The sequence below is a fragment of the Hyaena hyaena genome, unplaced genomic scaffold (genome assembly GCF_003009895.1).
Source record: "Hyaena hyaena isolate Hyena2069 unplaced genomic scaffold, ASM300989v1 scaffold_382, whole genome shotgun sequence".
Classification (NCBI taxonomy): Eukaryota; Metazoa; Chordata; class Mammalia; order Carnivora; family Hyaenidae; genus Hyaena; species Hyaena hyaena.
Genome location: NW_024081015.1, coordinates 1,428,259 through 1,499,407, shown reverse-complemented (window position 1 = coordinate 1,499,407; position 71,149 = coordinate 1,428,259). Strand labels below are relative to the sequence as shown.

General features: G+C 46.1%; 2 protein-coding genes across 4 annotated transcripts in view; one reads left to right on the top strand and one right to left on the bottom strand.

Moving 5' to 3' along the window:
* Positions 1-15,215, top strand: part of MUC20 (mucin 20, cell surface associated) — a 24,726-nt gene extending 9,511 nt beyond the window's left edge. For 2 of the 3 annotated variants that reach the window (XM_039250824.1, XM_039250825.1), the window contains exons 4-6: positions 9,580-10,656; positions 13,082-13,173; positions 14,859-15,215. In XM_039250824.1, the coding sequence (XP_039106755.1) occupies positions 9,580-10,656; positions 13,082-13,173; positions 14,859-14,927 (1,238 nt within the window). In that variant the 3' untranslated portion in view covers positions 14,928-15,215. Of the gene's footprint in view, positions 1-5,865; positions 5,939-9,579; positions 10,657-13,081; positions 13,174-14,858 lie in introns of those variants that run through there. The other variant, XM_039250826.1, reaches the window with a different exon arrangement.
* An 8,905-nt stretch (positions 15,216-24,120) lies between these two features.
* On the bottom strand, positions 24,121-48,821 carry MUC4 (mucin 4, cell surface associated). The gene is made up of 23 exons (XM_039250897.1): positions 48,779-48,821; positions 47,760-47,923; positions 46,688-46,852; positions 46,279-46,434; positions 44,947-45,077; positions 43,222-43,310; positions 41,295-41,474; positions 40,998-41,123; positions 40,140-40,259; positions 39,577-39,785; positions 39,054-39,144; positions 38,462-38,629; positions 37,852-37,953; positions 37,217-37,447; positions 34,945-35,082; positions 33,218-33,399; positions 30,863-31,022; positions 29,926-30,105; positions 29,425-29,498; positions 27,995-28,059; positions 27,673-27,911; positions 25,611-25,773; positions 24,121-24,316 (listed from the first exon to the last, which is right to left on the bottom strand). The coding sequence occupies exons 1-23, from the start codon at positions 48,819-48,821 to the stop codon at positions 24,121-24,123; spliced, it is 3,372 nt and encodes a 1,123-aa protein (XP_039106828.1).
* Positions 48,822-71,149: the final 22,328 nt, after the last annotated feature.

The window sequence follows — 71,149 nt, the reverse complement described above, 5'->3', positions numbered from 1 at the left end:
CCATGCTTCCCTCCAGGCTTTGACTCATCTGAACACTGGTTTCTTAGTAATAAATGATTATAGCAAAGGAGGTCCTGTCAGAGTCCACTTATTGGCCAATGGTTCTATTTTAGCTTAGTTTCTCTGAATAACTTATTTGGGAACAAAATTCCAAGGAGCAGAGGTGAGGGAAAAGTGAAGTGATACAGAGAAGAAGGGAGAGTGAATACAAAGATGCATTATCCAGTTGTCCCCACTATGGCTCATTTGTTGCTTGATCCTGTGGGACCTTTTAAAAAGCCTTACGAAATGTTTCAGAGAACCATCTGTCCTGGGGATGGAATAGGAAGCATCTATCCATTGCCTCTCATTCTCGGGGTTTATAGGTTGTTCCACTTAGGCACTAACATTCTCAGTTCTTTGTTGCTCATATGTGAAAGCAGGGCAGCTCTTGGAAGCATCCCAAGCCTTGGCATCAGGGAAACCCTGGGAGAGAGCAAATGGAACGTGGCAAGGCATTGCTTCATCACTCCTGGAAAACTAGTCATCGCAGCAGTGGCTGGAGTAGGAAGCAAGGCCAAAAGGACTTGAATGGTGCACAAAAGATGTTCCACCTACTGGCTTTCGGGAACACATGCTTTATCCCTCCAGCTCTTCCAGCCACAGATTTCTTCTCCTGCCTAGGAATGGAGGAGCCCAGGCGAAGAGACAGTCCTGGGCCCTGTTTGGAAGAACTCTCCTCATACATCCAGAACCTAGGATTTCTCTCCCTTCCTTGCTAAGGAGTGCTTTTCCAGTGAGGCTCTGTGGGATGTGGCCTCTCCAGTTGGGATCATCCTGTGGGCCTCATAGAAAGCCCCAAGATGCTGATTTATGGGCTCTTTTCCCTCTCTTCTCTCAGTGATTATTTTCTTCCAAATGTCCAGAAACCCCATCTCTTGTTATTGCTCCTATATCATCCTTTTTTTCCCCAGCTAGATTACCTAGATTTAGGTTTACCCAAACTGAAGAGACAGTTTCTGAGATGTTCCAATACCGGTACAGCTTCCTCTAGTTGAGTGTGAACGTGTGTGCATATGTGCATGCATATTTCATTTTTATCTGGCCTTCCATCTTCCCTCCCTGTCTTCCAAATACCTTCCCGATGAAAGTCATTTCCCTGGCAGCAGCATACTATTGGGGAAAAGCCCTGGGGAAACAGAAGCTCTACATTACAAGCTCTGCCTTGTAATTCAAGTTGAAATTACAGAAATAAATTCATATTCATAAGAATATCTAAAATTACAAGGCCTGATGATAGCAAGTGTTGATGAGAATGTGGAGCAACTGGAACTCTCATATGTTGCTGGTGTAGCCCTAGTTGTCACAATCAATTTGGAAAACTGTTGGATACTATATACTAAAGCGAAACACATGTAGGTCCAATGGCCCAGCAATTCCACTCCTAGATATATATATATATTTGTATATATATATATATATTTGTATATATATATATATTTGTGTATATATATATATATATATATATATATACAAATGCAAATGCAAGACTGTTCATAGAAGCTTTATTCGGAATAGTGAAAAACTGGAAGCAATCCAAATGTCCATCAATAGGAAAATGGGTAAATTGTGATATATTTTATACAATGGAATACTATCTAGCAACAAAAAAGAATGAAGTACTGTTGCACAAAACATGAGTGAATTTCACAGGCATAATGTTTAGAGAAGGAAGCCATGAATGAGTGTATATTCATAATTCCATTTGCATGAAGTTCAAAAATAGGCAAAACTAATCTATGGTGATAGAGGTAAGAATGATTTGCGGTGGGGGGAAGATAGTGACTGGAAAGGAACACAAGGGAGCTCAATGCGATGCTGAAAGTGTCTTCTATCTGAGTGGTGGATACCTCCTGGGTGTATACAAATGTAAAAATTCATCAAGTTGTATGCTACTTAGGATTGATGTACTTTACTGTATGTGGGTTATACCCTAACAAAGAGATGAATGAACAAGTGGTCAAAGGGCTCTCTGGAGTCTCCTATACTATAGCCCAAAAATAGGGGTTAGGGTGGGGAGGGCCCATTCTCAGGTCCTTGCAAATTTAGATGATTCTCACCGCCTCTTCTGTGGTAGAGAAGGACAGGATCTCATCTAAACAATCTGTGCATACTCAACATTTTGAACTTGTAGGGACACACTTGGACCCCCAGAGTTGCTATAGAGATATTATAAAGTAGAAACACTAGAGCTATAGCAGGTGTAGAAAGAAATGATATCTGATCTTCCCTTAAGTGACTAAAGCAGAGCTTTGCAAAAATACAGCTGCTATTAGTCTCCCTCTGAGTGACTTTCCAGCCAATCCTGCTGTCATAGACACAGACTGCCTAATAGAACTTTCCATACCCATGGAAGCTCTAAATCCTCCACCTCCTCCACTCCCACTCCTTCATTATGTTTGGTATAAAAACCTTGATCTATGGTTATTCAGTGAGTTACTCAATACTGAGCAACTTCCTGGTGCCTCTGTTAATAAACTTGGTCTTTTCACCTGTTCATCTGTCTGTTCTCAATTAATTTGCAGACGCTCAACTACAAGACCCAAGTTGTAGGAGAAAAAAGCTTTTTCCTCCCAACAAACCCAGAACAACTTAACTATGGCTTGGAGTTGGGCTATATCTCAGTGGTCTAGCAGATTTATAACCTTGTATTTCAACGACATTTGACCAACCTGACTCTTTTATCAGACTCTTGGCAGTTCAGTCCTTTGGGCTTTACTTGATAACCCTTGTCCTGAGTCAGATTTATCCTTACAATACGCACTAGTTTCGTTGTGGAGGGAGGGGTTCTAAATACTCTGATGAAAGAGCCAGACCCAAAAGGCATTGACGACAACTCCATCCTTCCAGTTGTTTAATCTGAGAAATTTGTATTTGTTCTTGACTTCTGTTTGTTTGCCGTCCCACATCAATGTGGCAGGAAATCATGTGGACTCTATTTTCAAAAAATATCCAGAATCTGATCAACCCCCACTACCTCCTCTGCTACCTCCACTTCAGAGCCACCCTCCTCTCTTGCCTGGACTAGGGGAAAAGGCTCCCATTCTTAGTGCAGCTTCAGGACTGATCCCTCTAAAGTTAGATCCCATCATCCCTCTGTTTAAAACTCCCCAGGGGAGGTTCCCACCTCACTCGGAGTTCCAGCCCCAAGGCTAGCAAGGCCCTTTATCATCTACCCCCTCCTAACCTTCAAATCTGCCCCTAGCATGCCTCTAGTCACATGGGTCCTTTGGTGCTCCTTGAATTTGCTCCTGCCTTAGGCTTCTGGACCTTTCTCTAGCAGTTCCCACTGCCTGGAATGCTCTTCTCCAGATATAACTAACTTTATCACCAATTTCAGGTCATTACTCATCTCTCACCGTACTATTTCACACAGCAAGCTGCACCTCCTCCCTGCCTTCCCTCATTACAAGATTCCTCTTGTCTTTTTTCCTTCTTTTCCCCATGATATTCATCCCTACATAATTCAGTTATTTATTGTGTTTGTTTGCCATATTTCTCCACCAGGAAGTTCCATGAGTTTAGGGATCTGTTCTACTTGGTGACATGTTCCAAATGCTGGCACATAGTAAGTATTCCATATATGTTTGTTAAGTTAATGAAACTAGCCTCTGATGCTCATTCAGGGTGAGAGCCGAGTTGAGCTGGAAAAAAAAAGTCCAGAAACTTTCTGGATAAGTTTATTAGGACTCAGTGTTCAACAGTCATGTGCCCAGGCTTGGAATTCCCCCAGATGTAGAGGAAGATGGACCATACAAATCCAGCCAACCCAGGGAAGTATTCAGCCAGGCTTCCCTCCCAGTGGGCTTCTGGTTAGGTCCCATCGCAGGCAACTGGGCTGGAGCTGAGATATTGGTCACTTAAATGACAAATGCCAAGAAAAAGGAAATGGTGAGGGGAAGTTCTTCGTGGGCATGAGAAAGGCACCTGAAATGCGTCAGTCTGTAGATTAAGCCACTGGCTGCTGGAATGAGGAAGTCCCTCTCCCAACCCTGGTGGGGCAGAGAGGTAGTCTACAAGGGGAGGAAAGAGACAGAAAGGAGCTGCATTCTTGCTTTCTTTTTTTCATTTCTGTGATGTATTTATTTTATAACTGGAAGTTTACACCTCTTACTCCCTTAAATTTACCTATGCCCGCGTCCACCTTTCCTCCGGCAATCACCCATTTGTTCTCTGTACTTAAGAGTTCTGTTTGTTTTTGCTGGAGTTTCTTCCGTCTTCTCTAGGGGGAAGCCCCACACTAGATCTCATGCTACTAGACAGGGTCAAACAGAGTTCAGGTCATTGCTGTGGCCTGGGGCCTCCTCTCTTCTCCTGAAATCCCCCAAGGGGAAATCCATCCTCCCATTTGATGAAGTGAAGGATTTAGGTTGAATGGGAGGGTAGAATGGTTTAGCCCATTGGGAAAATTCTACAGATCAACCATGTTGTTGGAACTGGGATCCCATCCCATGTGCTAGACTGGACCTGCTCACCTTCTTCTCATGGAATCTCCCCCCACGTTCTGGAACGACTCCCTCCTTCTTCCAGGCAGCAGAGTTCTTTATCTCAATGCAGGGTGAAGTTCTAGAAGACAGTGTTTTACACCTTAGACTGCATGGCCAAGAGGACCTTGTTGATAGAAGCCCAGAGGGGGCAAATAACTTGTCCAAGATCATACAGTTCCTGGGCCACACTTAAGAAAGGAGCTGGAAAGAAAACTTAGGTTTCCTGACTGCACTTTGAAGTTCCTTCCAGCAGTGAGATTTTGTGATTTCTTGATGCTGATCCATTCTACTCTAGAGTGGCTTTCATCACAAAACTCTGATCCTCAAATCCCCTAGGTACCTTGTCTGCTTCCACTGGCTGTGGCCACAGCAGCTCACTCCTTGGCCCCTGGAAGGGGTAAAATTATTTTCTGGGGTATTTGGAAATATATTCTTCAGCCTCACTTCCCTAAGCTTCTGTAAGTCAGCACCCTCCCACCTCCCTCCCCTCAGGCCCTGTGACTCCCACCTGCACACTTTCCCTTTCCCTTCTCCCGGCTAGTGCCTTTCCCATCCTGCACCTCTAGTCTGGCCCTGGACACGGTCTTGACTCTGACAGGGACACAGTATCACGGGAATCATTGGAAAGATGTTAGAGACACTGCTCCACACTGTCTCCTGCAGACCTTGAGGGACTGTTCCTTCTCTCTATTGCTTGAGGATCAGGATAGATGTCAGGGCTCTCATTTGTTGAGCACCTAAGATGTACGTGTATTCCATGAGCAACCAGTATGTAGCAGGCACTGTGTAAGAGATTTACTCTCTCATGTCATCCTCACAGAATGGTCCAGCAAGGTAAGGATTATACCCATTTTATAGATCAGGAAATTGAGCTTCAAAAAGGTTCTTTATTTTTCTCTAGTCATAGAGCTAATAGAGGCTAGGATTAGAAAGGAAACCCAGATGGCTTCTAAGTCTCCTGTATAAGGGGTGGAAGAAGAGGGAAGGGATGTAGAAAGTGGGGAAATGTGAAACACCATCTTCCATCCCCTTCCTGGCTGCAGAGCTGAGGGGGTGAATATCACTGTGGATGTGATTCCATATCTTCCAATCAAACTTCAGAGAGGAGAGGTCACTGGGCCAGGGCTGCAGGAGGGTTAGCTTGCTGACAGCCCTTGCCGTGCACCCTGCTAGCTCTCAGTCTGTGCCTTTGTGATCACCTGGCTGCTTCTGGAAACTACCCAGTCACACCAAGGCAGGTGTCCTGCCCCTCCTCTCTGGGTTGAGGAAGCAGGAAAAGGTGGCAGTTAGAGGCAGTGGGCAGACGTGCTGGGCAACGGTGGCTGGATCTCCTGTTAGGATGGGCTTTCTCTGGGGCCTGGCTCTCCCCCTTTTCTTCTGCTGCGAGGCTGGGGTCCCCGGGAGCTCTGCAGGTAAGGAGGTATGGGCTTCTCTCCTTACCGGGCTCTGGATGTTTCTGTACCGGCAGCCCTTTGTGACTGATTAATTAGAATTAACCATAAAGCTACATCTGAAGTATTACTATTGTTGATAAAGAGTGTGCAAATAGCAGTGTGTCAGCTTACACATGTACGACGCTGCAGCCCTAGGATGAGCGATGGCCTTGTGCGGTGGCTGCAGGCTGTCCTCTGAAGGGACTGATTGAGGTGGAGGAGTGGGAGGAGCCAGGGAAGTACAGGCTGGGGATAAATCTGACTAGAGCCAAAGAAAGTGGCTCAACAAGATTCTAACGCCTCCAAGTTTATTTCCTAGCCCAAATTTCCTTTAAAAAGCAGTTTTTGTGTGAAAAGTCTAACAGTTACAGACTGCTTGGGGAGGGCGGATTCTGAGAAGGGCAGGGCTTTTATGAAAGAAGAGACTAACATGGATGTGTCATAGGAACTACGCTATGTTTGTCACATGCATTGTCTTTATTTTTTTTTAATAAACTTCTTATTGTAGAGCAGTTTTGGGTTCACAGCAAAACTGAGCAGAAATACAGAGATTTGACTCACATATAACCTCTGCATCCCCCATACATAATCTCTTCCGTATGATCAACATCCTGCATTATCTTTTCCTTAAAATTTTTTTGATGTTTAATTATTTTTGAGAGAGAGAGAGATAGAGTGCAAGCAGGGACGGGGCAGAGAGATGAGGGAGACACAGAATCCGAAGCAGGCTCCAGGCTCTGCTGTCAGCACAGAGCCTGATGCTTGGCACAAACTCACAGACCATGAGATCATGACGTGAGCCAAAGTTGGGTGCTTAACTGACTGAACCACCCAGGTGCCCCATCTTTTTTTCTAAAGACTATTTTTTAGAGCAGTTTTTGTTTCACAGCAAAATTTACAGGAAGTTACAGGGACTTCCCATATGCCTCCATGCACCATCTTTTTAATCCTCACAGTAACCCCATGAGAGAGACATGGTCTTATTCTTACTCATTTCTACAAGACGGGACTGAGGCTTTCCAGGACTAAGCAACTTATATGCAAAGCCAGGATGTTATTCTGCACGTGGCTAGCCACTGGACCACATGGTCGGCATGCACTCATGACCTGTCAGGATTGTGTTGCATATTTTACATTTAATTGAACCTAATCTTCACAACCCTATGAAATAGGTACCTTTAGCTCCATTTTACAGATGAGGAAAATGCAGGCTGGAGCCAGGAGACTTGGCCGGGGTCACGTGATTGGTAAGCAGTGGAGCAAGCAGCAGAGAAGGGACTCAAACTCAGGGTCTATCATACACATGCCTTCCTCTCTGCCTGTTTGATCTGAGGAGTGGACCAGGAGAGCTGCAGATTCTAGAGCCTTAGAGGACCAGGTAGGCTTTGCTGTGTTTGAGAAACCTCCGGTGGGTAGGAGACTTGGGTGGGGGGTGTGAGAGCTCCAAGGGGTGTGAAGAGGCTATGGGTTGGGAAGCATGAGGAAGTTTCACGGCAGGATGGTATCACAGGATTCCTGGAAAAGGAAGAAAATACTTCAGGGGAGATGGATGGTCGGACCCCAAGAGCACCCCTGTTTGGGCTTTAGGCTGAGTGGGTTGACGTTGAAAGTCTTTTCTTTCACCATATGGGAACTGAGGAAGCTCAAAGAAATACCTTGGGCTTTGAAGTGGGGAGAAGAAAGTATATTCTGTAAAAGCACGATTGCAGAACAACTGGGAGTGCATGCCATGACTGACCTGATATGCATGTGAGGACAGCCTGACATTCTTATTGCATTAAAGTCCATTGTGTGCTCTCAAGTAGCTCTTTGAGAGGACAAGGCATGGGAGGAATGCTTAGTAACACCTTGCAGTCTTTGGAATATAAGACTTTCCTATCCCCCTTCTCCTTGGTCCTCACCACTATGGTAACCCTTTTTCACAGGGAGGAAATGGAGGCTTGGAGAAGTCTGGTGACTGACTTTGTTGGTAGGAGGCAGGGTCAGGATTTGAACCAATTAATCATTGGACTCCAAAGCTAGTAGGCAATAAGCTTGGGGCTGGAACCCAATCTTTTGCTTCCTGGCCCAGTGCTCTTTTATTGTTCAGAGAGAGGACCTGGAACCCTGTCCTGACAACCAGCCAGGGTAGAGGTGACCAAACAGTCCTGTACTTTCACTGGGTCCTTGGGTACTTTTGGGCCTGTAGACCTCAGTAAAGACCATCTCAAACCATCAGAACCCAGAAAAGGGAGGCTTACATTTTGATTCTTTTCCTTCCAAGAGTAAGGTTCCTGGATAAAACACAAGGAATGTGCTTAAATTTGAATGCCAGGTAACAAAGCTTTTTCTAGAAGTATGTCTCAAATACTACACGAGAAATACACATACTGAAAACATTTGTCATTAAAATTATTCCTTGTTTATCTGAAATTCAAATTCGAGTTTAACTGAGCAGCCTGTATTTTTTTTTCTTTTTTTTTTTTTTTTTTTGCTAAATCTGGCAACCCTCCCCAAAAGAGTCCCTGGCCCAGTTACAGAGAGAGCCATTCATCTTTAGTTGATGGGACAGGCACACTTGTCAGCCCATAAAAAGATCCTGCTGTAGCCTCCCCAGGGCCTCATGCAACCTCGCAGGATCCATCAAGTGAACAGGGATGCTCTGCCCTGTGGAGCACTACTAGTGGCATCTCTAAGGAGAGTAATTTACCTCACTTGGTTCCCTGTTACTGGAGGAACATGCCTGGTGCATCATTTCTGTAGTTACTAGGAGGAGGCAGACTCAGGTGATGGGACCCCAGGGTCCCTTACTGGAGCCCCCAGGACTCTGCCTGCTGTTTTCCCTGTTGCAGTAGTCACCACCCTCTGTCTCTCCCTCCAGTGCTCCCAGCTACCTCTAAATACAAAACCACAGATGTTTCCTGTATTAGAAGATTTTTCACTTCCATGAGGAAACATTCGCTGGATGAGTAAAGTATCTATGGGAAAGTGACAAGGATTCTTTGAGAAGGCTCTGAGAGTTGTGGTTTCTGCTCTGTAGTTCTTGGCTCTCTTGGAGTTCTGCCTCCTTTTTTCCCCACTTGAAGCTAGATCCTGGCCCCACGCATTCCCCTTGATGGCTTCATAACAATAATCAGCTGGATTCAGAGGCTTGCTTGCCTCAGGTCATCAGAGGACATCAGTCAGGTGATTCCAGTTCCATGGCTGATGCATGGGACTGGTCTTCCCAATACCACCTCCTTTCTTGTATGTATAGATGAAAAATGGAGTAAAAGCAACTTCCTCTCTCCACCTTCCTCCTGGTATTGCTCAGGGCATAAACACAAGAGCTTGTGTGAAGTCAGTCCAGGGGTACTAATGACTTACAAAGGTGGTCTTACCTAATACAGGTCCCAGCACCAGTAGACCAGGTCCTTTGGTGCCAACAAACCATGTAGAAGTGGCTACCATGACTCCGGGGATCAGGACAAGTTCACAGGGAGCCTTCCAGGCCACTGACCTTGTTGAGACCTCTACGCAAAGCCACATCCCTTTGGAAATTCAAACCCTGAGCCCCCAGACCTTTGATAGGACCTCAATCATGACCAGCACCATTTCAGGAGCAGGGATCAGGGAAACCAAGATCATTTTTCCTCCAACAGAGACCAAGGCCTTCACAAAAACGGTATCTTCCAAACTCATGGTTGTGATCACCACTCCTACGGAAGCGTCAGCCACAAGGGGCAGCCCCATGGGAACTGGAATGATCACAGTTGAGACTGTTACAGGCACTGATCTTGTGGAATCTGTCCTTGACACCCTTTGTACAGATGACAACTCAGAGGAGGCAAGGAGGATTGTAAATGACATCTTGACATTGGCTCACACTTTTGCAGAAGCCAAGGCCCTGGCCTTGGAGAGCAGTGCCGTCTCTAACAGCTCAGTTCTGGCCATTGCCACCTCACAGACCCTGGCATCTGACGCTGCTGCTCTGGCTAAAGCCTTGCTCGCCTATACTATCACCGACACCAAGGTTATCAATTGTAGCGTTATAGAAATAGAAACAACTACCACCACTCCTGGGACCTTGGACATAGGTCATGACCCCACAGGAGCAAAGGCCCTGTCTCCCTCTGAGATGTCAGCTTTGCTTGATTCCACGGAATCAGAATCAGACTCCCTGGAGACCATGACATCTGCTGAGACCTTGTCAGGAGCCACAGAACCAGCCATGCCTGATACCACAGTTGAGACCCCACTACCTTCTAATAGCACCATAGAGGGAGGAACAGCAGCAGCAAAGACCACCAGCCCCAGCACAACTTTGGTAACTGTCAGCACGAACCCCTTGGAAGAAACTTCAGCCCTCTCTGTTGAGACAAGCCACACTGAGAGCTCAGTTACAATCTCCACACGGGCTGGGTCAACAGTGGGCAAAGTGACCTCCCCTGCTGGGCTCTCATCTATGGCCTACAGCCACACCCAAGTAGCCACTAGCAGGAACCCCATTCCCTCAGAGACTTCAACCACAGACAGCACAACCAATGGGTCCACCCCCATCAGCAGGAGCCCCTTTCCTCCTGTCCATCTGACTGTGGCTAACAGCAGCCCAGAGGCAAATATCACCTTAGTCAAGACCTTAGCAAGGACCTTGAAGACAGCCAGCATGACTGGAGGGAATCTCCCAACAGCCATGCCCACCACTGCTCAGACAAAGTGGGCCACAGAAGTTACTGCAGGTAAGTAGCTCCTGGAGGTGCGATCTGGGGGGGGTGGGGGGGTGGGGGTTGGAGTTTCCAGGATGTCTACATGCTTAAGGAGTAGGGAGTAAGGAAGGAGGCTTATTCTGAGCCCAGTCTCTGAGGTCACCTCTTCATGATCTAGTGATTCTTGCCAAAATCAGAAACAGGCAGAGTTAGGGTGACATATGGAAAAACTGTGGGGCTGGAAGTCTGTAGAAATAGTCTGAGATCCTGGTTTCACCCTTTACTATCTAGTGACCTAGGACAGGTTCTTCCCCTCTCTGGGCCTCAGTTTCTCCACTAGTAACTGTAGGGGGCTGTGAAGGATGAACAACGATGTTCATTCCACCTCTGCCCTTCTATGACACTAACCTTTGAATAACTAATGCGTGCCAAGTGAGGCCCCAAATTGTATTCAAAGGCCACAGTCCTCGTGCTCTGGAAGCATGAGCAGCCAAAGCCACACAGAGGGGCACCATGTAAACATCTGGCCCAAGTAGCTGCCCCCTGAGCAGCTGGGACCCCATAAGAGTCTGTGGCTGGGGTTGGAGCCAAAGACAGTGACTTTAAATAAATAAATAAACTGGGCAAAGGTTTGGGCATTTAAAGCTACATGTCTGAGACAACATATCCTTCTCAGGGGTGAGGCACCCTCGTCAGAGGCTGCTGGGTCGGCCCAGCTCCTGGTCGGCTGGGAGCCTCCACCTTCACTTCCCGTCACTGTCCTTGTGACTTATGCCTGTGGTGTCCTCAGCTAGCCCTGACTCTGTGGGGAGGTGAAATAAAAATATTGATCACAACCACCGTACTGACCATCTTTTGTATTCCAGGCAGAGGTGATATGAAAATATTTCATAACCAGTGAAGCATTGGCACCGGCTGAATGTTCTCACTGATGTCAGGCAGTGAACTATGAGTTTTGCACATGTTATCTCTTCTAATTAAACCTTCAAAACCACCTTAATGTGTGGGTATTATTGCCCCACCTGACAGATGAGGAAACTGATTTAAAGATGCTAAAAAGAGGGGTGCCTGGGTGGCTCAGTCGGTTAAGCATCCGACTTCAGCTCAGATCATGATCTCACTGTTTGTGGGTTCGAGCCCTGCATCTGGCTCTGTGCTGACAGCCAGCTCAGATCCTGGAGCCTGCTTCAGATTCTGTGTATCCCTCTCTCCATGACCCTCCCCTGCTCGCTCTGTCTCTCTCTCTCAGAAATAAATAAAAAGCATTTTAAAAAATTAAAAAAAAAAAAGATGCTAAAAAGATAGCAGTGGGACTCCAAATGGAAGTCTGTTTGATTCCAACTCATAGTCTCCCATTGTGCTTTTATTTTTTATATTTTTATAATTTTTAACATTTTTTTTTGAGAGACAAAGACAGAGTATAAGTAGGGGAGGGACAGAGAGAGAGGGAGACACAGATTCCAAAGCAGGCTTCAGGCTCTAAGCTGTCAGCACAGAGCCCTACATGGGGCTCAAACTCACAGACCACGAGATCATGACCCGAGCAGAAGTTGGATGCTCATCCGACTGAGCCACCCAGGCACCCCTGTGCTTTTACTTTTTAAAGCTCAATTTATTAATATATCTTTATTTTAAAATGCTTTTCTTTATTATTTGTTTGATTTGATACTGCGTTGACATGATTTAAAAGTCAATAGGTTCATAAGGGGTCAGCATAAAATGTCTTTCTCCCACTGCTGTCTCCCAACTACCCAGCTTCCATCATACACATAACCGACAGGATTATTTTCTTGTGAATCTTCTCGCTGTGAAATATGCATGCGGCAGCAAAAACAAGGAAGATAAAATATCAATATTGATATCTCTATCGGTCTATATAAATATAAAAGTGCAACGACTGGATCAGTTCTGACAGTACTCTGATGGGGGGAAATGACTAAAACAGGGCAGTGAAGGCAAGCAGGTTAGGGTTCAACGAAAGGCAAAACTTACCCACAGGGCTGCTAAATTGGGAAGGCTGGATGGAAACCTCCGCCAACTTGGAGCTGGAAGCATTGGCTGAGGGCATCCCCTCCAAGAGCCGGCCCCTCTCTGGCATTCTCCCTGTCTGGACCCTTACCCAACAGGCCATTTGTGACTGCCAGTCCTCAAGAACATTCTAGATTCACTTTGATTTCTCCTTCCTCACACTACTTTTTGTGGATGGGCCCTTTAGCCATCCTTTCTTTCAGTTTTGTTGGGAAGACACTGCACGGAGCCCAGTTATGGGAGAGACAGAATCCTCTTTCTCTTTGCAGTGAGTAAATGTAAGCTTCCAAATGAACACAGACACATTTACACGTGAGAGTGAGCACATATGTGCAGAGGTGAGGACAGAGGCTGGGTGGCACAGGTCACGTCATGATTCCTGAACTGACTTACCCATAGTTTCATCTGCTGTTTTTTTAAAAACTTGCAGGTGGAGATGGAGGCTTTTTCCTTCTGCGACTGAGTGTGGCCTCCCCAGAAGACCTCACTGACCCGAGAGTGGTGGAGAGGCTGATGCAGCAGGTGAGCGGGCACTTTCTGGGCCAAGAAAGTAGAGGAAAGAATTAGGAACTAAATTTAAGGATCCCTGCTTGGCTTGGCTTCTGCCTGTTTTTCCTGAGTGCTATGTAAAGCAATTCTTTCCTTCAGCACCAATTTCCTCAGGCCCTAGGAAGGTCAGGCCTTCTGGCCCTTGGGAGAAGATCAATGATATTAATGGGCCGATAGGTAGGACTTCGGGTTACAAGTAGCAAAAACTAACTCATTGTAGCTTACACACAAAAGGAAAGGTATTATTGGCTGAGAAACCTAGAAGTGACTATTCCATCTTCAGTTATGGCTGGATCCAGCAGCTTAGACATTTCTCTTTCTCTGCCTCTCTTAGCTTTTCATTCTTCAGAATCTTTCTCCATATTCATAGAGAGGCAGCTGTAACAGCTCTGGAGTCACAGGTACTTCCCTCTTCCAAGGTCTGCATATTATACTAAAGAAACACTGATTTCATTGACCTGCAAAGGTCACTATGACTGACAGCTCAACCACATGGAATGAAAAGGACAGGCCCCAAAGGAAATAGGAATGCTAGACAGAGAAACACCCTATAGATGTATGATCCAGATAGGGGCCAAGATTGGGATATATTTGTATTAGGAAAACTCTCCTAAGGCCTGGATCACTGGACAAAGTTTCCAATGGTGGAATTCTGGGGTCAGAGCTTGTGGGGATGGAATGAAACACTGGAAGATTTAACCAGGTCAGCTCAGCCTCGCTCTTGTGCGCACATCTTGCTGCCAGGGGATGAGAAGAGGAAGTATCTGGGCTCATGAAGTTCTCTTAGGGGAAAGGGGCCCATCAGGGTTCCCATAATGAGATCTCTGAACACAGTATGGGGGTTTTGAAGCAGGACAGCCAAGAAAATGACACATGCCTACTGCACTTGATAATCAAAGCAGCAGGTGTGAATCCTAGTCAACGAGGGAAGCCAGAACGGTGCCAGATCTGAGTCCCCCAAACTGAAAACTATTTCAGGGTTCAGAAAGTGGGCGTGGGGGGGCACCTGGGTGGCTCAGGTGGTTAAGCATCTGACTTTAGCCTAGGTCCTGATCTTGCAGTTTGTGAATTCAAGCCCCACATAGAGCTCTTTGTTGACAGCTTGGAGCCTGGGGCCTCTTTTGGATTCTGTGTCTCCTTCTCTCTCTGCGCCTCCCCCACTCATGCTCTGTCTCTCAAAAAGAAACATTAAAAAATATTAAAAAAAAAAAAAAAAAAGAAAGAAAGAGGCCAGGAAGAGAGGACAGGTCAGGAGCTGAGGTATAGGAATCAGGCCATATAGGTGTTAGGCACGAACTCTTGTTGGGAGCAGGACACTGATGTAGGGCTCAGGGTTCAGGACTCAGACAAACAAGTTTGGAGCCATATAGATCTGAGGGTGAATTCCAGTTCCTAACTGTGTGACTTTGAGTAAGTTACTCCATACTATTTTCCTATCTTATAAAATGAAGTGAATACTACCTGCTTTGTAAAGTTATTGTGAGGTCAAACGGCATTATGTGCATGAAACACCTAGTTCATGCCCCGCCTGTGGGGGCCCAGGAAGTGTTGCTGGCCTCCTCATACGTTCTCTCCCACTGTCCCTTCCTGTCCCCGGCCTGTGCTGAGCTCATGGGCCAGGCGGGCTGGAAGAACCACCTGCTCCTTTCGCCCTGCAGCTCTTCCATGAACTGTGTACCCTCATGCCTCCCATCCAAGTGTCTCTGCTGCGCGTCAAGAGGGACTAAGGACCATCAGCTGCGGCCAGGCGTGGTTGTGTGCCAAAGGGGGCAGTGCTGCCGGCGTCTGGGCCCCCCACCGCCTGGAGCCACGTCACTGCTACTGCGCTGAGATGCACCTGGAAGATTCCCTAGAGGTCAGCTGGCCTAAATCCTTACCCCAGACATGGCAGCGGTACCCTAAGGCACATATGCCTGAGTGTATGTGTGTGTGTGTGTGGGGGGGGTTCCAAAGATGTTCTCAGACTTCCTTTGGCTCATGTGTTGTGTTTCAGTAAAGAGTGACTTGATCACCCACTGTCACCTGCTTTGTGCTTCCATCGGACATCAATATTACACTCAGTGTGGTCCAGAGATTATCTATTTGATCAGTATGTGGTGTGTGGGGTTTTTTTTTTAATTTATTTCTGAGAGAGACAGACAGCATGAACAGGGGAGCGTCAGAGAGAGAGAGGGAGATACAGAATCTGAAGCAGGCTCCAGGCTCTGAGCTGGCTGTCAGCACAGAGCCCGACGTGGGGCTTGAACCCACAAACTGTGAGATCATGACCTGAGCCGAGTTGGACACTCAACCGACTGAGCCACCCAGGCGCCCTGGTTTTGGTTTTTTTTTTGATATTTATATGATACAGGGGTTTTGTGCATCCTCCCCTTACATTCCTTCATTCGCTCCTGATTTTTGGTTTGGACCTTGATTACAGCGCTTGCTGAGGCTGGTCCTGGAGGCTGTTGAACTTTGAGCTCCTTCAGAGCAGGGACCATATTTATATCTTAGTATCCCCTGAATCTAGCAGAGTGCCTGGCCTGTAGGAGGATGACAGAGAATGTTTGCTGAATTGACTTGAATTTCAAGTTCTGGACACAAGCAGATCACAAGAAAGTCTGCAATACTCAAATGTTCCTCCCCTCTAGCTTGGCATAAGTCAAGTTGTTATTATTAGAAAAATTAAATGTGGCTAATCTTTTTTCTATTGTAAAAAACTTGCTTATGATTTTAAAATTTTGAAAATTTTCAAAGCACTAAGAAAAGAAAACAAAAATGGAAAGAGGAGTAGAAGAGAAAGAAAAAAAATTTCTAAAACCCCTCCTCCTATATACAACTATTCTTAATATATATATATATTCAGCCTCTCTGGTCTGAGATACCTCACATTCAATATTTCCAAAATCAGAGTGTGTATACGTGCACAAACACACACACATACATATTTTATTTGAAAGAGACAGTGTGTGAGAGAGAGTATGGGAGAGGGGAAGAGGGAAAAAGAGAGAGAGAGAGAGAGGGAGAATCCCAAGCATGCTCCATGCTTAGCATGGAGCCTGATACAGGGTTCGACCCTACCCACGACGCTGGGATCATGATTTGAGCTGAAATCAAGATTCAGACACTCAACTGACTGAGCCACCCAGGTGCCCCCCAAATCAGTCTTTTTTTTAATGTTTTATTTATTTCTGAGAGAGAGAGAGAGAGAGACAGAGTGAGCAGGGAAGGGGCAGAGAGAGAGGGAGACAGAATCTGAAGCAGGCTCCAGGCTCTAAGCTGGCTGTCAGCACAGAGTCCGACGCGGGGCTCGAACCCATGAACCATGAGATCATGACCTGAGCCGAAGTCGGACGCTTAACTGACTGAGCCACCCAGGCGCCCCCCAAATCAGAGTCTTAATCTTTCCCCCAGACTTGCTCTGTCTGTATCTTCATCATCATGTCAATTATATCCTTCAGTTGCACGACTCAAAATTTTTGAAACCATTCTTTATTCCTCTGTTTCTTTCACACTTTACATCCAACTCATCAGAGAATTCTGTTGGCTTTGCTGTTGTCAAAAATATGCCCACAGTCTGACCCTTCTTCACCATCTTTACTGCTCTCACCTGGTCCAAGCTGCCATGATCTCTCATCTGGATTACTAGCATCCTCCTAACAGGTCACCCTCTTTCTACCTTTGCTCCCCCACCCCCAGTGTAGTCCCAGCACACCAGCCAGAGCTGTCGCTCTATAATGTAGAGCCACTCCTTGGCTCCAAACCCTCCCATTTCATTCAGACAGAAAGCAAAGGTCCAAAATTGACCTGCAGAGCTGTATGCAATCTGTGCCCCTCTACCAGCCTCTTGAACTTGCTCATTGCGCTCCAAAAACACTGGCCTCCTTGCTGTTCTGTGAATGCCTCAGGCCTTGAATGCATGCTCCTACCTGGGGATATTTGCATGCATTGCTCAGTCTGCTTAATATGCTTCTCCTGCAGATATATACTCGGCTAACACTTCCACCCCTTTCACTCTCTCAGTAAGTCTGCCTGACCACCCCCTCTACTTTGATTTTCTTCGTAACACTGGTTACAACCTAACATAATATATATTTTATTTATTTGTCATGTTTACTATCTGTCTCCCTCAACTAGAATGTAAGAGTTTGCTCACTCCATTATACCTAGCATCTAGGACAGTGGTGCTCAGTAAATATTTGTTAAATGAATGAAGTAAGGCAACTTTGGATATTCCTGTGCATAAGGGGAAGTGTGCTTATTCAACTGATCCCCTTCTTGCAGAGCGGGGCAGAATGAGTTTTATAAAGTAGGTTGGACAAAAATAATGGAAACCTTCTTCCCCGTGTATTTGTTGAGCACCGACAACAGAAGAGAGACCATGTTGTGTGCTGTGGGGGAATTCAAAGATGTCTCTTCCCTCAGGGGCTAAAGTTAGTAGGGGAGGAAAGACATGTACAGAAATAACAAACTGAAAGAACTTATTTACACCACATATAGAAAACCAGAATCTCCTTAATACACAAAGAACTCTTACAAAGCAATAAAAAGGCACACACACCAATAGAAAGTAGGAGTATAAATGCCTTCCAAAAGCAGGAATATAAATGCCTGTTTTCCATGAAAAAGAAACTTCACTAGCAAAAAATAAATTTTTTTTTGATACAATGAGATATTGCTAATTGTTTATCAATAGGTAAAGAATTATAAAAATAACAATTTCTATGTTGATGAGGGTGTGAGGGAGGGAAAGAATACTCTTAAACACTGCTGGTGTGAATGAAATTCGTACAGCATTTCTGAAGGACAATTTGACTAAGGCCTTAAAAATGTGCATCCCTTTAACTAATTTCACTCCAAAGGGCTTATCTTAAGGAGATAATTAAGAATCTGTGCAAAGACCAATAAATAAATGTGTTCATTACAGGACTGTTTATAATAGCCAATAAAGGTCAAAAACAAAACAAAACACAAAAAAGCTATCCCAGTACAGTCATTTGGTTAATAATGGTGTTTACCTTTCACACTCTCTTTAGAGGTTCCCTCTCCAAAATCAAAGCTAGTCCTGTTTCTTCCAAGGGAATCAAGCTCCCAGCTTTGTGTACAAGGGTCTTCATGGTACCAAGAACTTTCCCAGGTCTGTGTCCTATGTTCCTTCCACAGGAAACTTCTCACTACTTCCCAGTCGCACCTGCTTTCATCCAGAGAGTTTGCACATCATGATTCTTGTTCCCTAGAATGTTCTCCTCTTGTCTGGTCCCTTCAGTCTGGAAAACTTCTATTCAAGCCCAGAAGCCTTGTTCATTCAGTGCCTCCTTGTGGTAGTTTTCCTCAAATTCCCTAAAGAGCAGGTTTCTCAGTGTCTTTGTGTTTCTGCTATGACACTTACCAAGCTACATCATGCTTCGTTTATTACAAGGCTGTTAAGTCATATGTGCTTCAAGACAAGTGTCATGTAGTATTCATCTCTGTTACCACAGAACCTAGCACAGAGCCTGTACATGAAATGCACTGGACTGTTTGCTGAGTAACTGAGATGGTGGGCCCTGTGAACAGGTGACCATGAAATATGGGCCTTGGGCTCTGAAAGTTGTGAAAATGGCATTCAGTGCTGAAATCAAACAAAATATAAATATAATGATATAATTATTATTAAGCTGTACTATAACTAGGCGTAAATAGGTAACACTGCAGTTGTTAGGTTTTTTTTTTCTTGCTTTGCACTTATTTTTTTAAATGTTTATATTTGAGAGTGAGAGAGACTGAGTGCAAGATGCAGAGAGAGACACACAGAATCCAAAGCAGGCTCCAAGCTCTGAGCTGTCAGCACAGGGCCCAACATAGGGCTCTAACTCATGAACCACAAGATCATGACCTGAGCCAAAGTCTGATGCTTAATTGACTGAGCCACCCAGGTGCCCCTACAGTTATCTGAATCAGGGAAAACTGATAAAGTAGATAATTTAAACTTAATTATGCACATATAAGGACATAACATGCACATGCAATGCTGATTATTGTTATTGGAAGCCAAAAAATTTGTAAAATATAGGCTATACCAATTAGAAGCATTTGGGAATAAAAGTGTGTAATTATGCTTGCATGTTGTGTGTGTGTGTGTGTGTGTGTGGGTATGAGAGAGAGAGACAGAGACAGAGAGAGAGACAAAGAGAGAGAGAGAGAGAATTACTGGTGTTGACCAGAATTAGCTGAAGTAATGTTACCAACCAGCAAGAACCAGAAAGCCTAGAGAAAAATTCTCCAGTTATTTAAGACTCAAAGGTGTGTGTATATGAGGTGAAAATGCTATGTATTTCATGTAGACAAAGGTGGGTGTGGACCTAAACAAGATAGCCTGTCTAAATTCATCCGTGACTCAGCCCAAACCCAGAAAGCAAAAACACAAGGCCATGGTGAGGACAGCATGAGGTGGGACTATTCTGACGAGAGACTTCAGCTGAATCACCTGCCACAGCCAGTCCTTCCTTCAACCTCTGTAAGGGGGACTGGCTGCCAGTTAGTGGAAAGCAGTGACTGGTAACTGATCCCATGGGTGTGCCCCAAATTCAAATGAGTGGGCATCATTTTTTTGGTAAATATTTACACTGCTATATCATGCCAGTTATCTATTATTTGCCATCCTGGTCTTTATTTTTTTAATGTTTATTTATTTTTGAGAGAGAGCAGGGTAGGGGCAGAGAGAGAGAGATGAGGAGAGAGAGAATCTCAAGTAGGCTCCACTCTGTCAGCACGGAGCTGAAGCACAGAACCCAATGCGGGATTCAAACTCACAAACTGTGACATTGTGACCTGAGCTGAAATCAAGAGTCAGATGCTCAACTGACTGAGCCACCCAGGTACCCCTGCCACCCTGGTCTTTTAAAGCTGCTTGCTTTACACTGATGAAGAGTTTCTGGAAGGCTCCTTTGAGAGCAGGGAAGGATGGGCAAGGGATCTGTATGTCTGGCTCAGCCCTTTAAGAGTGCCCAGTGCCCAATGAGGGTGTCACACCTGTCTACCTCCTCTCTGCCAAACCAACACATGCCTGGAACCCTGAAGAAGGACCCATCAGTTCTTTATTCCAGGCGCATAAGTGACAGAATCCAAACCACACAGATCCAGAGAGCAGGCTGATGAAAATTTGCAGTTGTATCCTTGATCTGAATGGCACCACTTACCAAGCAGCCCTTTTTCTTTTTAACTTTCAATTGTTCTTTTTAAGATTTTATTTTTAAATAGTATCTATACCCAACATGGGGCTTGAACTCACAACCTTGAGATCAAGAGTCACATGTTCTTCTGACTGAGCCAGCCAGGTGCCCCAAGAGGCCTTTCCTTCCCACACAGACACCCCCTTCCTTTCTCAAGACACCCCTTTCTCTACACTCCCAGTGCCTCAGCCATTTTAACCAGGTTGCCAGGTAAAATATAGGACACTCAATTAGATGAGAATTTCAGATAAGCAATGAATGCTTTTTAAAATATATGGGCATCCCAAGCATTTCATGGAACATCTTATACTAAAAAAGTTATTTGTGATTTTTCTGAAACTCTAATTTAACTGGGCTTCCTGTATTTTCATTTGCTAAATCTGACAGCCTTACTTTGAATGCCTCCTCTTCAACCAGTGTCCCCACCTCCTCTTTTTTCCCAATCTACGGGTTTCCTTCCCTGTAGCAAGCCCTTGAGCTTCTCTTAGGCTTTGGATATCTCCACACCTATGGCAGGATAGTCTGCAACACTTACTCTGCCCTCCGCTCCCCTCCCCCCACCATTGCCCAGTGAGAGCAGAAGAAACTTAATGTCTGAAGATGGATGAGGGGAGGAAGGACTTTGAGTTTGGGTAGGCTTGCCCCCCATTTGCCACCTTGTTTTTGTTCTTTCAGGTTCCCTCTTCACATGCTCATGACGCACAGTATCTATAACGATCACGGTCTTGCACGGCGCGGGTCAATCCCTTGCCAAGAGTCCTCGCCGGGTTTAGAGTGAGATGTAATTTTTGGACCTTATGCTCAGAATGAGCATGCCCTCCCTGTTCTTGGGTCACATTATAAAGTCCTCATCACATAACTTAGTTTTGGGATTGCAATGGTCAGGGCAAGGGCCATCTCAACAGTCCACCGCGTTTCGTGTTTACGCCCCCCTCCTTGTTTTACATCCCTTTCTTTCTAATTGCTGGGCACCACCCCCCAGCCCACCCTGTCTCCTTGTAGTGTCATATGTGCTTAATTCTTTTTATTTAAATTTGTACAATTTTTAAATTAATAAACCCAATTTTTGGCATAGTTTTATGTTCATAGCAAACTGAGCTAAAAGTGCAAAGTTTCCATATATCCCTTTCCCCCCAACACACAACTTCCTTCACTATTAACATCTCCCACCAGAGAGCATTGTTACAATCAAAAAACCTACACTGAAATGTCATTATTCATCCAGAGTCCACAGTTTACATTAGGATTCATTTTTCTTAATTGAAGTATAATTGACATACAATATTAGATTAATTTCAAGCCTACAACATAGGGATTTGACATTTATACATACTATGAAATGATCACCATAATAAGTCTAATTACTATACAAACTTAATACAATATAATTGTTTACATTCCCTGTGCTGTGCATTACATTTCTATGAGTTATTAATTTTAGAACTGGAAGTTTCTACTTCTTGATCTTCTTCACCCATTTTGCCCACCCCTCAGCGCCCCTCTCTTCTGGTGTGTAATTCTTAGCTATAGGGTTTTTAAAAAAAATCAAGCTGAGGAAGTTCCCCTCTATTCCTAGCTTGCCAAGAATTTTGGTGTTTGAATTTGTCAAATGTTTTTTCTGCAACTATTGGTATAATCACATGATTTTCTTTATTCTGTTGATGTGATAAATTACACTGATTGATTTTTTTAAATGTTTATTTAGAGAGAGAGTGAGAGCATTCAAGCAGAAGAGGGGCAGAGAGAGAGGGAGAGAGAGAATCTCAAGCAGGGTCCATGTTGTCAGCACAGAGCCTGACATAGGCTCCATCTCACAAACCATGAATTCATGACCTGAGCCAAAATTGAGTCAGATGCTTAACTCACTGAGCCACCCAAAAACCTCTTAATTGATTTTTGAATGTTAAATCAGCCTTGCACACCTGGAATAAATCCCACTTAGTCATGGCATATAATTCTTTGTATTCATTGTTGGGTTTTATTTGCTAATGTTTTGTTGAAGTATTTTTGCATCTATGTTCATGAGAGATATTGCTGTATGGTTTTTTCCTTATGGTTTTTTTCTGAAAAAAAAAAAAAACATATCTTTTGAAATCAATCTTTTGAAAGAGATTATACAGACATGGTAGAATTTCTTCCTGAAACTTTTGGTAGTGAATCCATTTGGGCTATATGCTTAATTCTTGATAAATTAATGCTAGGACTAAATACATTTTGTTTGTTTGTTTGTTTGTTTTTTTAAGTAGGCTCCATGCCCAACGTGGGGCTTGAACTCACAACCCCAAGACCAAGAGTCTCATGCTCTACTGACTGAGCCAGCCAGGCACCCCAAATAAAAATGATTTCAGAAGGAGCTTTGATTACACTTGGGTGTTTGAGGTTAAAACCACAACTTTGTACATATGGGAGGGGCCTTCCCTACTGGGAGCCGTCATTCTTTGTGAAAAGCAGACAGTTTGGAGTCTCTGCTCAGATCAAAGATCACTTTTCTCCTGAACTTCCTACAACACCACTTCCTCACCTAAAAGAATGAGCCTGAGCACCAGGTTTGTATCATGTGACCTCCTTTCCTACCCTTTGGCTACATTAGTTTGGACCAGTGATGGACAATTGGCATAAACTGGACTAATGAGATTCTCCCTTCAGAGATTTGGGATTTAGGGACAAGAGGCCCAGTTTCTGCATAGAGTTGGAACTGAGGTATTTGAGACATGGGAATTGTGGACCCGTTTTTGTTGGATGTGTTCCACCAGAGAGGCATGAAGTTCTGCCTGCTAGGAGAGAAGGGTGAGGTGGAAACTGGTCAGGCTGCTGGGAACAAGCAGAGTGGCGCCAAGGGACTGCAGGGTGGAGAGGCTCACAAGACTCCGCTGGGGCCCAGGAAAGGACAGAGAAAGTATATGAGGGATTGGGTACTTCGGGTCTAAGGAGAGGGTGGGTGGCCTGCTTCTCAAGTTGGTTCTTGGAAAGGGGGCTGCAATGATTTAATCCCTCCTGCAGGGAACACAGGCAGTGGGGACAGAAACCAGACAGGTAAAGGCACTGAGTGTATTTATCCTTTCAGAACTGATGGGCAGAGACCAGCAAGGCAGGGAGGGTTCCTAGGTGAGTCTGGGCTACTCCGTATGGGAGTATGTCTACCATCCTCCTCCAAAGGCCAGGCTGTGGCTCGTGTTCTTCTCCTCAGGGAAAGAAAGTGATGTGGGGGCTGAAGCAAGGATTTGCCTGAACTGGAGCAACACGCTTCCCCACAGAGAGTGGCTGAGGGCTGAAGCAGGCCTGGGTCCAACCCACTTCTTCTCTTCTGCTCCCTGTGCCTAGCCCTTCAGGCCCCAGAGGAAAATCACAAGTGGAATCCATGGCTTGGGAAATAAAAAAAAAAAGTCAGAAGGATTTTACTTAAACAGACTTTAATTAGAAGTAAATTGGAGTTTTGCATACAAATGCATTTTGGTTTTTAGCTTAGACATTATTAACTCTGAAGTGTGTATGTAGGTCAGTGTCCTTTTTGTGTGAGAATCCATCCTTTAAGTAGGTGGTCTTTATGGCCCCTTCTTGTTTGCCTGTGTCTACTGACAAGGTGTGATCTTGGACCAAGAAATCCTGAATCTCCTTCAGGCACCTTCCTTTTCCCAGCCTCCTGAAAGCAAAGGCTCTGGCAAATACATGGGTGAGGCTGGGGTGGGTCCCGAGGTATCTTAAGCCACAGCTACCCCTTTGGGGAGAGGTCTCAGCTTTCTGAGTCCAGAGGGTAGGAGTACTGGCTCCCGGGGTAGCTCCAGAAGCGCAGGGCCACAAACACCACTGCCCCCAGCAGCAAGAGGGCTCCCAGCGCTCCAAAGAGGATCCCGAAAAAGGCTCCAAGCTTCACGCTCAGGTGCTCACAGTGTTCGCCCCAGGGCATGTAGATGGAGAAGGGCACGCAGCTGGGGACAAAGAGAGGGGACACGGTCAACAGGTCTACAGCGAGGAGGCCCCAGGAGGTTTTCCACCAAAGGCTGGCCTCCCCTCTGGGGAAGGAGGCGGAGCTGAAGTGTGGCCACTGGCTAGCGGAGACTGGCCCTGGGGTCAGCGCCACCTGGCCACAGGTGAGCATGCGCAGGCACAGCCCTGGCTCCTCCTAGCGCTCCTTGGACCCGGGAGGCAATAGGGCTGGGTGGATCTGGGATTGCAGTGGGCATGAGGGTAGACACAGGGCTCTGATACGACGTGAGGGCCCCGGGTGGCACTGCCCTTCTCCTCCTTAGCAGGCCTGTAGGCTTAGTGCACTCCCTCACGGGAGCCCCTGAGACTGCTGATGAACTGAGGGGACTTAGGACACCAGTTGCAGAGGGCCTTCCCTGACAGGTACTCTTAAGGAGAGGCAGGGAGGGACCTAGACAGAAGGCAGTGGGTGCCTCTCCCACAGGCAGACAGTAGAATGTACACTCCAGAAGCAAAATCAGGTGGAAGAAGTTGCTTTTGGAACCCACATCCTGCTCCTTAACTTACCTTGGGCAGGTGCTTTACCTATCTCTTCCTTAAAATGCTCATAATACTGGGGCACCTGGGGAGCTCAGTCAGTTAAACACCCTACTGACTCTTTTTTTAAAAGAATGTTTTTATTTATTTCTGAGAGAGAGAAAGAGACAGTGTGAGCAGGGGAGGGTTAGAGAGAGAGAGAGGGAGACACAGAATCTGAAATAGGCTCCAGGCTCTGATCTAGCTGTCAGCACAGAGCCCGATGAGGGGCTCGAACCCACGGACCGTGAGATCATGACCTGAGCCGAAGTCGGATGCTTAACCAACTGAGCCACCCAGGCGCCCCAACACCTGACAGACTCTTGATCTCAGCTCCGGTAGTGATTTCCACGCTGACCATGGAGCCTGCTTGGGATTCTGTTTCTCCCTCTCTCTACCCCTCCCCTGCACACACACACACACACTCTCTCTCTCTCTCTCAAAATAAATACATAAGCTTTTAAAAAATGTTCATAATACCTACCTAGTAGCTGGTTAGAGTATTAGAGGTAATGTAACATCTTTATTCTGCACACAGAGTAGGCACTCACACATCTTTTTCCTGGTTGCTTTTTCTCTGATCCCTATTCTCTCAGTTACAGAAGAGCCATCCTAACTTTCAGACACCACAAAATACCATGGGGTTTGTGGGCCCCTTGCACCATCTTTGCCCAGCTCGGATTCCCCAGCACTGCCTTTCCTGCCCTCTCCCCGACTCACCTGCAGCGGGGCCCTTGGGGCAGGTGCTGGCACTGGCCTCCGTGCTCACAGTAGCCCTCACTGCATGGAGACACGCAGGTCAGGCCACTCTGGGGGCTGTAGACCAGGTGGTAGCCCTTGTAGCCATTGCATTTGAAGTAAGTCTCCAGTGTGCTCACGTTCACTGTCAGGTAGGACACAGAGGAACATGGAAAGCAATCAGTAACACCAAATATATACCTTTCCAATCAAGAATTCCATTTTTAGGCATTTATCCTGAGAAATAATAGGAAAAGTGTGCAAATACATATGTTCACGGAAGTCTAGAGCAGCATGGTTTATAATAGCAACAATGTTTAATAGGAGGGACTTTGTTAAGGAATATTGTGCAACCACCATGGTATGGAAAGTGCATTGGTTAAGAGCAGATGCTTTGAAGAAAACCAGACCTAAGATGAAATTCAAACTCTACTACTAACACGTTGGGGGAAATTTCTTATCTCTTTCAGCCTCGATTTCCTTATCTTTTATAATAAGGAAACGATCATAAGAGTAACTACCATGCTGTGAAGGTTAAAGGAGATAATAAATACAAAATATTCAGTACATTGCCTAATACAGTAAGCACTCAATAAGTGGTCACTATTGGTATAACACTCTGTTTCAATAAAGCATAGCACACTATGCTAAAATGTATGATAAAATAACAAATCAAATGGGAATACATACATAATACACAAAGTAATATGTTCACAATTGCTTAAGTAATGAGGTTATCAAAACATTAGGCACTACTTTATCCTTTATTATAAAAAATATTGATAGGTGTGAAGATCTCCATGTGCAAAAGGAAATTCAGAAGGCTATGTGCAGAATGGACTTGTCTTTGGGGATTGGAATTACAGGCGATTTTTTTCTCTTTTTGTTAATTTGCATTTCTTAAAGCTTCTACAAAAAAACATATTGTACTTGTATGATAAAAATGGTGGGGGGTTTGGTCTGTTTTCTTTAATAAAAGTCATAGTCAGGTCTAGGGCAGTTGTTCCCTTACCCCGACCCTTACCCCGTACTGCACATACACAGATTAGCTCAGAGGATTTCACACTGTTGCCCCCCGGAGGGAGGAGGCCCAGCCTGGATTCTAGAAGAAGTTCTTGCTTGTTCCCACCCTCCAGTAACACACTGGCTTCTGTTGGGTTTGGCGTGGTCACCGCCCTGTTCTCTGCTTCACTCCCATCATAGTGAAAGCTATTCCTTTCCTTCCCTGGTAAGCTTACCAACTCATCTCACTCTTGTTCGAGGATAACAAGTGGCTATCACAGTTAAGGGAACTCAGAAATCCCATCTCCCTGTCCAGATGGGGGTGTTAAAGTTTGGATTGGGCATGGCTTTTGCATGGGTCACACCTTTCCAGGAGGGGATATCTCTGTCCCCGGGCCAGGTCTCCAGTCTTTAGCTTAATATCCTCCAGCTGGAGGGCAAAGGTAAAAGGGATGTCCCTGCTTATGTTTATAAAATGCAAAGGTATTTTAACAAAATCATTAACAATTTTATTAAAAGAAAGAAAATCATTAGTGGTGATGGTCAGAAATTGGCAATTAGAGTCCATGAAACTATATCCCTGGGGATTCATCAAGCAGTATATTGTGCTCTGCTCTTGTATCTATAAAGCTGGTAGGTAAAATGCTTATCATTTCCTTCAGAGGAGTGCCAGGGTAGTTCAGATGGTTAAGCATCTGACTTCAGCTCAGGTCATGATCTCACAGTTCGTGAGTCCAAGCCCCGCATTGGGCTCTGCTGACAGTTCAGACCCTGGAACCTGCTTCAGATTCTGTGACTCCCTCTCTCTCTGCCCCTCTCCCACTCCTGCTCTGTCTTTCAAAAATAAATAAACATTAAAAAAAAACTTTCTTAAAATCACAAACAAAAAACTAAGTAAGTTACTTGCTTCTTGCTTATCTGAGGCTCTCCATAGAAAACTTTTCCACCCCGGCTTTGTGTGGGCTGAAGATCTGTGATAGGTCCCCTTCATTCACCTCCTCCCTCAGCTTTCCCTGTGACTATCCCCAGGATAGTGACTCACGAGCCTTCACACTGTACACATCTTCTCTGGAGATGGAGTGGAAGTTCACGTTGGTCCTGGGCTCCTCACTTCTGTTCCATCTCTTCCATGAGGCCTGGGGTAAGAATGCCTCTACCACTGCATCCAGCAGCTTGGTGTTCAGAAAGTCGATAACAGGACCCCGAGGGAGGTACTGGAACTCCGAGATGACATTCCAGCGTTGAAGGTATCTTCCCGGGGCCTGTGCTGCCCCGGAATTGCTGTGAGGGAGGGGTAGAGTGAGGCATTAAGGGTAGAAGGGGAAGGGAGGACCTGGGGACAGGGCAGGGACAGTCCCACTTACATTTGCACCACTTGGCTGTTCTGGAGAAAGGCCCTCACATCCAGTTTCCTCAGTCTGTAGGCCACCTAGGGAGTGGGTAGGGGGGTGGGAGTGAGGCCCAGTCCAAAGAGGAGACCCTTCCCACTTGAATGCATTTATTTATCCATGCCTCGCTCCTTCTTTGCACATGAGTGCCAGGACCTACAGAATATTTCTCATCCATTCCTGCTCCCCTACACCCCAGCCTAACCTGGTAACTCGCATGGGTTCCTGCTTAATAAAAGTTTGTTGGTGCAGGGCACCTGGGTGGCTCAATCAGTTAAGCATCTGACTTTTGATCTCAGCTCAGGTCATGATCTCACAGTTCGTGAGTTCGAGCCCCACACTGCACCCTGCACTGACAGTGCGGAGCCTGCTTGGGATTCTCTCTCTCCCTCTCTCTCTGCCCCATTCGTGCTCTCTCATGCCCCCACTTGTGCTTGCTCTCTCTCAAAAATAAATAAGTAAACATTAACAAAAAAGTTTGTTGGTAAGTGAAGGCATACCTCCTTGCCTCCAATGACAAGGGGAAAATCTGGAATGAGTGCCTCCTGCCTTGCCTCGCTTCTGTGACTCATCCAATCATTCTCTCCCCACTTGTATATTGAACACTGATTATGTTTAGCGAGACCTAGGGGATGGTCAGGTGCTGGGGACTTCAAGCTGACTCAGAAACAGTCTATACTCAGAGACCCATAGTCTGGTGAAGTGAATAAGCATGAACAGATTTTACTATTCAGAGTGTGGAATGCTGTAGTATTAGCAATAGTAATAATTATCATCATAATTTTTTGAACACTTGTGTTTTAGGCACTGCAGTTAGTGCTTTACATACATTATCTTTTAAAACTTGACACAACCCATTGAAATAGGTACTATCATTATTTCTGTGTTACAGAGGAGACATCAAATAATTTGTCCAATTGTTACACCTGCTCTGGGGAATGGGAGAGCCAGGATTTTAACCTGGGTATGTAGGATTCTAGAGCCTCAATAATTCAACTACTGTGGTACTCTCTCTGAGGTTGAGGAATGGACAAGGGCATAGGAGCCAAGAAGAGGGAGATGCTAGCCTCCTCTGGGAAGTCAGGGAAGGCTTCCTGGAGGCAAAATGGCTTCTCATGTTTCTACCATATGCTACTCAAGTGCAGGTCTCAGGGGATACTCAGAAGGAGAGGCTGGGGTGACGTGACACCCCCTAGACAATTGTGGTCTAGTTATTCCAGTCCCCTTAGAGGGCTCTGTCTGGGGGATTCCATCCCCTGCTTTCCCTGGGGCAGGAGGCTCCAGCCTCCTCTGGCAACTGAATCTAGATGGATGGTGAGATGTAGAACATATAAGTGATGTCCAGGACCAAACCCTAAACCTGCCAAGACCCACCTCCCCACCCAGAGCTGGCCTGGATCACTGACCGAGGCATTGACATCTATTACGGAGGCATTTTCTTCTTCCCTGAGCAAGAGCCGGATGATTCTTACGGGAAGCTCTGGAGATGGGAGAAGCAGATTCACAATCACCTCACTGTTTATGCAGACTTACCCAAGAAGTTTGCTGGGTCAGCTCAGGGAGGCTGCCCCATTCTACAGTGACAAAAGGTCACCAGAGGAGTCAGAAGTGACTGATTCTGCTGAACCTCACCCTAGTTGCCCATTCCACTATGGTCAGGGCTTCCTCACTCTCGTCTCTCTGGGCCGTGAGGTCACCTCCAGTCTCTCCTCAGCAGACTGCTCAGGCTTGGGACTTGTGCCTTGGCCGCTGCCCCCCAACCGCAGCTCCCAAAGCCGGTGACCTACCACCACCTGAGAGATTTGGAGCTCTGCCCTGTTGAGTTTGAGGAACGAAGCTCTGACCCCCGAGTCCCCCATCTTCCGCCAAGTGAGAGACATATGAAGGCAGAGGGCAGCTGTTGGTACCTTGGTGGATGGTTGGAGTGAAATTGTTCCCAGCCAGGAAGCAGCGGGTGTCGGTGAAGGCTGGGGGGCAGGCGCAGGTGGGATGGCAGTCTGGCGTCTGGGAGATGTAGCAGTGGCCCTGGTTGTAGCAGTAATTCACAGGGCAGGACACGTTCTGACAGAGGGGAGAGTTCTCCAGAGCTGCCGAGGGAGCGGGGAGGCTGGCAGCATCAGGCTGGGCAGCCGTGGGGAGACCCAGCCCACAGAAAGCGGCTCCTGGGACAGGCTTTCCTTCCCCCAAAGTCCATTCAGTCTGTGTTTTGCTTATGAGTCATTCTGAGCCCCAAGCTATCCTTCTCCTTTTCCAGGTATTTCTTTGCTGGGAAACCCCAGCATGTAGGTGTTCTCCCATTTCTGCCGATGGAATGGCGTGTTTGTCAGACCCCCTGCGTCAGGAAAGGACCCAGAGGCCTGGCAGGAGAAGGGCCCGCCAGCCTGCTTTCCTTACTTCCGTCCTTCTGTCTGCCTTGTAAAGCTGTGGCTCTACCCACTCAGGCCTCTGCTCAGAAGACCCAGTGGCCTCTCCATTTCGTTTGGGCACTTTAGGGGACTTAGTGAAAGTCTCACTGTGATCTCCCTCATCATGACTTCACTGGAGCCTTGGCTTGCTGGCTGCCGCGGGACGTCTCCCCCCTCCCCCAGGCCTTCTTCAGTCTTTTGCCCTGGGTTTCCCCCATTAGGGCCTCAGGTCTGCTCTGCCCTTCCTTCCCCCTTCCTGCACAATCTCTTCTCCTTCAGCCTCGTACCTCACCACGTGTCCTCACCTCCTTACCATACCCCCTTGCAGTGAGTATTCTAAAGACTTACTGGAAGAGGGGGGGAAATGGTTTGCCCTAGGCCCTCAAGGTGTCAACTGTCCCCAGGCCCTCCTCCTGCCAGGGCCCTGCTCCCGGCTCACCTGCACAGTGACGCCCATCTCCAGTCAGGTTTTGGGGGCAGGCCTCACAGCCCACCCCAGGAGTGCACTTTACATTCGGGAAGCACGGCTCCTCACAGGGGTCCCTGGAGCGTTTGCAGTAGGGGCCAAAGGTGTTCCCATCACACTTGCAGCTGGCCACCTGGAATGGGTTGCTGATCACCAGGGAGCCGGGAGGCTGAACCATTAAAGGCTTCTGGGTGGTTCTGTACTGACCCCTCTGGTCTGAGAACCCATGAACCTTGAGTCCTTGTCTTAATTCTGCCAGCCTCTGCTTAGCACCCTCTTGACCAGGCTGTGGTCCTGTACATTCTTGCCAAGTGCACTGGGCCTCCACGGGGCATTCATTCCCCTGACCCCTCTGCCTGGTGCCTGCCCTGGGGTCTCAGACACTTACTTTCCTCTCACACCGCATCTCCTTGCCTGAAACCCTTTCCAGACTATGACAGGCACTAACTAAATATTCTACTATCCTACCCAAGCTCAGTTTCCTCCATCACCTTCCCTTGCTGATTCCCAAATCAAGAAGACAGAGCCTTACTGCTAAGTACAGTGAGAGCACACGGCAACCAGAACAATGGCACAGGGGTGGTACGGATTCCCAAAACCTTATCAACACCCATGCTCTTTCTCTTCTGACACCCCTACTCTTTCCTCTCTAATCTCTAATCTCCCTAAAATGAAACCCACCAACACTGTCTACTTCCAAGACTGGATATTTTGGGATACCTAAAATAATATATTGATTTTTATCTCTGTTTTTCCCAGCCCATATCTTTTTCCTTTTCTACCTCTTGGACTCCTCCACCTCTACGTCTCTCGGGTAGGAATTCTTGGTTCATGCCTCAGGAGAAGGGTATGTGTGTATAAGGGGTGAAGGGGATGATGTGGTATTGCCAGTCAGACATTTTCTTTTCTGGCTCCTATTTTACAACCAAAACAAAACAAACAAAAACAAAATAAAATTTTTAAAAAAGCCCATGGGGCACAATTCATGGACTGAGGCCAACTAACAGAGAGGAGGGGCACCTGGGTGGCTCAGTTGGTTAAGCGTCCGACTTCGGCCCAGGTCATGATCTCACAGTTCGTGGGTTTGAGCCCCGCGTGGGGCTCTGTGCTGACAGCTAGCTCAGAGCCTAGAGCCCGTTTCAATTCTGTGTCTCTCTCTCTCAGAAATAAACGAAACATTTAAAAAATTAAAAAAAAAAACTTGAACGGAGAAAGATTTTTATCCAAAATGAAGAGATCTTTCTTTTAGCTGGGAGGAGAGAGTAAAATAGAAAGCAAGGGGTTCTGGGGTGTCAACATCAAAGGGGACCTACACCTCTCTTTGCAACACCACAATGATGAGACCTCAGAGAGAAATGGCTGTGTGGTGCTTCTAGGCAGATGGAAACTTAGACCACCTTATGAAAGTTTTCCCATGTCTGAGCAGGGCATAGAGGCCACAGAGCACCTCTGTAGGCCTGAAGTGGAGGGAGCGTGGAACCTGTGATCTGTGTGGGTTCATGCCCAGGGATCACAAGGACACCTTCCTGCCCCACATCTCCTTGCCTCGTTCTAGAACTGTGGAGCTGGGAACCCCTGGGGAGCTTTAAGGGAGGCTGAGGTGGATGTCTCCTGTCAGCCTGGCAGAGTGGGAGCTGGGAGATAAAAACTCAGTTGAGCTGTAAGCAGTGAAGAAAGTTCTGTTTCTTTTTTTTTAATAGTTTATTGTCAAGTTGGTTTCCATATAACACCCAGTGCTCATCCCAACAAGTGCCCTCCTCCATGCCCATCACCCCCCTTCCCCTCTCCCCCACCCCCATCAGACTTCAATTTGTTCTCAGCATTCAAGAGTCTCTCATGGTTTGTCTCCCTCCCTCTCCCCAACTGTTTTTTTTTTAAATTTTTTTAATTTTTTTTTTTTTATTTATTTCTAAGAGAGAGAGAGAGAGACAGCATGAGCAGGGGAGGGTCAGAGAGGGAGGGAGTCACAGACTGAAACAGGCTCCAGGCTCTGAGCTGGCAGAACCCATGAACCGCGAGATCATGACCTAAGCAAAAGTCGGACGCTTAACCGACTAAGCCACCCAGGCACCCCTCTTCCCAACTGTTTATCCCCTTCTCTCCCCCATGGTTCTCTGTTAAGTTCCTCCTATTCCTCCTATACGTGCAAGAGTTCTGTTTCTTATACATGTACGTTTATGGACTGAGATTGGGATCGGCTCTACTCACCCACCATAGCTCCCAACACACAGAGTACCACAGAGGGACTGAAGTATGACATCCCTTCAGTTCCCACCACCTTTCCCCTCAACAAGGAAACTTCCCTCCCAACCTCCTCCCAATACTCACCTCCAGGGAGGAATTGCCCACCCAGCTGGTCTGGTTGTATAAACACTGGCTCTCTTCCCTGCAAGCACAGACCACTGTCTTTGGCTGGAGTACAGATGACAAGTTGACTTTGACATTTCTTGCTAGAATCTCCAGAGTGAATGGTTCCAACAACTTTGGTGTCCATAACAATGTCCCATTCTCTGCCCCAGGGAAAACAAGACCATTGAGAGCTCGGGGCCTTGACTGTTGTGCTGTCTGACACATCCTGGAATCTAATACCCTGGGTGCTGACACTGGCCTTCCCCCACCTTTCTCAGACCACCCCTCAAATGTCATTAGACATTTCTTTGAACAAGGATGGTTTCCTGGAGTGATCCTAGTCACGTCCCAAGCTGGAGGTAGCATGAGCCCCACTAACTGATTGTAAGGTAGAATTCCACAGAAGGGAAGGGAGATAACCCCTGAATAGACCCCAAAGGGCAACCCCTTCCTGGGCCTGCAGCAGGATGGGACATCTAGGAGGGAAGAGAAAAGGACCAGTATGATGCTTCTCCAGGCTATACTGCAGACTAAACTGGCTTCCCCTTTACATTCCTTGTCCCGATTTCTCACCCACTCCCTCGCTTCTTGGACCTTTGACTTTCAGACACCTGACAACAGTAAAACATTGTCAACAAGGACTCCTATGATCAAAACCCATCTTGTTTTCCAAGAAAATAAGAAAGTCTCCTTAAAATAGTAGGTTGAAAGTTACTGATAAGAGGGAACAGATGAGAGAAACTTGCAGACTGTCACTCTTCAGAAGAGGAGCCCAGTGGAGGAGAAAATCTCCTAATGCCTTTGGCTAGCACCTGACAGAATGCCACACAGAGCCAAAGGATACAGACAAAGAAGTCCCTTCTTAAGCCCAGAGAAAGAAAATAAGGCAGATGCTCTGAGCGCAAAATAAGGTCCCTAATAGATTTGGTTTAGCAGAAAATAGTCACTAGCATCATTGGTCCTGGCAACCAAAAGCAAGTTGCATCCTGTGGGCTTTGGCTTTTTGACCCAGATCATGGTTGCAGGACTGGGGGTCCCCACACCATTACTGACAGAGAGAGATGAGACTTGGCTTGGTTCCAGCGGAGAAAAGCCACAAGGAGAGACAAAGTTAGGCAAATGTGGTTGACAAACATAAAAGTAAATGAGAAACATACCAAATGAAGATACTTGTATCTTTAAATCATGTTCCACATTATATCCTTCTTTTAATAGATTTGAAAATGTTTTAAATTCAATCTGAGGGCTGATGGGGGGAGTGGGGAGGGGAAGGGGGGTGATGGGCACATAGGAGGGCACTTGTGGGGATGAGCACTGGGTGTTATATGGAAACCAACTTGACAATAAACTATTTAAAAAAAGAATATGTTTTAAATTCATATTTTTAATGGTTATATTTTATTCTAATAATTTGGTTATTGTATAAAGATGGTTAGAGATGATTGCATGTTCTTGGATTTGAGGTGAAATCACCTTTGAATCACTTGAATTCAAGTTCAAGTGCAGCTAACTGGCCAGATTGCTGGAAGCCCATCACTGTTATTCACTGGGGGCACTATCTGAATCTTAGGGATTACTCCAAGAAATGCTAGTCCTAGATTTTCCAATGGAAAAGTGGAATGAAGTTGCACAGGATATGATAATGCAAAATTACCTAAAGTTTGACTCTGACCACATTCTTTACACCTGCAGACAACTGTTCTTACCAAAGAGCTTGAAGTCAGTGTTGCTGTTTCTCAGGGTGAATACGACGTTTTCAGAGCGGCTGGTGTACTGAGTCAGCTTGGTCTGCCCCAGGTAGGCTCTCACCATTTGATCACCCTCAATAGAAGGTGGATACTTACCTGAAACACAAAGAGGGATTCAAGGTTTGGGGCAGGACACTTTCTTGCCTCATAGGCAAGTCCTCTGGTTTGTGTGAGGCATTCCGTGGGCTGTGACCCACCTCTGGAAACAGGAATGATTCTGTGTATCTACTTTCAGATCTATATAGAGCAGGTTGGGGTTGTACTGCCCACTTGACCAAATCATTATTTTCTCTTTATCTTTCCCCCACACAGGATTCAGGTCAAGTTCTCTCTTGATCAGAGTGCTATGCTGGACATGGTACAAAGGGTTGTTCAGACCATTACAGAGTTTTACCTTTGGAAGAGGGCTGAAAACCATGAGGGTAATCTCTAGATGGGCATTGCATTTGTCAGTAAATAGAGGAAAATGCCTTTTCACTGGTTGGGGCACCAGCGTGGCTCAGTTGGTCAAGCATCCAACTCTTAATTTCTGCTCAGGTTATGATCTCACAGGTCATGAGTTCAAGCCCTACATTGGACTCTGCACTGACAATGTGGAGCCTGCTTGGGATTTTTCTCTCTTCCTCTCTCTCTCTGCCCCTGTCTTGTTCTCTCTCTCTCTCTCTCTCTCTCTCAATAAATAAACTTAAAAAAAAAAAAAGACCTTTTCACTGATATCTGTGCTTTGGAGCCCTGCTATTTCCATTTCATTGTTCATTCATTCATTCACTCAGTCAGTCAGTTAACACATATTTATTGAGTCCCTCACATATGGCTGGCACTATTCCATGTAGTGAGGACACAGCAATAATAAATAATAAAAAAGATATCTGTGCAAATTAGAAAATATGCTAGGTAGTTGTAAATGCTAAGGAAAAAATAAAGCAGGAAAGGTGAATAGGAAGTATGGGTAAATGTGAGCTTTTAGACAGGCTAGTCAAGAAAGGCACTGCTGATACAGAAATGCTGAGGCATAGGAGCACATGTACCCCAATGTTCATAGCAGCACTCTCCACAATAGCTAAAACATGGAAAGAGCCTAAGTGTCCATCAACAGATGAATGGATCAAGAAGATGTGGTTTATCTATACCATGGAATACTACATGGCAATGAGAAACAATGAAATCTGGCCATGTGTAGCAACATGGATGGACCTTGAGGGTGTTATGCTGAGCGAAATAAGTCAGGCAGAGAAGGACAAATATCATATGTTTGCACGTATAGGAGGATTAGGAGGAACTTGACGGAGGAACAAGCGGGAGAAGAAGGGCGGAAATGGTGGGGGAAAGGGAGAGAGGCAAACCATGAGAGACTCTTGAATGCTGACAAAAACTGAGGACTGATGGATGTGGGGGGGGGGGGGGATGGGCATGGAGGAGGGCACTTTGGGGATGAGCACTGAGTGTTATGTAGAAACTAATTTGACAATAAACTATTTGTAAAAAAAATATATATATATATCTTGATTTATAAAAAAAAAAATAAAAATAAAAAAAAAAAAAAGAAAGGCACTGCTGATGGGGCTCCTGGGTGCCTCAGTCGGTTAAGTGTCCAACTTTGGCTCAGATCATGATCACACAGTTTGTGGGTTCGAGCCCCGCGTTGGGCTCTGTGCTGACAGCTAGCTCAGATCCTGGAGCCTACTTCAGATTCTGTATCTTCCTCTCTCTCTGACCCTCCCCTGCTCATGCTGTCTCTTTCTCTCTCTCTGTCTGTCTCTCAGAAATAAATAAAACTAAAAAAACCGTTCAAAAATTTTTCAAAAATAAATTATTAAAAAAAAAAAAGAAGAAAGGCACTGCTAAGAAGACAACTCTGTTTGCATAAGGCCTTGAAGGAGGTGAGGGTCTGTCTGGAGGAAGGGGGGCCAGGCAGACCACAATAGGTGTGGAGTTGGCAGGGAGCCTGGTGTATTTGAAGAACACAGAGAAGCCAGGGTATGTGGAGTGGAGGGTGCAGGGTAGGGAGGAACAGAGGAAGAGTTTGAGAGGCCCGGGGGTTAAGTTGGAAAAGGCTGTGAAGGTCATCACAGAGCGAGCTGGAGAGTCATGGGAGGATGAGTAGAGGAAAAATGTGAACAAAAGAATCTGTTGTTTGAAAAACATGCAGCTTAAAAGAATATCACGAAAGAGGGGGTACTCCTCATCTGCCATCCAAGTCTGCAAATGCCTCCCTGAAAATGCCACTTACTGAGGGTGGTGTTCATCAGCTGGTATCTGCTAATGAGCATCTTAGTGTTCAGGCCAGTCTTCATATTTCCTGTGGCCAGGCTGTCATAGATGCACTGCTCATCTCCATCACAATCAGAGGCCAGACTTTCACTTGAATGGTTGTTCTTCAGTTGGAAAAGGAAGACAGGGGTGAAGTTGGAAGGCAGAGTGTTGTCTCTCTTGCCAAGGAGTCTTGTATCATTGATTTCCCCTAGAACACACAAGGTTAAATGGTACAGGTACCAGGGATGGGATTCCAGCTATACTTCTGCTATGTCCACTCCTTACCCTCACTCTATATGCCTTGGGGGGAAGGAGGGGGATGTGGGGGGGGTGATGTGACTTCAGCTTTTGAGGCTGGAAATCTCTGCTCTAGTGAGTGAGGGCCACCATTTTCCTTGCCTTCTCTTCCAGGTAGAGAAACGCAGGTGAGATGGGGATGGAGAGGACGACTCTGGGGTGGCAGGCACCAGCATCCTCAGCATTTCCTCTTGTCCTTTCTAACCCTCCTTTACAAAGGATGGAGATCTGGCTCCCACAGGCCTGAGGGAGACAATACTACCTTCATCCCAACCCAGCCACATCTACCCCAAGGACTCTGAGGCCCAGACTCACAGGTCATTCCAAATTGATAAAGCTGCCACTCATCGCTTTTGTTGAGAATGGTGGAGCCATTGGGCATCTTGAAGTCATCATCTGGATTGTCATTCCAGACTCCTGAGGGACAGAGTAGAAGGTTGGCCACCCTGGGACTGTGGCTCTCCCCTTCCCTGAGGAGCATCCAACGGGTCACATTCAAGGTGTGAGGGGTAGTAGAGGGCCTGGGAAGCCCCTTCTGGTTGTATCTGTTCTCAGTTCAGTCGTTCCAGAGGAAGGACTCATAGCCCACCCCTCTGTCTCAGGGATAGAGGAGGAGAAAATGGAGGAGGAAGGGGGAGGAAGTAGGGGCTGGAGGGAGAGGAAGGGCATCCTCAAAGCCCCCTCGGCTGCCCTGGAACTAGAGCTTTGGGAGGATAAGAAATGAGCCTCAAAGGAAGGTGAAGAGGTCCCTTGCCCCTCCCACCTCTCTGCCCTCAGGGTTCTGTCCCAAGGAGGCTGAGAAAGGGAAACTCAGCCTGGGATGTCCACAAGCCAGCTGGATGCGGAGCTGCCTATGATCTGGGACCCAAGCTCTTGATGCTGCTGCTGCTGCTGCTTCAGAGGCAGAGTCCTGTCTGCTTCTCACCCAGAAGGCCCTCTGTGCTGTTTCGATACTCCTCCGGGAGGCTGCAGGAGGCATGGAGGATGTTGGAGAGGGCAATCACAGAGATGGTCACAGTCCCATCAAAGCTGGCTGACACCAGGGAGCCGTTGCGGGTCACTACAATGCCAGTGGTGTTGAATATCTCCTGGCCTGGGATGTTGGGAGACAGATGAGAAAGAAACCAGCGTTGGAACCCTGCAGACCCAAGACTTGGTAGTGGTGGAGGGTCAAGATGTTGAGGGGGGAGACTGAGAGCAGCTCTGGGGTGTCCTGGGAGTGCCTTCTCCAAGGGTCAAATGCCACACTCACAAGATATCCCCTTCTTCTTGGAGACTGGAGACAGAGGCCACTACAGACAGGCCATCACCACACAGGAGGAAGGAGAGAAGTGAGCAGAGAAAGCAGTGAAGAAGCTGTTCAGGTACAGCTGCTGAAAGAACAGGGGGTGAAGAAGGGCTGCCAGCCCCTCTCCTCTGCCCCAGTGCTGCTGCCTCCACACTGCGCCCAGGCACTGGGTTCCCTGCTGAAGCCTGACCCTGGAAAGCAGGACAGCTGACATCTGTCCCCAGCCTACCTTCTGAGTCTTCACGGTTAGTCTCAAACGACACAGTCTGGTTATTGACCTGCACGTGGATTGTGTCATTGGGTTCGAGGAGCCATCGAACCTGGAAGAGAAGTGGAGGAGGCTTAAGCCTGAGGTAGTCCAAGAGGCTGAGAGAGGAAGCTGCAGAGAGTCTGGACTTGAGCCCCAGAGGAACATGTAGGTGGGTGTGATGAGGTTATGGTAGCTAACATCCTGGGAGAGCTTAGCGTAGGCCAGGCTCTGTGGGAGGCACATTTCTTAGATTATCTCATTTAAATTGCACAATAGCCCAGCAAGGTAGGTAGTATTATCTTCATTTTACTATAAAAAAGCTGAGGCACTGGAAATTCAGTTGTTTCTTCAGAATCACATGGCTGGTGGAGCCAGGAGCCGAACCCCCTGTCTCTAGGGTTGAGTCTCAAACCACTACACTGGTAGGATGCATCCTCCCTCCTTGCTGCCCTGTTTCCTTCTTCCTTCTCTCTCTCCTCCTTGGCACCCCTGCCTCACTCACTGCAATGGGGTCCAGGCTGCTGCTGTTGTATGTAGCTGCAAAGGCAATGAAGTTGGTGGCCTGGGCTGAGCTGGTCTGAGCAGTGCGGCCCTGCAGCAGGAAAGAGGAGTTTCCGTCCCAGGCCCGGACCAGCAGGAAGTCACCCAGCCCGTTGAAGGTATAATTGGCACCATCCAAGGTGGTGATGTGGGGGTCCCCAAACATCCAGGCTGGAAACCAGAAAAGACCACATTGGCATGGCAGTCCAGGGAAGGGTCTGAGATTCCCCTGCTTCCAGGCAGACTCAAGCCCGGGAGGGGTTCACTGAGTGTAGAACCATCCCCTACCCAAGTTCACACAGACTCATTACCTCTGCCGCCTGCCTTCTCACCCCTTCCCCAATGCCATGTACAAAACCCCTCCGTTTGCCATTGGCCACACATTGGAACCATCTCCATCTTCCCTTGTGGCCACAGCCCATCCCCAGGAAGCTAGTGCTGCCCTGGTCCAGGCCCCAAGAAGCTATGCCCTCACCCCAGATCTCTGCCTCAGCCCTGCCCCAAGGCCAGCCCCAGCAGCCTCACCGGGCCTTGGGGGCCGGTACCCAGCACAGCTGATGCGGGGCCGCCTTTGCTGGTACAGGGCACAGAAGGAGGGCTTGTCACTTCCACGGCAGCACCAGTCCCACGGCTCCAGCTCTTGGTCTGTGGAGAAGAGCAGCCTATTGCTGGCAGACAGAGCACCTGCAGAGCCCGGCTGAAAGGTTTGGTAGGGCAGGATGACATGAGCAGCAAGCGCATGGTTTGGGAATCAGGCACACCTCAGGCCAGATCCTGCCCCACTCAGTAACCTCAGGTCATTGACAGTTACGGTCTCCCTTGCAGGCTTGCTGGAGCCGTGTGCTAACGAGCTTTCTTTCTGAGCCCCTGGGCTCTCAAAGTGCAGGGGTGGGAGCATGCAGCTGATGGTCTGGGGGCCATGGAGGCTGCTGTGTTTTCAGGGGCAGGGGGTGGGAAGGGGGAGGACAAGCACTACCCTGGTCCCCCAACCCTGTACTTCTTAGCTCCTCTGGAGGGTCTCTGTGGGAGATGATTCCATATCTCCCCCCAGACTGCCAGCTAATCTGGGTCCAGAGGGACAGCTTCAGACTAGGTCCCCTCCTCTTCCCTAGAAAGATGCCCCCACTCTTGTCTGGGGCTATGGGGACAAGTGAAGATGGGACAAGGGGCACTTAATCATAAATCCCTAGGATGAAGCTTCCCAACATTATAAGATCAGGAAATCAATGGTTGGAGAGGGGAAGGAGCTGGGAGGGAATGGGGACAAAAGACTTCTTTCTTTGGGTCCCACTGCTTGGCTTGGTGCCCAGGCCTGGTCTCTGACAGAGAAGAGGACACAGCTCCAGAGAGGGTGGGGGTGAGATCTCGGTGGGACACACGTACCAAACTGCCAAGGAGTGCTCACTGTCCAGCCTTGGAGAAGCTCGCCCCAGGGCCCGTAGCTGCAGCACACGCCCCCGCGCCAGGAGGAGACGCGGCACAGCTGCCTGCCTCCGAGGCCCCACCAGCCTGTGACAAGTACACACACTCAGGCCCAGTGCCTGCGGGGGGAGGGGCAGGGATGAGGGAGGTTCTGGGGAGGGACCCTGGAAGGAACAGGTCGGGTGTGACCAGAAGGTTGGTGGTTGGGCTTATGGGGGACAGTGGGGGTGCCCCCAAGAGACGGGAAGGAGGTGTTACCTATGTTGATGGGCTGGAATCGTAAGTCCCACAGTCCCTGCTGCCAGGAGCAAGGGCAGAACATCTGGTTCCAGCCCCATTGGGGCCACTGAGGCTGTCTATTCAACCACTGCAGGCACCTGAGACGGTAGTTGGGCCTTTCTCCCCTGTGTAGCCTATAGACCTGCAGGCCCCGGAGGCCTAGAGAAGCACAGGAAGAAGGGGTTACCCCAGGGCCACAAGCTCTGCTTTAGCAGCCCAGTTCATAACCACACCTTGCCCCTCCCCTACTCTGGATGGCTCTTCCAGGGACGGGACCCAGTTCATATTGGCCCCTTTCAGTGTGACCTCCTAAAGCCATTAAAGCTTGACTCTTAGGGGAGAAACCCTAAGACAAGTGCTGGGCAGGGAGGCCTTGCCTGCACCCACTCAGAGCCAGACCCTAGCCCTGATCTTCAGTCCACCGAATCCTCCACCCTCCCATCTGCCACTCTAAGCTCCAGCACCTTCCAATCTCCCTAGACAAGTTCCTCTTCAGGCATCCTCTACCTCACTAAGTGACGCCACCGGCCACCAGCTCAGACACCTGGCTTCCCCTGACCCTCCCTCTCCCCCAGCGCAGACATGTCAGTGGCCAAAGTAGCCAAGACAGAGGCCAATATCCAGAAGGCAGCTGAGGAGCCATGGAGAAGCTGACACGCAGAGCAGGAGCTTACTCCAGCACCATGAGGCTGAGGAAGCTTCCGCTGTGTCCAGATGCCATCCTCACAAGGGAGAAGTAGCTGGGAGAAGAAACCTTGACAGGGGGTTGAATTTAAATTGCTCTTTAATTGTAAGTTACATACTGTCCACCCCAATATCCATGAGTGAGAAGGGGGCTCCAGGATTCAATAAGACACAACAGGACATAATTGATTAGATTTTGACCCTGTTCCCACATAAAAGAAGAAATTATCAAGATAACTACAATTTGTTAAGGTTTTGAAGAAAATAATTATTGTTTATGATTTTCTGTTCATGTATCTTCTCCACAATGGCCTGATATCATGGGAAACAAATTAGATACTCCCCCCAACACACACACACACACACACACACACACACACACAAGCACGCAGTCACAAGGGGATGCATCTTGATAGGAGAAACCGAATCTGACAGGGCAGTTCTCTCCACAAGATGGCACCATGACTTGATTTAGCTTCTGTTTACCACAAGTTCTTGTCACAGAACAATGGAAGTAGATTTATACTTCACAATCTACACAGCTGATTTCTAATGCTAAAATGTCCTTCGTTCTACTCACAGTTTGGAAACTATAATTTCTTTCCCTTTGGGGCCTCTGGACAGTATATCGAACCATGTTCCATGGGGACTCCTGATACTGAAGTACTGACCTTACTAGAGTGAGAGCTATTTGAGAGCAAATAGTCAATCCTTTTCCTTTTTTTTTCACCTCCATGTTCCTGGCTCTTATCACAGAGTCCAGCACACAGTGGGTGCTCAGTAAATGATAAGTGAAAGAATGTCAGACCTCTGGAACTCCTCTTGGTAGATTCCCTTAAGGGATCTCATCTGGATTCTCATTCCAGCTCTGGGACAGGACACTTGGAGAATTGTCCTCACTGCCCATTCATATCCCCACCTCCCACCATGCCCCTGTCCTCACTCCCAGACTCTGGGCCCCCCTGAGAGACCTGGGTTTGGCTCATCCCAGGGAGAAGACATAGCCCCAGTTGAGACTGTACTACATTAGGGCACAGAAGGTACCAGCTGTGCCTTGGGTAGTGCCAAGTCCCGATTACATTTGGGGGTCAGATGGTGCTGGGGACACCCTTTAGGATGGTAGAAATGCTACAGAGCTACCTCTCTAGGACTGTCATGACACATGGAGTTGAGGACAGAAGGACTTGAGTCCAGCTCATGTGTGGAGAGGTGGTGCTTTTACCTGAGTTAGAATCCAGGAATTGGTCTGGATGATACTTCTCCCATGCTGGCTGGAATGTCAGTGGGCTGTTTTCAAAATACCCATCGCCACTGCAGACAAAGGAAAGAATTGCAGGCCTCTGTCACTCACAGGGTCTTTCCTCTCAGTCGGCAGGTTATAGATTCATGCAGCCAGTTGGAAAGACAGTCACTGGGTATAGCTAATCATTAGGTATCAGCTTGTCAGTGAGTTATGAAGTCAGTTCACCAGCCAGCCAGCATCACTGACTCCCAGCAGTAGGCAGGAGAGGGCAGAGATGGGGGCGAAGGGTGGGACGACCCTAATTTATTCTACATCTCATCACTAACTACAAGAAGCTGGTTATGAGAAAGGAGTGTGACAGAGTTCAGGCCTCCTTCTGATCAGTTTTCCTTCAACTGGGGATGGGACAGAGGGCTGTGTAGGGACAGTATGTGGTGAGGGCTAAGAGCCAGTCTCTGCATTTAGACAGGCATGGATTCAATGCCTGATTCCAGCACTTAGTAGCATGGTAGTCATGAGCAAGTTACTTAACTTCTTGGATTCATAGGTTTTACATTGGTGGAAAAGAGGCAACAGTAGCATCCACCTCACAATATTGTGAGGATTAAGTGCTGTAACAGTTGTAGATCCTTCAGAAATGAGTGAGGACCTGATGCAATGGGTGCACCACCCTCGGTGTTGAGGTTCATGGCACTGCTCCAGGAAAAAGGAAATCCTAGAGAGGAGTTTGTAGCCTCACTCTGAGTGCATGCCTCAGAGCAGTGACTCCTTGTGTTTCCTCCTCTCTGACACAGCTTAGGTGAGGCACCAGGTGTGACACCTTCCACGGGCTACTCAGGAGGGTGTGAAATCCCTAGCTACTTGGATAATTCCACTCTTTTCTCTTTTACAGCACATCAGAAACCAAGTGAAAGCAGTGTAATTATAGGGACAACCCTGAACATGATCTCAGAGAATTTGCAGCAATTACCAGTAACAAATTACATGTGACCTTCACAGTTGATTGCACACACCAGCATCTGGAAATACTGTGGTTGAGAACTGTTGCCAGAGACTGAGTCACCTTCATACAGAGGAATCCACAGCCCCATCGACAGCCCCATGCCTTCACTCTCTGTCTTTCCCACTGACCCCTCACAAGCTGTTGGTGCCTCTGGTTGAGGGGCTAATTCTCAGCCCACCAGAAGTCAGGAAGGCAGATTTCAGCCTCAGATGTCTGGGGTCCAGTTCCTGCTTTGCTACTTCCCAGCTCTGTGACTTGGACAATTACTGATAGATTTTTACCTCAGTTTTCTTATTTGCAGAATGGGTAACAAAGCATATCTCTCTCATGGGGTTGTTGTGATAATCAAATGAAATAATGCATAGTAATGAGTTAGTGTAATGAATTTTGGCTGTTACCACTGTAATATTTGAGAAGTCAAGAGAGGTTGACTAATGTCTGTAGAAATCAGAGAAGTCAAAGCTCTGGGAATTATTACAATGCATGGGGACTGGGATGGGAAAGAGAATGGCTAGGTGAGTGGGTATCTATCTTTTAATTTGAAACAGCAAGAAGCAGGAGGAGGAATAGGTGTGAGTCAGAAGCAACAGCAAGGAGGCTTCATGCCTGTCCTGGGGGACAGGGGTGGGTGCACAGCAAAATCCCTGCCCTGCACCACTTCCTATTGTCTGCTCAGTGCTGACCATCCATCCCTGTCCTACCTGGAGAAGCCCATGAGGACCAGGTTGCCTGGGCGCTGGGTCACATCCCACTGCATACCACCACTTTGGTAGAGAAACAAGGCATAGGACCTGCTCCCATCCGTGGAGAGGATGGCCTGGTAGGTGTTGGTCTGGAGGTTGGTTGGAGACAAACATAAGGATGCCTGTGAGAGATCTGGAGTCTCTTCCCTGATGTCCCATCTCACTTCCCACACCCTTGCCCAGATGTCCACATCATCTTTTCCTGGCCTACGCAGAGCAAGTTAGGGATTGTGTAGGGCAGCTTTCACGCTGGGCATCAAAGCCCCTTCCATGGTAGATTTGCCTGCTTTGTGGCTTCTGTCCAGGGAGGGGCGATAAAGGGCTCTGGTTTAGGATCCAGTTAGAAGAGAGTTTGTGTGAGAAAGCGTCAGGGCTCAGAAAGAGTGACCATGACCCCAGAGAGCTGAGACAGGCCTATTTAGCTTCTGCTGGGATATTTTCAAGGACATTGTCCAAATGGTCCCTTAACCTAAATATTGTAGATGGACCACAGCAGATGAGACTGGAGGTTCTCTGAAGGCAGATGCCAAGCATTGTGCTTGTACAAAGTACGTAACTAATGAATTTGTTGACCTAATGAAGAAATAAGTGACTTTAGATCACACACAAGGACTATAAGAGCTGAGTCCCAGAGGGAAGACCAAGGACACTGTGTTGCGACCATTTCCATAGGATGGCTTTGCAGCTGAAAACCAGAGTTGGAAGTGCAAAAAAACCTCAGTTCCAAGCCTGGTTTCATCATTTGTTAACTGGGTGACCTTGAACAGGTTGCTTAATCTCTCTAACCGTCATCTTCCTCATCTCTAAAATGTGGATAACAGGGGCGCCTGGGTGGCTTAGTCGGTTAAGCATCCGACTTTCGCTTGGGTCATGATCTCACGGTTCGTGGGTTCGAGCCCCGCGTCGGGCTCTGTGCTGACTGCCAGTTCAGAGCCTGGAGGCTGTTTCAGTCTGTGACTCCCTCTCTCTCTGACCCTCCCCTGCTCACACTGTCTCTCTCTCTCCTAAAAATAAATAAAAACATTTAAAAAAATAAAATAAAATAAAATTTGGATAACAATCAGGTTGAGCCATATATAACTGCCAATAACCAGCAAAAATTCCATTTCCCATGTTTCAACCAAATAAATATTAGGTGAGTGCTCAGCAAACAGGTTGAGGGCGAGCGGTGCTGTAATCAACAATCTGTCCTTGAGTCAGAGAGGATGTTAGAAAAGCGGCCCCTGCCTAGGATTCTAGGGTATCTGGCTTCCAAATGGTACACAGGGAGCTATCCATTGGTCCACTCACGCCAAAGGTCCACTGGGCAGGATAGGCGGGGGCCTTGACCCACGTGACCTTTAGGGTCCACCTGGCTTTGTAGTTCCGGGTCTGTGTGAACTTTTTAATCCAAGACTCCACCTGCCAGACTAGCAGGTTGTGCTCATTATAGAGTGTCTCATATTCCTAGGAAAGGAAGGCAGAAAAGACAAGGAATGAGGGTCCAAACTTCATGTCTACTCATGGTTGCGATAGGGTATTCCTGAGTCTGTGTAACAGTCCTTCTGTTTCCTCTCCACCCTCATATTTAAGTATCACTCCCTACCCACACTGAGCCCAGGCTCTGACAGCAGTAATACTTGCATAGCCTCAATATAGCCCTTTGTCTCTCCTTGCTGGCTCCTGGGGGATCCTGAGTGCTGGAGTTTGAAAGGCTTACCTGGTAGAATATGGTTCCAAGGCTGCTGGAAAAATCAGCATCATCCCAGAATGGAGCCACCAGGGCCACAGGATCCCAGCCTGTGAAGCCTCTAAGGGGAGGATTGGGGTAGGAGAAAATCTGGTACTCCGACTCTGGAAATATGATCTGGCCATTATCTGTGAACTGGGCACAAAGTTTCTTCTGATTAGTGTTCAAGGAGGGAGGTAGGAAGGAAATGTCCCAGCTTCGGGCCAGCTCCTCGGAGCTGTGACCCCCAAGTTCTAGATAGAACTTTAGAGATGTCAAAAACCTCTGCAAGGTCAAACATTCATCTCCCTGCCTGATGGGAGAGCCCACTTTACATAGTTCTCATTCAAATGCACATAACCTGCAGGAAACTTCTCTGTTCTAAGTCTTTTCTGACATGGTAGGTTTTGCTCTGCTTCAGTGGCTGACCCCATGCATAGATATAAATACCTATACATGGGTCCATCACAGAGTAGAGCCCTCTGGGTGACTCTCCTCAGCCCCACCCTGAAGCTCCATCCACATCAGGAGGAGTAAGAGGATTGCTACCCTCACTCCCACACCTTGTTGCCCTATCTTAGCATGTCCTGCCTCAGCTCCCCACCCCCACCACTGAGAGCTCCAGGGGCCATGACTGCCATTCCAACTCTTTGGTAGGAGACATGGGGAACTTGGACTGAAGAACTAGGAAATAATTATAGAAAATCTAAACAGCAACAGAAGGTTGTTTCCCAAGTAGAGCTTCCTACTCATAAAAAGATCCCCTGAAAATAGTGGAGAGATTATTAGACTCCAAGATCTCTATACTGAGGTAAAGACACTTTTGTTAATGAGGGTAGGGGGGCATTGCCTAGCCCCCAGTCTTCCTCAGCTGGCACTGTGACATTAAAGAATGTAAATGCAAACTGAGCCAGTGGCAGGGACACAGTAGGTGCCTAGCAGGTGTTGGCTGTTGCATTCGCCCTTCCTTTCCACCACGGTCATTGTCACAAGGCCATCTCTTAGCCTTAAAGAGAAAAGCAGGTCACATGCCCTGCCCTTTGGGCTGCAGCTGCAGACTCACGTAGAGGTAATCCCGAAGAGAGGAGCCAAAAGGAAAGCCAATCTGGGGCCTGAAGAGTGGTGAAGTGAAGTCCACAGTTCTCTTGACAAACTCTTGATCTCCAACATTTGGCCCGTAGGGAAAGAGGGAAACACCTGGACCAGTACAAAGAAGAGCAGGAAGTTCTCATGGGCCCTGACTTCTTTACGGCTGACAGAGAGCTTCCCCAAGCTGCTCCTCCACCCAACTAGGAGCCATCAAGGACTCCTCTCTCCCCCTCTCAACTTGCATTTAATCCAACTCTTCATTTTACCCCTTCAGTGGGTATTCCCACTTGTTTCCAAATAGGTCCTGCTGTCAGAATACCGACAAATTATTCTGCATCTGTTATGGTTCTCATAATTCTTTCAAGGATTAAAAGACAAAACTCCTCCAATGGTATGAAGATGAATACTTGAGATACCATTTCATAGAATGAGACTTGTTTCCCAAGATGGTATTTCTATAGATAACCTGGAAGACCTCCCAGAATTTGTCCTCAGACCCCTTAGAAGTACTTGGGCTCTAGTTTGAAAAACTTTATCCTAAATATTTCTCCAATGGCTCTCCTCCTTTCTTTCCTAGCAGTCCTCTCCTGGTTTGCTTGGAATACCACAACAGTGTGTATATAGTTCTCCTGGCCTCCTGCAAGTTCATCCAACATCCCAACCACCATAGCATCATTCATAAATACAACTCTAGCCGTGTCTTCCCTGGCCCCTCACATGGCAGCCTCATTTTTCAACACTCTTCACCTTGCTTCCAGCACCCCTAAGTGCTTTGGGGAATCTCCTCCCTGTGTAACACGGGGACTACTTTTCACGTCTACACCTTTATTCCAGCTCTTTAAGCCTCCTGCCTGCTTGGAATGCTTCCCCTTCCCCAACTCCTATTCATTCTTTCCAGGAGCCTCCTCTTTACCATGAGCACACCCCAGTGCCCTCCAGAGGCCTTCCATTGTGTTTCTAATACCCTGCACTTATTCCTCTAATTATACCTACCCAGGCAGTAGATCTGTCTCTTACTGAACAGCACCTTAATCATTTCTCTATCTCAACCTCCTAGCCTAGTGCTATGTCCAAAGCAAGCCCTCAGCACCCAGCTCCGATGCTGTCTCATTGTCCCCTGTGAAAGCTTACAACCTGAGAGGGTAGCCCATGAACAAGCACGCTGAGTCTGAATATTCAGTTACATCACCCTTCTAAAGTGGAGATGAGGAACAGCTGGACTTCCCATGGCCCAGATGAGGCAGTAGAGGTATCCACAAAACTGGCTCCCCCAGCTACCCACAAGGGTCCTCACTGGTAGATACAATCAAGCTGCTACAACTACAGCATCCACATCTAGTCAATCTTCTCCAACCTAAGGTAGAGGGGCCCCAGGTCTACAGAATCACTTACCTTTCTCAGGCTTGATAGGAGCTGGGGCAGCAGTTGAGTGTGTGCTTGTGGATGTGCTGAGAGTGGATGTTGTAAGGGTCTGGGATGTTGTGCTTCTCTGGCTTCCTGTCCTCAGTGAGGTTGTGATTTTTCCTGGGTGTGCAGGGAGAGAAAACTGGAGTGGGTCTTACAGTTGGAAAGTAGCAGAATCAAAGACTCACAGACTTCAGGAGCTGTAAGAGACAACTAGAAAGTCTCTCGCCTGTCTTTTGGTCACAACCAAATCACTGTGCACATCAGCAATTGTCTGCTGGGGCAGAGGGAATTGCGAACCTATCGCTCACCACATCCCCATTCAGTTCCTCCTCTTTTGGACCTGCCCTCAACACCAGCCTGGTAGTGCCAACTCACCATCCTCTCTCAAGCACTCCTGAATTGGCTGAATTGAGCCAATGGGGCCACTGTAAGAGACGGAGATGTTGGAATCCCCACCTACCTGGTGTCTGAGTCTTCACAGTGGGGCCTGAGGATGCAGTGGAGAGTGGGAAAGTGCTGATAACAGATAGAGGAGCAGAGTGTCCTGTGAATAGAGTGGTGGAGCTCCAGGTGACTGCAGGGCTAGAGGCTGATGGAGAGAATGAGGAATCACTAGTTGAAGTAGAGAAACTTGATGTGGTCTGAGCTGTGCCCATATTACCAGAGGAAGTAGAGTCAGAGGAAGCATAGTCTGTGGATGGCCGTAGAGTAGGGAATGGACTCTTCGAATACTTAGATGCTGAAGAAGTATCAGGAGTGGTCTTGATTGAAGAGTATGTTGTAGGTTGAAATGACCAAGTCGATGTGGATCCAGCAACACTGTTGTTATTACTCTTAGAACTCATATACATTGGCCTTGCAGTAGGGTTAGTAGTAGAGGCTACTGTTTGAACAGTTGCAGGTTGCTCAGAGATGGGTGTGCTTGACTTGTCCACTGAGGAAGTTGGGACTTGCATTGTATTTGTCATGGAGTTACTGACAGAACCCATGGAGGGAATGGTCACTGCAGTCATGTTTTTATGGATGGCTGAGCTTAGGGATGTTGTCTGAACTTCACTTGTAACCAAAACTGTAGAAGAATGAGAGGCTACATCACTGAGGGTGGTAGAGAAAACTGTAGCTGGCCCTTCAGTTGCCCCAGATGACAAAGTTGGCATTGCTGTTTGGGTTCTGTGGCCGTCCTTGACTGGGCTGGAGATAAGTGTTGTGCTGGTGCCTGAAGGTGACAGAGTGTGGGCAGTGGTTTTTGGTGATCTGTGCACATTTGATGTAGATGAAGGAGGTGAAGATGTAACTGTTGAGAAGGTGTCAGTCACCTGGGAGACTGAGGTTATGGCTTCAGATGCTCTGGTGCTTCCTATTATTTGAGTCTGAGCCTTCTGGGAAACAGCTGATGTTTCTTGAGAGGTGCTGGGGACAATAATGGATACCAATCCCATGGTTCCTAAAGTAGTGTCATGACTTGCTGCAGTGGATAACAAGTCAGTTTTTGATTCAGTTATGTGGTTTTCCCTGGAGAAAGTTGGTGAGAAACTCTTGATCATATCTGAGGTGGATGTTCCTGGAGAAGAACTTCCTAAAGTTGTTTGGCTGCTTGCTGTGGATGAAGAAGTTGTAGCTGTGCCCACCAAGATGGTGTCTACCAATAAAGTGGTATCTGTCACCAAGGAGGCTGGTGTCTTGGTGTGTGGTTCTCCAGTGGTCACTGTGCTTTGTGTCTGGTGGATTTGGGAAATGGCTGATGTGTCAAGTGAGGCACAAGAAGCAGGGGATGTTGATTGTCCTCTTGGGCCTAGTGGTGTTGAAACTACAGAGCTCTGAAAAGTGGTGCTTTTTATGGGAAGTGATGTGCCTCCTGAGGTTCCCAGGGTGGTGTCAGGACTGCTCGGTGATGTCCACAGTTCTGGGGTAGTGGCAGTGGCCTGAGTTGTGTGTCTGTCCCTGGAGGGTGCTGTTGTGAAGGTTGTCACTTCACCTATGGTGGATGTATCCTGAGGAACACTTTCTGAGGGCAAAGGTCCACTTGATTTGAAAGAAGAAGTTGAAGATGTGACTGTCTTGATTGTGTCTGTCATAGAGAAGATTAAACTTGTGGTTTGGGATTCTTGTGTGGTTTGTGGACCTTGAGTATGACCTATCTGGGAAACAACTGATAATTCTTGAGAAGAGGTGTTTGTAGAGAATGGTGTTGACTGCCTTGCTGGGTCTACTGTTACAGTTTGTTGGGATGTGTGTTCATCCAGTAAGGATGAAGATGATGCAGGTGTAACTGTTTTGATGGTTTGTGTTACATTGGAGCTTCTGCTGACATGAGTATCTCCAGTGGTCCCTGTGCCTTGTGTCCAGCGAGTCTTGGAAATTGCCACTGTTGTTTCCTGAGGCGATGTGCTCAGATAAGGGTGTGTGGTTGGCACTCCTTCTTCATCCATTGTTGAGACTCTAGAGGTAACCCAAGAAATATTGCTAGTTATTGAAGAAGATGGGCTTTCTGTAACCAATACAGTGGAAGCCATTGGTGTTGAAAACAGTTCTTTTTGTGACTGAGTTGTGTGACTGCTATCACTGAAGGATGAGGAAGTGGATGTTGTTTTACCTGGAATGAATGAGATTGAACTGCTGGAATGAGGCCATCTTGTTGTCTCTGTGTCTTCATGTGGGTGGGTATAAGAAATTGTAGATGTTTTTGGAGCTGGAATACTGGTAGACCATGGTGTTGATTGTATTTCTGACTGCCATGTTGTAGAAACATTAGAAATAAATGGAGGAAAACTACTAGTTATAGGTAGTGATGTGTCTCCTGTGTTTTGTACAGTGGTGTCTATTGAGGTTGATGCTGTCAACATCTCTGATGCTATCAAAGGTGTTTTACTGTCACTAGAAGTAGATGAAGCAATTATTTCACTTGAAGAAGATGTTGCCAGAGGAATTCTCCTTGACAGAGTATGTCCACTGGGTAAAGATGAAAGAACTGATGTGGTTATTGCTGTAATTTTGCTGTTTTCAGATTTTCTGGTGGTCTCTGTGCCTGGAGTCAGGTATTTCTGAGTAGATGCTGATGTTTCGGGAGTAGATGAACTGGAAGGGGCTACTGTTGATTGTACCTCTAGATCAGTTTTCATGGATACTGTTGAAGTGGTTGGAATAATAGTTTTAGTAATAGGAATTGATGTGTCCTTTACATTCCCTATAGTGGTATCTGTTGAGGTTGGTACTGTCAATGAAACTGATGTTGTTAGAGGTGCAATGCTGATCTTGGAAGGGGATAAAGTGCTTGCTTTCCCAGAGGTGGATATCTCCTGTGAGATGACCTCTGTAAAGGTATGTCCACTTAAGGAAGACGAAGGAGTTGAAGTGATCAAGGCTGAGATAGTACCGGTTTGAGATTCTCTGGTGGTGTCCATGGCCTGAGTCCTGTGGCTTTGAGAAGACACTGTTGACTCTGGAGTAGAAGTGATGGAAGAGGGTGCCGTAGAGTGTTCCTCTAGTCCAGTTGTCATGGAGACTGTTGAGATGACGGGAGTAAAACTTCCAGGTTCAGGGTGTGTTGTGTGTTCTGTATTTCTTACTGTGGTGTCTGTTGCTGTTGGTGTCAAGAGGTTGTTGGATGTCATGAATAGTGTGTTGCTTGCATGGGAAGAGGCTGGGGTGTCATCGTTGGGGGTTGTTGATGTGGGCATTTCTGACACTGTGGAAGGTTTATGGCTGACACTGGAATAAGACGAAGTCCTTGCTTCCCCAGAGTTGGATGTCTCCTGTGAGATGCTCTCTGTCAGGGTGTGTCCACTTAGGGAAGATGAAGGGGTTGATGTGATCACTGCTGAGCTAGTGCTGGCTTGAGATTCTCTGGTGGTGTCCATGGTCTGAGTCCTGTGGCTTTGAGAAGACACTGTTGTCTCTGGAGTAGAAGTGATGGAAGAGGGTGCCGTAGAGTGTTCCTCTAGTCCAGTTGTCATGGAGACTGTTGAGATGACGGGAGTAAAACTTCCAGGTTCAGGGTGTGTTGTGTGTTCTGTATTTCTTACAGTGGTGTCTGTTGCTGTTGGTGTCAAGAGGTTGTTGGATGTCATGAGTAGTGTGTTGCTTGCATGGGAAGAGGCTGGGGTGTCATCGGTGGGGGTTGTTGATGTGGGCATTTCTGACACTGTGGAAGGTTTATGGCTGACACTGGAATAAGACAAAGTCCTTGCTTCCCCAGAGGTGGATGTCTCCTGTGAGATGCTCTCTGTCAGGGTGTGTCCACTTAGGGAAGATGAAGGGGTTGATGTGATCATTGCTGAGTTAGTGCTGGCTTGAGATTCTCTGGTGTTGTCCACGGTCTGAGTCCTGTGGCTTTGAGAAGACACTGTTGTCTCTGGAGTAGAAGTGATGGAAGAGGGTGCCGTAGAGTGTTCCTCTAGTCCAGTTGTCATGGAGACTGTTGAGATGACGGGAGTAAAACTTCCAGGTTCAGGGTGTGTTGTGTGTTCTGTATTTCTTACAGTGGTGACTCTTGAAATTGGTGTTGAGGAGACCTCAGATGTCATGGGTAGTGTGTTGCTTGCAGGGGAAGAGGCTGAAGTGTCATCTGTGGAGGTTGTTGACGTGGACATTTCTGAGGGTGTAGAACTTTTGTGGCTGACACTGGAAGGAGATGAAGTCCTTGCTTCCCCAGAGGTGGATGTCTCCTGTGACATGTTCTCTGTCAGGGTGTGTCCACTTAGGGAGGATGAAGGAGTTGTTGTGATCACTGCTGAGCTAGTGCTGGCTTGAGATTCTCTGGTGGTGTCCATGGTCTGAGTCCTGTGGCTTTGAGAAGACACTGTTGTCTCTGGAGTAGAAGTGATGGAAGAGGGTGCCGTAGAGTGTTCCTCTAGTCCAGTTGTCATGGAGACTGTTGAGATGACGGGAGTAAAACTTCCAGGTTCAGGGTGTGTTGTGTGTTCTGTATTTCTTACTGTGGTGTCTGTTGCTGTTGGTGTCAAGAGGTTGTTGGATGTCATGAGTAGTGTGTTGCTTGCATGGGAAGAGGCTGGGGTGTCATCGGTGGGGGTTGTTGATGTGGGCATTTCTGACACTGTGGAAGGTTTATGGCTGACACTGGAATAAGACAAAGTCCTTGCTTCCCCAGAGGTGGATGTCTCCTGTGAGATGCTCTCTGTCAGGGTGTGTCCACTTAGGGAAGATGAAGGGGTTGATGTGATCACTGCTGAGCTAGTGCTGGCTTGAGATTCTCTGGTGGTGTCCATGGTCTGAGTCCTGTGGCTTTGAGAAGACACTGTTGTCTCTGGAGTAGAAGTGATGGAAGAGGGTGCCGTAGAGTGTTCCTCTAGTCCAGTTGTCATGGAGACTGTTGAGATGACGGGAGTAAAACTTCCAGGTTCAGGGTGTGTTGTGTGTTCTGTATTTCTTACAGTGGTGACTCTTGAAACTGGTGTTGAGGAGACCTCAGATGTCATGGGTAGTGTGTTGCTTATATGGGAAGAGGCTGAAGTGTCATCTGTGGAGGTTGTTGACATGGACATTTCTGAGGGTGTAGAACTTTTGTGGCTGACACTGGAAGGAGATGAAGTCCTTGCTTCCCCAGAGGTGGATGTCTCCTGTGACATGGTTCTGTTTTGAGGTGTTGTAGTCTGATTTTGCGTAAAAGATGCTAGGTTGGAGTAGAAATGCCAAATTAGCATGCTGTTGATTGTACCTCTAGTGTACTTCTCATACAGGCTATTGAGCTGACTGAATTACAATGTTTTTTTCAAAGCCACTTAAATGTCTACTTTTCCTCCTAGTTTTTAACATTTGTTCCAATCTAGCAGATACCTAAATAGTAAGAGTACATCCTCCTTCCCTGGTCATGTCATAACATGATGGTAATTTAATTAATCATGTCTATTTTTTTTTTCAATTTTCTTGCCAGGCAGAATATTTACATATCAATCTGTTTGTTTAAAATATTTGACTACACTCCCAGTAGTGCAAGACAATCCTCAGTCAACCAGTATAGCAGATCATCCTTCTGAATTTTATTTTAAAAAACTTGATTCTTTTAAACAAAAGAAGAACTTAAGAAACATTCAGTAGTTTTTTGGGTTTTTTTTTTTTTTAGATAGTTATCCTTTGTGGTTTTTATTAGTTCCCTGTTTTCAAACTTTTTTTAACCTCAGTGCTCATAACTAGTTGGAGGGATGATGTTGGTGAACATAGTCAAAAAGATGTGGGTTGTGTTGCACCTCCATTGCTCTATGAGCTGGGCCTGGGCACCTGTAGGCTTCTCACCCCTTCCCTTGTCCTTGGAACATGGGTTCTACTTGCTTTTTCCGCTCCTGGAGGCTGCTGCAAGGACATAGCCTTGATATAATGATGTGGTATCAAAAGCACCTGCATGGTAAATGTGACTGAGCTCAGATATGGCCTCTTCATAAACTTTTAGGATTTGGTGGGCAGGTGCAGGGATTTATTCATCTTGCTGCTGCCCAAGCCTGAATGCAAATTCCCTTTGCTATTATGAAAACTGCCACCTACCAAGCTGGAATGACCTGTCCTTTTCTTGGGTCTTTCCCTGCTCTTTGAGTACAGGGGCAAATTTCAGATTATATCTAGGAACCTCCGAGGAAGGTTGTGAATCAATAGATGAAGTTCATGGAGACACAAGCTCCCAGCGAATAAGGTTTGAGTGTAGTTCCTAAAGTTGACTATAATTCCACCACTTTCTCTTCTTATGAAAGTAATTTAGACTTTCAGGTTAGTGAGAATGATTATGAGTCAGCTCTAATTTACTGAAATATAAGTGACTCACGTGTCACCTTCTACGCTTTGTTAATAGTAATGAATGACACATGACACGTTTCTAAGCTGGTGTGGACAAACTGGCATGGATTGAGCTGGAGAGCTGAGCTAGGAGGTCCTTGGTTCCCCATTAACCCCAAGATGAGTCTGCTTCAACCTTATTTTTTTAAGTTTATTTATTTTGAGAGAGGCAGAGAGAGGGAGAGAGAGAATCCCAAGCAGGCTCCACACTGTCATCACAGAGCCCAAAGCAGGGCTTAATCTCACAAACTGTGAAATCATGACCTGAGCCAAAATCAAGAGTTAGATGCTCAACTGATTTGAGCCACCCAGGCACTCCAAGTCGCTTTTACTTTGAAAGGAGACCACCTTTATTCAGAATCATGAGTAGGTTTGCTTATAGGACTTTCAATTCTATACCTGAACTCTCTTCAATAAAGTTCAAAAGCTTGGTTTATCCAGATAAGGTTTAGATAAGAAAACATTCCCTACATAATTATTATTAACCTTATTTCATTTTCATAAGCATTGCTCTATTATCTGGCTTTAAGTCACCAGACAGAAGCCATACACATGCCAAACTTACTAAATTTATTATAGAATCTTGGCAATTAATATATTTTCAGAGCCTGTATCATCTCTGTTAAAATCAATCAGCAGCAAAAGTTTCACAATAGCATAGTCCAATTTTTAAGCAAATATTTTTGTTTGTTTGTAACAGGGATACAACTCCATTTCCAGCAGTATGGCAAGAGAGAAGCCATTAACTATAAAACCTGTGAATGTCAGATAATGTGTAGAAAATATTTTCTGAATGCAGAGCTGAGATCAGAAGAAAGAAAGGAAAATACTCAAGAGTGAAAGGGTAAAAATCTAAGATGTTAAGTCAGTGCTCTTGAGAGATCTGCAGATTTCTGAGATCTAGAGTGTTGAGAGTTAAGGACTCCATGAAAAAAGTAGACACACAATCTTAGATCAGGACATGGTAAATTGAATATTTTCTGCAGAAATCTAGAACTCTCAGAGAAAAGGTGAACTAGAAAAATCAGAAAGAAAAGAAAAGCTGAATGAAGCATATAATTAAGAATAGAATAGAACGGGGCGCCCGGGTGGCGTAGTTGGTTAAGCGTCCGACTTTCGCTCGGGTCATGATCTCTCGGTTCGTGGGTTCGAGCCCCGCGTCGGGCTCTGTGCTGACTGCCAGCTCAGAGCCTGGAGCCTGTTTCAGTCTGTGACTCCCTCTCTCTCTGACCCTCCCCTGCTCACGCTGTCTCTCTCTCTCCTAGAAATAAATAAAAAACATTTAAAAAAAAAAAAAGAATAGAATAGAACGTAATGAAACAGAAACAATTGAAAGTAGAGTCAATAACATGAACAGACACTTCTCCAAAGAGGACATCCAGATGGCCAACAGACACATGAAACGATGCTCAGCATCCCTCCTCATCAGGGAAATACAAATCAAAACCACACTGAGATACCACCTCACGCCAGTCAGAGTGGCTAAAATGAGCAAATCAGAGAACTCGAGATGCTGGCGAGGATGTGGAGAAACGGGCACCCTCCTGCACTGTTGGTGGGAATGTAAACTGGTACAGCCCCTCTGGAAAACAGTGTGGAGGTTCCTCAGGAAACTAACAATAGAACTCCCTTATGACCCAGCAATAGCACTGCTAGGAATTTACCCAAGGGATACAGAAATGCTGAGGCATAGGAGCACATGGACCCCAATGTTCATAGCAGCACTCTCCACAATAGCTAAAACATGGAAAGAGCCTAAGTGTCCATCAACAGATGAATGGATCAAGAAGATGTGGTTTATCTATACCATGGAATACTACATGGCAATGAGAAACAATGAAATCTGGCCATGTGTAGCAACATGGATGGACCTTGAGGGTGTTATGCTGAGCAAAATAAGTCAGGCAGAGAAGGACAAATATCATATGTTTGCACGTATAGGAGGATTAGGAGGAACTTGACGGAGGAACAAGCGGGAGAAGAAGGGCGGAAATGGTGGGGGAAAGGGAGAGAGGCAAACCATGAGAGACTCTTGAATGCTGACAAAAACTGAGGACTGATGGATGTGGGGGGGAGGGAGGGATGGGCATGAAGGAGGGCACTTTGGGGATGAGCACTGAGTGTTATGTAGAAACTAATTTGACAATAAACTATTTGTAAAAAAAAATAAAAAATAAATAAATAAATAAATAAATAAAAAAAAAAGAAAGTAGAGTCAATAAACCCGAAAGTTGGTTCTTTGAAGATACACAAGACAAACTTCTAGGCAGGTGAATTAAGAAAAAGAAAAGAAGAAAAGTAGATTACAAAAAGGAAGAGCATTAGGAATGAACTTAAGTTTGCAACTTAACTACAAAAAAAAAAGAACAAACTAAACCCAAAGCTTGCAGAAGGAATGAAATAAAGATTAGAGCAGAGATACATGAAATAGAGAATTAAGCAGAGAAAATCAATAAAACCCAAAGTTGATTTTTTTGAAAAAACAAAAAACAAAAATGCCCAGCAGAATTGATATACTTGTAGCTAGGTGGACTAAAATTTAAAAAAGGGAAGACTCAAATCACTGGCACCAGAAATGAAAATGAGGACTTTGCTGCCAATCCTACAAAGATAGAAGGATTATAAGTGAGTGTTGTGAATAGCTATACACCAACAAATTAGTTAAGCTCGATGAAATGGTCAATGTGTTTCTAGAAACACAAAACCTGTCAGGACTAAACCATAAAGAAATAAAAAATCTGAATAGACCTATAACTTGTAAGGAGATCGAATCAGCAATCAAAAATCTTTGAGCTCAGAAAAGCCCTGGACCTGATGGCTCCTGGTGAAGTCTACCAAACATTTAAAGAAGAGTTAACACCAATCCTTTTCAAACTGTTCCAACAAATTGAAGAGGAAGGAACACTCCCTAACTCAATTTTTTTAGGCCAGCATTACTCCATCTAGGATACTACAAGAAAGAGAAAAAACCTTATCCGTTATAACCTGTATTTCTTATGAACATTGATAAAAAAGTCCACAACAAAATAGTAGCAAACTTCATTCAAGAGCATGTTAAAAGGACTATACACCGTGACCAGATGAGATTTATTCCTGGAATTTAGGGATGATTTCAACATACAAAACTTGATCAGTGCATTACACCATATCAGTAGAAGGAAGGAAAAAAAGCAACATGATCATCTCAACTGATGTAGAAAAAGCATTTGACAAAATTCAACAACTCTTTCATGATAAAAACCACTTAACAAAATGAGGAGTAGAAGGAAACTAACTACCTCAATATAAGGCCAGTCATATATGAAAATCCTACAGTGGACATCATAACTCAGTGGTGAAAGATTGAAAGGTATTTCCATAAGATCAGGAACAAGGCAAGGATTCTTGCTTTCACCACTTCTATTCAACACAGGTGCTGGAAATTCTAGCCAGATCAATTATGGGAAAAAGAAAAAGAAGGAGAAAGGGAGGAGGAGGCGGAGGAAGTGGAGGAGGAGTAAAAGGAAGAAGAAGAGGAAGAAAAAAGAGAAATAAAAGGCATCCAAATTACAAAGGAAGAAATAAAATTATCTCTGTTTGCATTGATATGTACAAAACTCTATGTACATGTATATATGTACGAAAGTCTATATGTACAAAACTCTAAGGGTTCCACACAAAAAACTGTAAAACTAATAAGTGAATTCAGTAAAGTAGTAGGATACAGAGTCAACACACAAAAATCAGTTATGTTTCTACATACTAGTAATAAACAATCCAAAGAGGAAATGTAAAAAAATTATTTCCATTTACAATTACATCAAAAAGAAAAAAATACTTAGGAGTTAACTAAAAAAACTTGTACAATAAAAATTAGAAAATATTGCTGAAAAAAATTAAACAAGACAAATAAATGAAAACACATCCCATATTCATAAATCGGAAGGCTTAATATTGTTAAGATGTCAGTACTACCCAACGTGACTTACAGATTCAATACAATCTCTGTCAAAACCCCAATGATACAAAAATTTTTCAAAAATAGAAAAATTTATCCAAAATTCATATGGAATCTCAAAGGACCTTAAATAGTCAAAGCAATCTTGAAAAAGAAGACCAAAGCTGGAGGACTCACACTTCTGATTTTCAAAGTTTATTACAAAACTACAGTAATCAAAACATTTTGGCCCTGACATAAAGACAGGCTTACAGACCAGTGGAAAAGAATAGAGACCCCAGAAATAAATCCTTGCATATATGGTCAAATGATTTTTGACAAGGAAGCCAAGACCATTCAATGAGAAAAAGACAGTTGGGCAGTCTTTTAAACAGTGTGGGGAAAACTGGATATCCCCTTGAAAAACAATGAAGTCAAACACTTAAAAAGGTATTTGTATACTTATATTCATAGCAACATTATTTATAATAGCTAAAACAGAGAAGAAAGCCAAGTATTCTTTGATAAGTATCCATTGAATAGATAAGCAAAATGTGGTGCATACATACAATGGAGTATTATCCAGCCTTAAAAAGGAACACAATTCTGGGGCATCTGGGTGGCTCAGTCGGTTAAGCATTCAACTCTCGGTTTCAGCTCAGGTCATGATCTCATGGTTTTGTGAATTTGAGCCCCACATCAGGCTCCATGCCAACAGCCCAGAGCCTACTTGGGATTCTCTCTCCTGCCTCTCTGCCCTCCCCCACTCATACTGTCTCTGTCTTTCTCAAAAACAAATAAACTTTAAAAAAAAAAAAGGAACAGAATTCTGACATATGCTACAACATGAATGAATATTGAGGACATTATGCTAAGTGAAATAAGTCAGTCACACAATAAGTATTATACAAACTCCACTTACATGAGTCACTTAGATTAGTCAAAATCGTAGAAACAGAAAGTACAATAGTGGTTGCTGGTTTCTCCCAGAAACTAGAAGAAAAAGTGAATTAAGGAGTTATGATCTAATGGTTATAAGTTTCAGTTTTATAGATGAAAAGAGTACTGGAGATGTTTGGTGGTGATAATGCAACACATTATGAACATATTTATTGTCCATAGATTGTACACTTAAAAATGGTTAAGATGGTAAGTTTTATGTAGGTGTATGTTACCACAATTTTAAAAATTGAAAATAAGATGAACTGAGAAAAAATAGAAACCTGATATAAACTATTTTAAATTGAATCAGCAGTTAAAAAATAAACTCATCTCTCACATATGTAGGTAGAGATGATATTATAGGCAACTGGGTAAATCCACTTTATTTTTTTTTATGTTTTATTTATTTCTGAGAGAGAGACATACACACACAGCATGAGCAGGGGAGGATCAGAGAGGCAGATACAGAATCTGAAACAGGCTTCAGGCTGAACCACCCAGGTGTCCCGGTTAATGCTATTATAAAAACTTTTGTGTCATTAACACATATTGCCAAATTTCTTGGCAGGGAAGTCACGCTAAATTACAGGCCCATTAGCAGTATATGTGACAATACCTGTTTCCCAATACTCTCTCCCTTTGGAAAAAACTTATACTTGGTAGCACCAGTTTTACATCTTGTCAAAGTGGGCTATGTCTTCCTTTTGAATCTCTGTTTAACAAAGACTTTCCAGTCCTGGGTTGAAGTGATTAGAATCTCCTGCTCCAGTGAATAGGAAAGAAAGCAAGTGAGTCCCTTCATGCTGAGAACCCAGTTTTATCCTGTAGGCACTGTCTTAACAAATCTCTACATCTGTTGGGATTGTTTTATTTTTTATTGTTTTATTTTATTATTATTATTATTTATGTCTTTAAAAAATTTTTTTTTAAATTTTTATTTATTTCTAGGAGAGAGAGAGAGAGAGACAGCGTGAGCAGGGGAGGGCCAGAGAGAGAAGGAGACACAGACACCGAAATAGGCTCCAGGCTCTGAGCTGGCAGTCAGCCCACCCGACGCGGGGCTCGAACCCACGAACCGCGAGATCATGACCTAAGCGAAAGTCGGACGCTTAACCGACTAAGCCACCCAGGCGCCCCTATTATTTATGTCTTTATTTTATTTTGAGAGACAGAGACGGAGAGCAAGCGGGGGAGCGGCAGAGAGCGAGCGAGCGAGCGCGAGAGAGAGACAGGTACTGAAGCAGGCTCCAGGCTCTGAGCTATCGGCACAGAGCCCGACACCGGGCTTGAACGCACAACTGTGAGATCATGACCTGAGCCAAAGTTGGACGCTTAACTGCTTAACCGACTGAGCCACCCAGGCTTCCCCTGTTTGGCTTGTTTTAGAAGGAAGAGATTAGCATTAGTTAAATAAAAACTACAGTGCTGTGTTTGTCTTTCCCCACCATTTAAACAATAAATTTTAAGCCACTCCTCTAACAAATTAGTCAGCAATTTAGGAAAGCAGTTTGCAAATAACCCAATCTACTAAACTTGAGTGGGTTATTCTTGCACAAGAAATCCTGGTAGAGGAGAGAGCCATAGAAGAGCTCTTTTTGGTAAGAAAGTGGTTCTCAAGGAGAGCCTGGGTGGTTCAGTCTGTTGAGCGACCGACTTCAGCTCAGGTCATGATCTCACAGTTTGTGAGTTCAAGTCCCACATTGATGTCTCTGCTGTCAGTGTGGAGCCCACATCAGATCCTCTGTCCCTCTCTCTCTGCCCCTCCCCTGCTTGCACTCTCTCAAAAATAAAAAAAAAAAAAAACATTAACAAAATAATAAAGTGGTTCTCAAAAGATAGGGTGCATCCAAATCCCCGGGAGACCCTGTAGAAGTGTATTCTGGGGCCCACAACCAGAGTCTGATTCCCTGTGCATGGGGTGGGGTCCAGGAATCTGTGTTTAATCTATGCTCAGGGTGATTTGAGACCAGTGATCTATGGACCACATTTTAAGGACCTTAAAAGAAAATGATAGCATCTGCTCTTAAGATTTTTTTGTAAGCTAAAACCACCTACTGAAGTTTTAAGACACCGGAAATTTGGGATCTTGATCAAGCATGGTTCCCAAGAATATTTTCAGCCCTATTCTTGGTGCTCAAGTTTTGCTGGAATTAACAGACCTCATCTTTTGCCAGCATAAAGTCCAGCTCTTCAGCTCCCGTCAGATTGTTAGACAGCTGAAGCTTGTCTTTCTCATGCTGGCCAAATACATACATATTTGCAGAGCTGAGAGCTAGGGATTTGAGTGCGAAGAATTGATATTTGAAAGAAACAGGTTTTCCCCCTCTCCCTTCCCCTCCCTTTGCATCTCTTCCCCTCCCCTTCCCTCCCCTCCCTTCTCTATGACAATCCATCTTCTGTTTCACCGAAAAGACCATCAAACTTGATCTCCTCTGTCCCAGAACCCTCTCCACCAGAAAACATCTCTGCCTTCACCGGGCCCCTCGTCTCACCCGGGAAGACAGGCTGAATAGCTATGAGAAGGCTACAACATACAGAGACACACAGAGACACACCCAGTGCCCTTTCTGCTCCCCGCCTCCTTCCTCAGGTGGCTTGGCCCATCACATCTCTGAGAGTCCCCTTCTCTTCTGCTGGCAAACACATTTGGGGCTCTCTTGACATGAAATAAGTCTTTGTCCATCTTGTGTCCTCTTTATCCCTATCTTTTGTTTCACCACTAGCATCCTGAAAGACGGATCTACACTCTCCACCTCTTTTTTAAATCATCAATCTGCTCCTTACACTCTGCCTCCACCTCAGTCACCTCACCAAAAACAGTTTCCTAAAGTTATTTTAAAAACTTCCTTTCTAATCACCAAAATGAATTTTTTCAGTCCTCGTCAGCCTCTGTGAAATCTGGCACCATGCATTTATCTGGTCAACAAGTATTTATTGAGCGTCTACCTCGAACTTCTCCTCAGCCAATGTCCCCTTAATATCTGCACCGATTGCCCTCCTTGAAGCTAAACAATTCTGCTCATCCAACACTGTTCTGTGTTCTTTCTGTCCCCCTGGGCCATTTCTCTTCTCCTCCCAGCCCCCAGATGAAGTCAGGTTCCTGCATGTCATCTCCAGCCCTTGCCTTTCTTCCTATACTTTCTTTCTGTCGAGACTACATCTATTTATATACCTTACAAATCTGTAATTCTACCCTGACTTCACACATTTATCCAGAGTCACCCTTCTAGTGATTTCCTGCCTGGCCTGTCAAATGCAACATGTCCAAGGCAAACTTTCCCTCAAACTGTGTCTTCTATCTTCCTTCCTTATGTTAATTGTAACATCAGTCCCCCAGATGCTCAGGACAGAAACACCTGAGTCATTTTTTATTCCTCCTCTTCCTTGTCCCCAACATCATAGTTTGGTACCAACTATTACTCCTCCGAATTATTTCTCCCAACATGGTCTCTTGTTCACTTTGCGGTATTATCTTCATTACTCTGACCAATGCCACAGCCTCTAACTGCTCCTCCCGATTGCTCCACAGCCCGCCTTGACCCCCTGTTGGCTTGACGTTCAGCGATGAGAACCATGAAGGAGAGTTACTTCCTTTGCAGGGATCTCTTTAGAAAATGCCGGTACTGCCCTCCTTGGAAGGCAGTTGCTTGGATCCTGGTTGTCTTATCAGGGCCACGGAGACTGGTGACTGGAATTGTTCCTGTCGCCCTTTCACAACTGTGATGAGGAAATTAGGGTCCTGAAGCATGTATCCTTAGAGGGAGGCCATTTAGTTCTGGCTGACCTTCCTCTGGTTGTGGCTCAGAAGAGTGTTCAGTAGTCTCGTGTATAGGCCTGACTGTACTGCAGCGTGGTTTCTGTAAAGAATACCTATTACCAAGGTGTCTCTGTGGGAGACATTGTCTCCTTTTTGAATTCTTGAGTGTCAACTGACTTGTGGTTACTTGATCCATACAGTTGGGGATAGGGATTTCTTTTGTACTGCTCTCACTAAGTACATTTTGACTCTATAAATAATATAAATGTCAGTACCACATATTTGTATAGTGTTTTATAGTTTCTCTTAGTTAATAGTGCTCCCATTTCACAGATGAGGAAACTGAGATTTGGAGAAACTGAGTGACTTGCCTAACATTGCATGCCTTATAAATGACAGGCCAGGGGCTCAAAGGTAAGAGTCAAGGCTTGGAAATTTTGAGCTATTGTTCAGCTGCGGGACTGTCATTGAGGGCATGGCCTTTCCATAGTTTGGGCTCTTCTAACCATTCCTCAGGAGAGATGAAGTAGAGGGATAGAGAAAAGGTGAGTAACCTGCCCTGAGTTCTTGGTCTGCCACAAACCGAGTGGTCTGAGCCCTGGGGATAGTTTGGCACATTTTCAGGGGCAAATGACATGATACTAGGCTATTTCTGCCAATCTTCCTGGGGTCTCCTTTTCCGTGAGAATGTCAGAGTGAGTTATGATGATTGTTGACCCCTTGGAGTGACAAAACTACTGTCAGAAGACACATGTGTATATTGCCTAAAACAGATAGTTTAAAAGAAGCTCTCTCAGAGCAGGAGTCTGCCTCAAGGGCCAGTGAGAGCACCAGAGCTGGCACTGAGGTGGGGCATTTCTCTGAGTCCTGGAACCCTCCATGGATTTCTTGGTTACCACTGTGGTGAGAGAGCTCTCAGAAAGGCAGTTATTAAGCTGTGTCTGGTGGAGGTGTCTAGCACTGCTCTGAGTCCTCTCAGGGCTTCAGGGATGGCAGAGGTTGATCGTATTGATAGGCATTGTTTCTCCCGTGTGGCCCTCTGGTGACTCGACAGGTATGAGGAGGCAATGGGTGTGTTGTTGACTCAGGGGAAGGAGTGGTGGCTGTAGTGGTGATGCTGGGGGAAGATAACATTCCCACAGGGTGATGAATCACTCTTTGAAGGGAAATAAAGCTTATGTCTTACGTGCCTGTGTTGCAGGCAGAGGGTTATTCTTAGTGCGTAGTCTGTTTGTCTTGAGTTGTTCCTGGAATTGGAGGTGAGAAGCCCATAAACCATATTACCTACAAAGTTTCACTTTTCTGCTGTTATTTCCTGACTGGTGGGGCTCTTTTCCAGGCTGTGCCTGGGGCAGTATAGAGTTAAGGAAGCATCCAACTGTGAGGATAGCCTTGAAGAGAAAATGAACTCAAGGATGGGCAGCAGGGACCCTGAAAGGTATAAAGAGGTTGGCAGAGGGAGGCAGGACCCCCTGCCTTACCCACCCTACGTAGGGAGCCAAGGACCGTTTGTGTGTGTATCATCCTTAGAATCAGCATGGTTCTCACCTTCATCATGGTAACTGGGCTTCACGTGCAACCTCAGAGGAAGAACAAGGTCATGGAAACTGTTGCTCATACAGAGCTGGGTCTGTGCTTTACAGGACTGAAGACTGTCATTCCCTTGGAAATTCTTGGTGACCAAAGAATGAAATTTCTGAGCAGTTCCTAGACTGTGGGTGATTTCAGGCTTCTGCCCCTCTGTGTTCAGGGTTTGGGAGCTGGAGACTTCCAAGAGCTGTCCCTCAGGGAGCTTGTGTTGGTGTGAGATGATAGATACAATGGCTGTTGGAGCTATGGCTGTAGCAACTGCAACAGGTGACAGCAGAGGTTGTAGCTATGGTTTCTGTTTCTACTTTTTTTTTAATGTTTTATTTATTTCTAGGAAAGAGAGAGACAGCATGAGCAGGTGAGGGTCAGAGAGAGAGAGAGTCACAGACTGAAGCAGGCTCCAGGCTCTGAGCTGGCAGTCAGCACAGAGCCCGACGCGGGGCTCAAACCCACAAACCGCAAGATCATGACCTAAGCGAAAGTCGGACGCTTAACCGACTAAGCCACCCAGATGCCCCTCTGTTTCTACTTTTATCTTAGAGGAAACAGAAACTGTGACCAGTATTGTATCTGTTGGGTATGTTTCCTCCATTGTTCCTAGAATTCAAGATGAGGAAAGACGCTAACTCAGAATGCCCTTAGGGTTACTTATTTCATGATATCTTCAGCACCTAGAATCTGGCTGGCATATAGGGATTACTTCATAGACATTTGTTGAATAAATGAATTCAGATGTCCCCATCCCCTGGTCTTTGGTTCCTTCAGCTGAGATTTGAGAGAGAGGGTGAAGCTGCACCTGTTACCCCTGTCACTGACACAGTGGTCCCGGGGCCAGCAGGAGGCCAACACCACAGCTGTAGGCTGGGATGTGTGACCACCACTGCAGCAGAAGGAAGCCAAACTTCTGAGGGCAACCCTAGGCTAGGAGGTTGTGCCTGCTTCAGATGGAAGCCAGGGAGAGATGAACTCCAAAACCAAGATGGTGGAGCCGAGAGATAGAACTTCTAAGGAGAGGAAGGAGTGGGGAAGAAGGAAGTTGGAGCTGTGCTTGTGAACATCTGGTCAAAGCTGGGTCTCAACATCTCTTGGCTTGGTTCTTGAGCTTCTGGAGTTTTCCAGGGTAAACTTGGTGCTGCTACACAGATGCTGACAGAAGTTTGGTCAAATGACCTGTGACAATAACCAAGGTGAAGAAACACCTTGTTGATAAGCATTGTTTGGGGCGTGACTTCAGTTGGTGTAGTTGGAAAGGAAACATAAAGTTCCTGCCTTGGAGACAACTGTGTAGGTCAGATTCTAATATTTTTTTCCATGGTGTTATTGACCTAAATGTTTGAGACCAACTCAAAGGAGGTGGCTCTGTTTACTAAGGAGGAATAGGAAAGAGATGTTTGAAGAAGCTATAGTGATGTAAGTGACTTTTTCAATACCCCAGTTACCTCAGAACACAGGTCAGCAGGTCTTTGACTCAAGGAAGAAGGAAATGAACCAAGGAAACAAGTTTGTAGTAACTACTGTGATTTAGTGTTCACTTGGTTGTTTTAGCAGTGATTCTTGACAGACATGATGCTTCTGGAACCCCCTAATGAGGTCCTTTCTGAGCCTGACATGGACAATTAACAGCAGAATCTGACAAGGCTAGAGGGTGGTTAAAAGCGTGGATTCTAGAGTCAAACTGACCAACATTCCCTATGTGACTTGGGCAAGTCACTCGATTTCTCTGAGGCTTAAAGTCCTTATCTATAAAAGTGGGATGATGGTAGATAATAGTAATACCAATGTGTGTGATGCATGTAAAATGCTTACCCCAGTACCTAAGCTCAATAAATGTCACTTTGTGCTGCCTGTTACCTTGCTCATCACAAAGTTCTGAGATCCCGGTGAAGGCAGCAGTCCTTGTGACTTGATGCTGTTTTCACAACTGTCTGTTCCCTTCCCAGATCTCCGCTTCTACCACCAGGCAAGTCAAAGCACCTTCTGCCTGGACTCCTGCAGCCAGCAATGAACTGGTCTCCCATTTCACCCTTGTCCATTTCCAATCCATTTTCCTCTATTGTATCCAGAGTAATCATTCCAAAGGTCAAATATGCCTATGTCACTTCTTTACTTAAAACCCCTCACTGTCTACCCATTTTAGTTCCTTAAAATGTATAATCCATTCCATAGCATACAAAGCCTTACAAAGCAGGTGATCTAGCACCTGCTTACCTCTTTCAAGTCCCTCCAGGTCAAGCTTTTTCATGCCTCTGTATGTCTTCCCCAGCCTGGCTTGTACTTCTTCCTTCCCCTACTCCACCAGACTTACAACTTACTACTCAGCCTTCTTATCTCAGCTCAAAGGGCAGCACTTGGTCAGAGAGACCTTCCTGGACTTACGAATCTAAATGAAGTCTCTCTAGTTTACTCTCATCAAAACGTTTGTTCAACATAACACCACATTTGTTGTTTGGAATCTTTCTATACTTATGTTATGTCTTTCTGCATACTAGATCTTAGCTCCAGGAGGCTGAGCCCTGTCTGTTCCATCCTTTACTGTGTACACACAACACTGCTCTAGAACAATGTTGGGCACTCCTAAAATAGTTGTTTAATTAACAAATGTATGAACAGGTGAATGAATGAATGGATGAATGACTATCTCAACAGGGGTTGTGCCTGTTTCTGTTCATCCTCATTGGTGGGGTTGGCCAGTTTGGAGATTTGTTTGTAAAAGTTTGTGTTATACAGTGTTAATGAAGAGTATGGAAATTTGGATTCTAGTCACAGTTGCCCAACTTACTGGCTGTGTGACCTTTGAAAAGCTTTGGAGGCAAGAACCATGCATGACTTAATTCATCTTTGTTTCCAGAGCCCTTGGCATGAGTAGAAGTTCAACAAGTGAATGAATAACTCCAAACTCTTTCCTACTTTGAAGTTCCCAAAGCCCATCACCAATAGGACTTTTGGAACTCAAACTGCTATTTTCATTGGGTGCATTTATGTAGAGAATAGATAACTATGCAGACCTTAAAAATGCACACTGAGCTGCCTACAGCATAAGACAGTGCCCTCCGTAGGGCCATGGTCATGATTGTAGAGGTCTCATGCACAAACACAGACATCCAGCTCTTAGAGCCTCTTCAGAGTCTCAAGCAAGATGTTGAGTATTTGAATCTCTGTAAAATGCCAACAGACTGAGCTCATTTCAACTCAACTGATCCGTTCTGTGCTGGGGAATGGGCATACAATGATGACTAAGTGTCTGTTTGCCATGAATTCAGCCTAGTAGAAGGAAAGATGAACATTCAAGGAAGAAGTTTGGAACTAGGAGGAGAGACTGACTATAAGGTCTTCAGTCCTGTCCTTTGATGAAGCGGCTCAGAAATCTGCATTACATGCCTACCTGAAGCATTTAGCAGTGTCATGAAACCAGGGAATGGACAGCAAAGCACTTGTTTGAGCACATAAAAAGCCAACTGCTTCTTGGCCCCTCCTGGGAATGAAGCCCTAAATCACTTACATGTCAAGCACTTCCAGGACAACCTCAGCCTCCAGAGCTGAGCCCAGAAATCAAGGGTAGGGAGAACATTGCTGGGCAAGGAACCAAGAAGCAGTCATGTTATCTCTCGTGGGGGCTCTGCCCAATGGCAGAGCTGGCAGTCAGTTCACACGATAAGCCACATTCTAAATAAACCACATCAGCTTTTGTAAGCCCACAGGAAGGACAGGGATGACCTTTTAGAGGCTCCTTGGATGAATGGAAATGCCTGAGCCAACAGAAGGGTCCTTTCCATTCCTGGCTTCACCCTTCTCATCCCCAAAGGGGATGCAGGCAGCAGCCCTTCTCTCAAACAAGATTTTATGGCTCTTCTACTTTATACCAGATACTACCTCATTTTATCCTCACCACAACTTTATGAAATAGTCCTTTCCCATTCAACTCATTTTGCCAATAAAGACGCCAACCTAAAGGGACTTTTCTCATGTGCCCCTAGGCTGGCTAAGTGGCAACATTCACTCAGCGTCTTCTAATTTGAAGTTCCTGCTCCTCGCTGTACGTTTTGCTAAGCCATTTGCCTATTTTCTTATTCGGACCTCTGATTCAGGGGTTCTCTCCTTTTCAGTGTCCCCAAGCACAGAGTTTCCTGGGGTGGGGCAGATGGCCTGTGCCCTTGGTGGCAAGGAGCAGGAGACCTTTTCCTCTGGGGTGCTCTGTGACAGCAATCTCCTCTATCCTACACTTGCAGCAGCCCTGTAACCTCTCTATGGGGGCACAGGGCAGAGCAGCAGCCCCTCAGTTACTGGGCCACTGATAGCATTGGCAACTGTTTTTTTTAAATTTATTTATTTATCTTTGAGATAGAGAGAGCTGTGTGCACACAGTCGGCGGGGGGCGGGGGGGGGGGCGCAGTCAGAGAGGTGGGGTGGGGAGAGAGATTCCCAAGCAGTGTCTGCACTGTCAGCACAGAGCCTAAAGCGGGGCTCGAACTCATGAACTGTGAGATCATGACCTGAGCTGAAGTTTGAGGCTTAACTGACTAAGCCACCCAGGCACCCTGGAAACTGAGTTTTATTTTGACCCAGTTTCCTTGCCATAGGCTGTGGAATCAGGGTTGCCAGGCTTCCTTCAGTGTCACTCTTGCTGGGAGCCACTAGTAGCCACTGAGTTTCCACTGACTCCCTGTCCAGCCCACTTCTGTCCACCCTCCTTTCCCCCTTTCACATTTGACAGCCGGGCTTTTCCTTAAGGGAGCCCTTACCACTGAAGCATTTTTGTGGAAACCTCAGTGTTTTTCTCTCTGGCAGAGGAAGAGTTTCTGACACCTACTCCAGGGATGAGCCAGCTCTGGGTGAGGGCTCAGGCAGCAAGTGTGGAAAGAGGCCCCAGATTCTGTTAGGCAGTTCACCCGTATGTCACCCTCACCAGTCCAAGGGAACGGAACTGACCACTTTCCACTTCCCCAGAAGCTCCTTGAAGCACATGGGGGGGTGG

Excerpts from the sequence above, each read along its gene's own strand:
- MUC4 (XM_039250897.1), bottom strand. The coding sequence starts at position 48,821 with ATGATTAAGGTGCTGTTCAGTAAGAGACAGATCTACTGCCTGG. Across the intron at positions 37,954-38,461 it reads CAGCACAGAGGGCCTTCTGG|GAGTCTGGAATGACAATCCA; the intron begins GTGAGAAGCAGA and ends TCTGTCCCTCAG. Across the intron at positions 28,060-29,424 it reads TAATAGATGTCAATGCCTCG|GTGGCCTACAGACTGAGGAA; the intron begins GTCAGTGATCCA and ends CCCACTCCCTAG.